Consider the following 55,123-nt stretch of genomic DNA (forward strand, 5'->3'; position numbering starts at 1 on the left):
ACACTTTTGCTCGACGTTACGTATCCGATATTGACCGATAATCGATGGATATCTAGTTAACAATTATCGATTTCTATGATCTATGTCAGAGCCCTACTTTCACTGCAATAAATCCAATGTCCTTGCAATTTATGTACATGTTAGGGAGAGGCCCTCTTCACCGCATTACTGAATCAGTGGCACCAGAGAGTTGGAACAAGTTATGAACCGGAAGATCGGTATTTTGACGTCATCATATGAAGTTGCACATCCAGTGTTATTTTCATAAACATACATGCATTAATAAGAGCAAATAAATTGACACGTTTTTTTATCCACAATGATTCTTGGCAACCATAGAGATGTTTTGTAAGGTCAGCATAAATGTTCACTTTTCTCCTCTGTTACCTCTTGCCACTGAAAGGTAAAACAAAATCAGAATTAAGGTGTAGTTACAATAGTTGAATACAGACATGCAAGCCTGCGTTGTATTATAAGGATATCTGAATCTGTTTTGTTCCCCAGAATTGGCTCAGTTGTGCTGAAAGTTCTGTGTAGAGTTGCGCCCCATTGTAGGGTTAGGATCCGCTGATAATGGGTTCGAATTCAAGGTTGCATCTGATTTTGATACATGGTCCTTCAACTCCAAACTGATAGTTTCAACAACGATGTAAACGGCCAATGTCATGGTAAATGTCATACCATGGCTTACCTGGCATCAGTCATCGTGATCATTTTTACCACTATGGCGAAACCAAGGACAGAGGTACGTTGCAGATGGATCAATGATCCCAAAGCACAGAGTTACGACCGGTCGTAATGTTACGAACGCTCTGTGGACCGGCATCCTGGAACTGGAACCCACCACGGTTACTATAGGCGACAAGTCCAGTACCCTAATTCCCGTGTCTATAAAAATGAACACCGACTTGTCTCGGGCGTCGGGCGATGGAATTTTTTACCCCCTGATTACTACATTTTGACCATAAAGATTTTGAGCGGGTTTTTTAGTAATATTCGCATTTAGCAATATCACGGTGGGGACACCATAAATGGTGTACCCATGTAGTCAATCGAACCCGGATCTTCGGCGCGATGACCGAACACTTTAACCACTAGCCTACCCCACTGCCTCCGACTTGGGTTAGAATCTGAATTAAGCAGCCCCGGCTGGCGAATGGGTCAAACTACTAAGACGCTTTCTATAACCAGCTGAAGTCAACCAGCTAATACAAGCAGTCACACACACACGCATGCACGTTGCCATATGAGCGAAATATTCTTAAGCACGGCGTTAAGCAGCATTGCACTACACTTCACCTACATCAGTGGTCCAGAAGCTACTAACGCTAATACCAGTTCCACGTTGTCACAGCTACGCTCGTCATTCCACTAACAAATGTTTATCTTCATTAATAACTGTCAGAGAGTATCACATATGTAAAAAACTTACAAGTCTTCAATCCTCAGATCGTAGTCATCTCTGCCAATTCCCCTCTCAAAGCTCCTCTTCCTAGGGCGAACTGTGGAATTGAAAAGAGTGAGTGAATTATGTTCTACGGCGGATGGTAAATCATGGCATTTTGACCAGACTTCAAGCAGTTTCTTCCCACAGAGGTTCCTTGTCTTCTCTTCCTACGAACCTCTGTTCTAATACGTCCCTTTGATGGTGCGAGTGTTCAGGATTCGTGATTGGTTGCAATCAGATTTAGTTGGACAATCCTCGACATTGTTTCAAAGGTGATCATCGTAAGGCCTCGGTGTTTTCCGAATGCTTTGTAAAAACAAGTACTGTTCTCAATGCGCAAATGTTTATTCTAGACAGAACTGTCATGCAATGGTGGATCATTCACCCTCGTTGAGAAACGAGAAGCTAGTCATTAAATGTTTTGTGTGTCACATCAACACAAGTCCCGGGCAGAAGAGGGATATTTGGGGCCCCACATTTGTTTGTATCAGTCAAGTTGGATCTATGTCGATGTAACACGGATTCTGGTGGGATAGAAAAAGAAGGGAGGTAATTCGTGTTGCGGTATTTTTGCCGCTAGAGGATTTTATGAGAACCGGGAAATGTGGCCGTATTTGAAGCGAGGTTTGTAGGAAGATATGACAAGTAACCTCTGTGGGAGGAGACTGGACTCCAGTCTACCACGGCTAATGGGCTAATTAAAGGCTACCTGCATTCAACCAAGTTTCCCAGTTTTAATAACATTCACCACAACTCCATTTTGGATAGACCCGTGAAGATCCTGGTCAGAAATGGTCTTCACCAAACTATGCTTGTGAGAAGAGGCGACTAACGGGATCGGCTAGATAGGCTGATTGACATGTTGTTATAGTTCGATGTTTATGACGTTAACCACTTGATTGTAGATCAGACTCCTGCTATATAGCTGTTATTTCGTTCAACAAATAACAAACACATTAACACAATCTAAGTAAACATAGCCCCAGTGTTACTCGTTGTACGCCTACACTGGGGTCTAACAAAACCTTGTAGGAGGTCGGGTTTGATCATCTTTGAGATTTACCAATCGGAGCACAGCTAACCAAATCGCGAAAGTGGACGTTCGCACATACCTTTACAACTTTCAACCACTCGAAGATTTGTACCCGAACGATTCCGAATGCTATTTTCTCTACGATCGCCACCGGGTGTTAGCAATAGTCAAATTTACCAGCCGGCCACCAGGGCCTGCTGCTACATGCAGACTTTAAAATCTACAGGCCCTAAATGAAATCTGCAGGCCCTTTTGGTTAAAGTCAAAGGAAAAAACCCAGACTACTTTGCACACAGTTTCACGCTGTTTGTACAAAACCAAGCGAAGCTTAGGGCACACGGAGGAGTTACTATTTGTTAGACTGGCGTTGACATTCTAACGCCAAAGCGCTGAAATAACAGAAGTGAAACAGCAAGCTGTCGTAAAATGATGGATCGTGGATGATTCCCGAAAAATAACTGACAGGTGATTTCCTGAAGGCCATAAGGGCCCGCACATATTTGAAACTGCCGACCCGATACAATAACAACAAGCGCTGGGCTTCCGGTTACATGGCATGCTGCACACAGTAGTGAATTAACAGTCGCTGAAAATAGTTATTTTGACAATATTCAAGGATGTCAGCTTGCGCAAATATCAGCTAATGGTAACCATGTCAACAGGAACCCAAAAGCGCATATACTGCAGGTCAAATTTCAGTGTTATATTTGCGGATTTTCTTTCGTTGAGAGATCATTGTCAGTGACCAGTGTATTTTGTAAGTCCCACCAAACCCTAAACAGTAGCCGTTGTCTGATTGGTTAAATCCCTTTAGCCGTCTCGCATTTGATTGGACGGTCATAGGTCAGTCAAAGGTTACCTGACCCGAGAGTAGGAGTGTGTCGAATAACAATGGGGCTAAATTTACTTAGGCTGCACATTAACACAATTTAACATTTTACTCACGCTTTCGACAATCATACTTAACCGGGAACCATATTTACTCAGGGATCACTTTCAGGTGTTAAATTGAGTGAGTGAGGCAATAATGTGGGAGTTCTATAACATAATGGTCAACTGCATGAACAACAGACACCGTCGCAGCAAGACGACAACAGTGGCTACAAGCCATCTTATTGTTTTAACCTATAATGATAGTGTTGGTATTTCCTAAGAACACAATGGTAAAGGATACGCTTGATTATTTAACGTGTATCATAATAATAACACATACATAGCGTATTAGGCTGACTTTATAGATGGAACTATTTGTCATACCAAACGACATAGTCTAAACAAAATAACAGAAGAAATTACAATCCATTTAAGAAACCAGGTTAGAACACTCCTCGTTCGTTAGTTAGATAGTTTCAGTCCCGGTGTGTGAGTGAGTGAGTGAGTGTAAATGGCAGAGTAACGGGATTGGGTGGTCAAACTCGCAGACTTCATTTACACATGTCTTCGTATCCCAGTTTTGTAGAGCCTTGCTCTCGCTGTTGATCACCGAATTGTCTGGTCCAGAGCTGATTACATAAACACCAACAACACACATCTGGAATATTGCTGAGAGCAACGTTAAACAGTAAACCGAAAAGAAAACGACATAAAACGTACCTTTGTTTATTCGGGTCGATTGTGGAATTTTTGATCTAAAACAGAAAACAAAAGTAATTGTCTTCGTCCAGCTATGATAGCCGTTAAAAGGTTTGTAGATCAATTAAACAATAATCAAACATTTAAAAACATAGCAATCCTTAATCCTTTAAGAGACAGGAAGAAATATGTCTTAAACACATAAGTTGTCTGATTTTCAAAGTTGGTTTTGAAACGGTCAAGAAGTACGTACAAAGCATTCCTCAGATACATCGCCATCAAAACCATTAGCATCATGGCCATGACAATAACGAGAGCTCTCATAGCCCAAACTTCAGCTGAACCGTCGGTGTCTTTATCAGCACTAGCAACCGTGGAGTTACTGCATGTGCATGGTGCCGCAGTGACGTCGCTGGGACAGGTAACAGGTGTCGTCGCTGTCGGTGTAACTGGAAGTACATGGTCGAATCAATCAATCAGTCAATCAATCAATCGCTTCGTTCGATATCGGCCCTAGTCTTCAAAGATGACATATGATAATGTAGTATATCTATAAGCCCGTGTCCCCTTAATATGTTTCGAATCAACAGGCATATTTGGAAATTTGTTACACGATTTATTCTTGTAGAATATGACCTTAATAGCTTACTAACACGAGAATGAGTCCTCTTGGTAAAAAAATCAACATGAAAATAAAACACCGAAGCGATTTTAATGAACAAATATACTTTGCAGTTTTACTTGTTAACGAGATTGTAGAGCCGCTTCTCATAAGAGCGTAGAAAAACACCAAATACCAAATACCAAATACACTGTAATTGACCTCAGTTTTATCCATGTTTACACACTGAGGTAATGAGTATATCGCTCTGTAAACAATGACAGCATAAACAAATAAAACAATATTGCCAGCATACAACAGTAGCAGTAAATCCTTACAATCTGAACCTGAGAAAATATCATAAGGTTCCACAGACTTGAAATTCTGTTACAAAGGCAAAGTGACAAGGACGTAATACACATCCTTGCCGTACACCGCTAGATATTTGAAACCAAAACTGACACCAAGATGCCAGGAGACGTATTTCTTATCAAAATGTAACCGCACTTAACGCCTTGCTTTAGTAACGAACACCGAAGCAATGTAAAAACCTTACTAAACCAAAAGCTTCTTAAAAATCTACAAAAGGGGAATAAAAACGAATTCTACTTTTAGAAAGATACGTCCAGACACTGGAAAGTAAATATGTTATTTGTCGCACAGTAACCCCTGCGAAGTCAAGCTTACACAATCAGATACTATAACATGTAGTTGCTCCCTTATCGAAGAACTTCCTTTTCCTTACGAATGCGTGCTTGATTAAGAATCAGTACTTTGAGTACTGCTCCAGCAATATCACGATCCGGACACCATAAACGTGCTTCACACATTGTATCCACGTAAGGAATCGAACACCGATCTTTGCTGTGACCGACGAACACCTTTTCCACTAGACTACCCCCTGTCGAGTATGCACTAGATCACGGAATACGTGAGGACAGACTAAACACAATAAGAAACGTATCTGTCATTCCTTGGAATGAACCAACTGGAAGTCACATCTTCTTCTTACCGGCTGATGTCGAGGCGTTGTTGCATACACACGGTGGTGACATTGTTGTGGTTGTCGTAGTAGTTGGATCTGAAGTATTTGTGGTAGTTGTATTTCGACATTTTTCAAGTGATAACCACGGTGATCGTTTACAATGCATGAAATAAGGCCACAAAAGAAGGACTAGACTTCTAACGGATAGTCTAAATTTTCAGTTAGCTAGCACGATGGTCTGGTAAAAGATTTAGATTTAGCCTGTTCCAATACATATGGGTAAATGTCTCTGGATTGTCTGGTCTGGTTAAATCAAGTTTGGGCTGGTTACATTTCAAAGTTACCAGCCTTGGTGTTTTTGAGGTTTGGGCATATTTCATACACTGTGATCAATAGCAGTTTGGAAGGTGATCCCGAATCATCACATGGGCTGGTGTGAACCACCTTCACGATACCGAGACACTAAGAACACCGATGAAAAACATCTAAATACAAAACACCACGAATCAGGTTTGGCTGTAGACCAAGGTCCATTGCGCGTGTTCGGTCAGGAGTGCGTCTGGCTCCTTTTACTAATGCTATTTTATTGTGACATTTACGCTGGCTGCCACATGAGCAGCAATAGTATACGGCTAGGGAGGCTTTATTGTATCTCCTTGCTGCTGCATTTCAAGTACTACCTTTTCACGATTTTCGAGTTCGCAACTGGGTTACAATGACATGCGTCATCCAGGTCCATGAGCCTGACCATCTGATCCCCTTAGTCGCCTCTTACGGCAAGCATGTTTGCTGAAGATCAGTTCCAACCAGGGGTAGCGGTATCGGGTATTGGGACCCATTACTATTCTGGGTCCCCTTTTGCGTTTTGTTTTGGAGTGTGTGAGTCTGGTTTTATTGCGCTTTTCAGCAATATTCCAGCAATATCACGGCGTGGGACAACAAAAATGGCTTGGACACATTGAGCCAATGTGGGGAATCGAACCCGGGTCGTCAGTGGGATGAGCGAAAGTTTTATCCACTAGGCTACCCAATCGCCTCGAAAGCATTATGGAAATGGGAAAGATTACAAATCTACCCATTCAGGAGACTCACCTGTTGCCGTCGCGTTGCCGCTGCAGTTGCATGTCACACTCGGGCATGAGGTAGTTGAAATTGATGTCGTTGTGGTCGCAGACGTTGTTGTTGAAACAGCCGTTGTGTTATCTGGAAATATCAATCACATTGTCGTGCAACAACTTTAGAGATCTGATATCAGTCATCATCCTTAACCCATATAACGTTTGTCACACCTCGTAATTTTCCGTAACCTATCTAACATTTGCCACACCTCGCACTATATCGTGACCAACACAGCATTCGTCACATCCTGTCCCTTTGGCAACCTACATAGGACTCGTGACCTATGTTCCCTTTCCGTTAAATACGCCACCTGTTTGTAACCTACATAGCATTCGTCACCCCTCCCCTCTTACCGTAACCTACTTGAGCATGTGTGGAAATACATAGTCAAGGAAAAACACAAACAAACAAACATACAGCTCGGGATTACACGATGAACCTGAATTCAAGGTGCCGTTAGCTGTGAATATGTTGGCAAGATAGATGTCTTCAATGCAGAAATATATACACGTTCGGTATTGATCTAATTAGAAAACGATACGTAACGAGATTGAGTTTAGTTTTACGCCGCTTTTAGCAATATTACAGCAATATAAATTCGGGGGACACCAGAAATGGGCATCACAGCAAAGTTCGTGAAGAGCAGAAGCTTTAACCACTCCGCCCCTTGGAATATGTTAGTGTGTCAACTGGTCAACGTCCACTTTGAACAACGATTAAACTAATCCACAACATATCAGCCAATGAAATAAAATAATAAGGGAGAACTCGGGTAAACATCCACAAACACATCTAGCCAATTATGATGCTATATTATAATCCTTGTGTGTTTATCATAATCCTGGCGAACCTGGGATTCGAACCCAAGGCGAGCAGATCATGGTAAGAACATTAGGCAAATAGGGTTTCTTTGCTGGTTCTGAAACCTGAAAAATATTCATGTACTACTCAAAATAAGTTAAGGACCGTTTGATCATGGGACAACAGATCAACTATAGTAATATTAGAGACGTTTGGTTTCCTTGACTTCTTTTGGGTAGTATACATACCGCAATTTTTAAACAGCACCAGCAAGTGACATTTGCCCTCAAGGGTGCCGTCGGTAGCAGTCACGACAACTGACTTTGCCAGATCTGCAACAGCGCCACCTGTGGGGAAGTCCTCCAGAGTTACCGAACCTGTCGCTGAATCGACTATGATGTAAGGGTTGGCATCGATGATGTATTCCAGACTTGGTCCGTCTTCGTCATCCGCCGTCAGAGTCAACAACTCACTGCCTAGATCGTCGTCGCAGTCAACGTTGACAGTGTAGGAGACGTCAGTAAACACTGGTGCTATGTCGTTGCTGTCGGTGAGGATAACTCGCAACACCGCTGATGATGTTTTAGGTGGTGTCCCCTTGTCTGAGGCAGTGAGTGTGATGTCGTAGAATCTTGAACCTCCAGTCGATGGATCAAAGTCGAGCTCGCTTGTAGTTGTCAGAACCCCAGTGTCGCAATCAACAGTGAACTTCCCAGGAGCATCTGCTGTATCTGCAAAATAATGTGGCAATTATTAGGAACATCGTGAAGATCCGGCTTACAATTAGTCTTCAGTATCCATTTGAATTGTATGCTAGCTATACAACAAACAGTACCCGTGAAGGTCCGGGTAAAATAGGCCTTCAGCAACCCATGCTTGCCAGAGAAGGCGACTATGCTTGTCGTAAGAAGCGACAAACGGAATCGGGTGGTCAGGCTCACTGACTTGGTTGGCATATGTCATCGGTTCCCAATTGCGCAAATCGATGATCGTGCTGTTTATTACTGGATTGTCTGGCGTGGAGTGGATTGTCTGCAGTAGTTAACTAACTCACTCAGTCATTGGGACTGCACGATATCAACGTAATAATAGTTATTTCATCGCGAATGTTCGATGCAAATAACACCATCTTATAGTCAGGCTCGCTGATTTGGTTGACGCAAGACATAGCATTAACACTGAATAGATCGTCTGTCTTGTCGCAAATCACCTGAATGTCTGGTCCAGACTTAATTACTTACAGACCGTCGTGTACCTTCCCCTCCGCAAAACTGCTTAGCATAAAAATCAGTGTGGCCAATACAACTCTCCGTTGTGCCTATCGGATTCGAGCCAATTTCTGGCGTCCCTTGCCGTGATGTTGCTGAAATATTGCTAAAAGCGGTGTAAAACCAAACTCACTCACTCACCATCAGATTCCCATGATTGCGCCCATATTCACATACACAAAAGCACTCATTCAAAACGAACTGACCTGAGAGAACTGACGTAATCGCATACGTCACTTTACCGTCCTCTCCGAGGTCCGCGTCAGTCGCGTGGACGGTGAGGACTTCGAATCCGGGAGCAGTGTCTTCCGAGAGACTTGTTTCAGGGAGTTTCCCCTCAGTTACACCCTCCAGAACAGGATCATGTTCATTCACGGGTTTTATCTGTATTGAAATGGATGTGCAATCAAGCTTCTTTTTTTAAAATTGTGTTATGCAGTGCTTTACTGAAAGTTACATGTAATTACGTATGTATGTAATGCGCTGAATTCCACACATGGTCAAGAGCTTCTCGGAGTGAAGTAAAAAGCAAATATTTACAATGTTTATGCTAGAACGAGGGTAAGAATGTCAGGAATGTTAAGTTATAGGATGTAATATTTTCTAAGAAAATGGTTTGTTTTCATTTAGCTTTTTCATTTTGAGTTACGAAGAGAGACATTTTGTGTTCAATGGGGAGTTGATTTCACTGCTGAAGGGCACCATAGCTGACGGAGCGAAATCCGAATGTCCAGATTTTCTGTCTGGGAATGGTGAAAAGGTGTTGATTTGCCGACCGATCTTAACACTCTGGAATGACAGCGCTTGGTGACTTCAACAAGGCAGTCTTAAGCCGTATGGTGATAACACTCGTACAGAAATTGATGACTTTTTATTAAACTTTAACCTACATCTAACCCTTGAAACTCCCGGGGTAGAATAGGCCTTCAGCAACCCATGCTTGCAATAACAGGCGACTATGCTCGTCGTAAGAGGTGACTATAACAGGATCGGGTGGTCCGCCTCACTGACTTTGTTGACACATGTCATCGGTTCCCATTTGCGCAGATCGATGCTCATCTTGTTGATCACTGGATTGTCTGGTCCAGACTCGATTATTTACAGACCGCCGCCATGTAGCTGGGATATTGCTGAGTGTGGCGTAAAACTAAACTCACTCACTCATTTAACCTGCAAAAAGTCGTTACCTGGCCTACGGTTATAACTTCAGGGCTTTGCGAAAGTTGCAACATTTCGAGCCTACCTCAACGACGACTACGGTGACGCCCGTTCGCGCCTCTGTTGCGTGGTCAACGGCGATGACAGTCACAGAATAGGTAAAGTCGACTCCCTCTGCTTCTTCATAATCCACGTCCTTCGAATGTACGTACAAGACATTCCCGTCAAGACGGAACAAGTTGTTGGTGTTGCCGTCGCTGATGTTGAAGCTAAACTCGCCATTGTTGCCATCATCAGCGTCCGTAGCCGTGAGTGTCACCAGCTCGGTCTCTGAATCAATTGCATAAACACACTCTTCAAATAATGAAACGCATAGGTGATTTTGAGATCATTGGTACGTTCGAATCCAAAATTCCTTCCGACTATAAACCTTGGTGTGACAGTTTGATTTCTGTGCATCAAAGTTTAACAGGTTCACATTAATGATCTGACACACTGTGATTTAACAGAAATGAGGTGCTCCATCCATCTCACTCACTCACTCACGTACTCATCACGTGACCTCTAGCGAGCAAATCTAACATTTATCATTTTACATGTCAACTTGAAATGTAGAAGCATGCGTATACATGAAGACCTGTGCCACGAAACTGAATTTTTACAAAGCACAAAAAGTCAAAAAGATAAAATAAGTGTGTCCTTTATTGTATGTAAAATAGCAAGTAATATTCATATGTAAAATACCCATATGATAGTATTCATAATAAAGATGCACTGTATCAATAGCTGTCCTTTAAAGGGACGGCGATGTAGCCAGTAGGTTAAAGTGTTCGCTAGCCAGAATTCGAATTCGAAGTAAAATCCCAATCTGATGTGTTATCTATTGCAGGTACACTGGTAAAGGCGGCGCAAAATCACACTCATTCACTAAATGAGTAAGTGCATGAGTTTAGGTTTACGACGCTTTTAGCAACATCACCGCAGGGGACACCGGAAATGGACTTCAAGCATTGTGCCCGTGTAGGGAATCGAACCCGAGCCTTCAGCGTGATGTGTGAACGCTTTAACTACACGACTGCCTCACTATATGAATGTCTTCCTGTTTAAATACACTTTTTAGCGATCCTCTACCAACATCAGGATGAGGGACATCGGGAATAGTCTTTACGCATTGTGTATCGAACCCTGGGCTTCTGCGTGACAAGCAAACGTTTTTACTACTTTCTTTTGTCTACATCGACCTACATCATATTGTAAAGCATATCAAATGCATTGGGCAAATATACGGATAATTTGCAAAGGGAAAACGTGAACCTATTCTTACTTTGTCAGTATGTGCCGAGTCTTTAGCAAGACGAATACCAATAACGGTATGAGTTTCACATCACCTACATTTAAAGAACTATTTAATGAGTTCCAAGTAACATTTTCAACATAACTGTTTCCTTTTGAAACTATATTCACTAATATTAGCACCAGAAAGGGTTCCAGATCCTACATAATATACCCTGTGTATATATCCTGTGTAGTGATATGTATCCTATAACCACGTGAACAAAGCTAAACTGCTGTGAACTCCTTTTGTGTAATATTCATTCGCAGAGTCAAAAAGTTAGGAAAATACTTGCAGGTTTGCAGGTACTGAAAACTTTAACAACGGTAGTCACACTATTTTGTGGTATTTGATTATATTTAGCTTATAATGTCATTGACATTTACTTTGAATGAAACCGCGCTCTCACTGGAAACGTCCAACTTCCGGTTACGTATCTAATTTGCATACCTAAGTCACTTATGCCGCTCACATCACGTAAAAATGCCTCCGCTTATTGATGAATGAGTTATCCATGTGTTTACCTCCTTCAGCTTGTTCAGTCACTTCCCCTCTGTAGATCCCACTGGAGAAGGTGGGCGTGTTGTCGTTGATGTCGGTGACGACCATCTCCAGAGCCTCCGTCACACTGTGGCCGGCTTCGTCCATGACGTGCAACTTCACGTCCAGTGTCGCTGATGCTAAAGTCTCGAAGTCCAGGTTCTGTCCGAGGGTCAGTTGACCCGTTGTACTGTCAACGACCAACAAGTCACTATCTTCACCTGGGGGAGTGTAAGTGAGTGAGATAAAAGAGGAAACTGGATGTTCTTCCACAAAACTACGAAGGGCACTACATACAATATGACTTTTCCACCACCACCATCCAGGCATAAACAATATATACTGAACAGCAAAAGAAACGCAACTCTGGCTTTTTGTTACGTTTTCAGTAGATTATTATATTATGGCGAACCAACCTTGCAAACTGTAGATGTGGGTGTCGTTTTCATCCGCGTCACTCACGATGTAGCCTCTCGCAACATCCGTCCCCAGAGGGATCTCTTCCGGAATGTATATCACCTTGGTAACCGTCACAACAGGAGTCTCGTCGTTTGAGTCCAAGACATGGATGACTATAGTCTGATCAGCTGTGTACGTTCCATCCGTGGCGCTGAAAGGCGTTTTTGATTTGAGTTGCCAAATACAAATAAAAGCAATAGCTATTTTACGACTAGTAAAACATACACAGCTGCTGAAGACTTTTGTCCTTCAGGTGTGTAGAATAGTTTGAGTGAATGTAGTTTACGCCGCTCTCAGCAATGTTACAGCGAAACTGGTTTCAACCATTGAACTGATGTGAAGCAGAAGAAGAACAGACTTTTCATGGTGGCTAAATGAAACATAGAACTTCGTCGATCTCGAGTTTGTATTCTTTCTTTCACCGATATTTTGTATCTTTCTTACCATATTATTAGACCTGAAATTGTTATTATTTACTAAATACCTTTACCTGATTACTACAGAATGGCATCGTTCAAACTCAAAGTCAAGTTGCTTTTCGACCTTCAGCATTGACCCGTCAACTTTGAACTTGGTATGAGAAGTGCTGAAGGTCACGTCATCTCCATCAACGTCATCGGCCATCAGAGAGACGACGTCCTGTCCGACACTGGCGTTTTCAAAAACGTCAACTTCCTGAACAGTCATGTTCCATACGGGCGGGTTGTCATTAGAACCTATAACGTTAACGCGCAATGCACCATGGGTAGAGCGAGGTGGTGAGCCTGAGTCCGTGGCAGTAATGTTGATAATGTAGTAGTCGACGCCGCCGGTGACGACATCAGCGTCCAGCTGACCGGAAACTCTGAGCTGTCCAGACGACGCATCGATTGAAAACAAACCGTCATGCTGGACGTCTGAATCTATGAAATACCATTCGGTCATGTGATAGTTCATTTGCAATAATGTTCATATACAATCAACGAGTCAAAGTTTGCACTTTTCATTTTCCAGATATGCACACCCATAATGATAAATATGCTCATAAAGACAATGTCACGGGAGTGTAGTTCACCATTTTGTTTTACAAGCTTTCCTTGATTGTCATTTTAGTGACGCACGCAGCAATATTCCAGCTTTATGGGGCAGCCTGTAAATAATCTTGTCTCGAACAGACAATCCAGTGATCAACAGCACGAGCATCCATCTACGCAATTGGGATACGATGACAGGTGTCAACCAAGTCAGACAGACTAACCACCTGATCTCGTTAGTCGAATCTTAAGTTATCTATGAGTTACTGGATCTTCACGGGCCTGCCTTCATAGTACATCTATATAATTTATCTGTGTGATGTGGCAATAAAGACATTAAGACAGCCTTTTTTCTTGTATAAAGTACGATAGTTTCATTTGGGCAGAAATTGATACGTGAGTATTAAACCGTTTCGCAATTTTCAACAAATCTGCCACAAACCAAATTCCGTCAAATACAGCATCATGTGCACGTTTATTACATGACGACACTGCCTGGACTGAATTCCTTAGAAATGCCTCACCTGATATCACTGACTGGATGCCGTATATCACGAGACCATCACTGCCACTGTCATCGTCTGTCGCCACGAAGGTGTGGATGACTGCTCCTATATCAGAGTCTTCGCGAACGGAGACTTCGACAAAGTTGCCGCCGTCATCAATATCCGGGGATATAAACACGGGTAAGTGTTCGTTCACAGGAAGGACCTGAATATCCAAGCGATATGCAGTACAAACTCCATCAAATGTCAGCTGTATTTGGCAATCAGCAGGTTGGACAGTATGAAGCGATTGCTGACGTTTTAGTGTAAGAGCGTTCCGTTTTACGCGATGCTTTTTGACAGAGTTGGCATATTTAACAAAGATTGTTTTGGAAGAATATTCATAGTCATATTTATTTTCAATAAAAAAAACCCACGCTACCTGAATACGACTAGTAAATGAAAGTTATAAGATGATGTTCAAAATAGAAAGTGCTGTCAACAAATGACGTAAATAATTTTAAAACCGTTTTTATTGTGACTTGCCAGCCTGGTCCAAATTCGATTATTCACTATATGTAACGTTGCAGTGTTATACAAGGGACAACCGCACAACAACAATTATAAATTTAGCGCCATTGTGATCCTGGGTACAATACCTTGATAGTGACGACAGACGTCGAGGTGAGACGTAGTTCACCAGCCGGATTGTCGACGGCCACAATTTTCACGTTGTACACGTCGCTAGTCGTCTCGTAGTCTACGGGGTCTCCAGATGTGATAAGTTGGGTCCCAGAGAGCTTGAACTGGGATACGGCTGAGTCCAGGTCAAGTTGCACAACCCCATACTCGCCATTGTCCAGATCCGTGCATGCAATCTCCGATATAACCACGCCTGAAACACGGAAATCCAACAGTTTGTATTCGAGACCAACTCGCGTTATTCCCGCACAGTTACGGAGAGGGACGAGTGGTGACGCATGTTCAGTTTTATGATATCTGTTAGGAATATTCAGAATACCACATTGAGAATGTAAATGAATTGTAAAATGATCGAAAAGATGTAGGATTAATATTTTTATCGGCCACCCCAAACATGTTTCTACTTTTATGATGGTTTATAACATCTGGTTTTCAGAAGAGGTAGAAAAATATCAGGTCTGTCAAAAAACACCCAGCGTTCTAGTTTAAAGTACAAAAGAAAGTACTCACCTGTGCTTTGAGATTGATTGATTCATTCATTCATTCATTCATTCATTCATTTATTTTATGCATCAAACATGACACCATGTACAAGTCATTCCTGTTAAAAGATTACGTCACGATGAGACAATAGTTACTACTAAGTAATCATGAACATACCACACTGTTTGTCCCCTTGAGAAACTGTAGTAACATCATACTTTCATCAGTACTTCAATATACAATAGCAACACAGTAATTTCGATCTGTGAGACCCAGGTTGGAATTGCTCTTCAGTAACCCATGCTTTTAGTAAAAGGCGACCAATGGGCTCGGGTTGTCAGACTCGCAGACTTGGTGGACAAATGTCATCGTATCCTGATTGTGTATACTCGATTATTTACAGACGTGGCTTAAAACTGCAAAATAGCTAAGTGCGGCGTTAAACTAAACTCACTCACTCACAGTGATTCCTTCATGACGCCAAATCACCTCGATATTTCGCTGTTCGATTGGAAATCATGTTAAAATGGTATCGATGAAGTTCTTTCTATTCGCTTCGTTTGATCAAGTACTAAAAAGCAGTTGGCACAGTTTTCATACCCAGCCTAGCTTTCTTCCTACCTTCATCCCAATTCTCCGTGATATTCCCCTGTAGCGTGACGTCGCACACAGGCGCGTTGTCGTTAATATCGACAACGGTGAGGTTCCAGCTGACTGAGGTCTGAAGTCCGGCAGTGTCAGTGACGGTCAGGAGGAGGTAATCAATGAAGGTCACGTCACCCGGGCTATCACGGTCAATTCGTTTAGCAATCGTGAGTTCTCCGGATGATTCCAAGTTAAAATATTCAGCACCGGATCCTGCATACATAATACATGATATTTTTGTTATTGCTAATACAGCTTAATGCGTTCGTTCTCCCGTTTTCCTGTAGGCTAGTACTTAAACCGTTCGGTTTTAATTATAGGTACAATGTGTGAAGGCTGTTGCAACAACGTCCACGACCACAACCACATTAGTTTCAACTACCTCGTGTTCGAGTGTGACATGAAAATTCATCAGCAACGCGACGGCTAGAGGTAAGTCTCCTGGGTGGGTAGTTTTGTGTGCAACTTCTTTTCGTGTCCCCCGCCGTGAAATTGCTGGAATGTTGCTTCAAGGGGCGTAAAACCAAACTCACTCCGTCAGAAATAGTAGTCATACCAAATTTTGGAGACATGTGAGCATATCCACCCTCACAAACGACATAAGATATCGATTAACAGATCAGTCCAGAACAATAATGTAACATATTTTCAAAATCAGAATGTGAAATAACTAACAATTTGTAAATCCGTTAATATATAACATGGAAAAAGAGACATTGACATAAGTAGCATATCTGATAAGGGGCGGTGGGGTAGCCTAGTGGTAAAAACGTTCGCTGGTCACGCCGCAGACCATGGTTCAATTCCCCACATGGATACAAAGTGCGTACCCAATTTCTGGTGCCAGTCGCCGTGATATTGCCGGAATAGCGGCGTAAAACCATTCTCACACACTGTAAATGACTGACCTGATAAGGTGTGTGTAACTATATCGTTTACATCCGAGTCACTGACAGAGAAGAACCATCCTATTCCCATTCCTATTGGCTGTTCTTCGGTTAGCGTCAAGGGAGGTAATAGAGTTACTTCCGGTGCCTCATCCACCACGTTCAGGACATTGACGGTGATCAAGGTACTGGCTTCGTGAGTTCCGTCCGAGGCACTGCAGATTAATATCACAAGTGTGTTTCAATCCTGGTTTCAATCGCTATTGTTTAAAAGATTCCGAAATGTGATTGACTTTTACGTTTTCCCATAACACATAAATCAAACTTATCATTTTATATCACTTTACGATCAAGACATATTTTACAAATAACGAAAGCGAATATATCTAAAAGTGATATTTACCATGCTGTCTGCATTCTTATCAACCAGTTTCAGTATATGTGCTAGATGATATGTATATTGTGAAGAAACCGCAGACACAAAGGAAAGCAGACCTTTGTGACGTCATTCAGGAAACAAAAAATAATTTTCTTGACAAAACCAGAGAATAGGTGCGCATGGTCGAGCAGGACGTGCTCACATTTTTTAAGACAATCGGTGATTTTTCAGTGATGTAAACAAATATTTTTATAACGTTTATTTCTTTTTCGTCTTTTTTTTTTAATCTGTTTCGGACGAAAAATGATCAGTCCCTGGTGTTGATTTGTTTTAAAATTAAGGGACCAAGAGCATTGCCGTAATATACGAATCAGGCCTTATATCACACCGCTACATCTATTACGAGATATGGGAGGAGGAGTAGTCAAGTGGTTAAAGCGTTCAATCGTCATTTCGAAGAACCGGGTTTGATTCCCCTCATTGGTGCAATGGGTGAAGCCCATTTCTGGTGTCCCCAACCGTGATACTGCTGGAATATTGCTAAAGGTGTCGCAAAACTAAACTCACTCACTCTTTGGAGATGGGACGAATTGAAAAAGCGTCAATAGTTTATCGTTTCAATAAATTCAGTGACTGCGCTACATAAACAGGGGTGAGTTTCTGTTCAATCACGTGATTGTCTGGTTTGCTTACAAGTCATAGTGACAAAGTGTGCGGGTGTCAGGTGCTACCGAATATGCAACAACTGGTGTTATCACAGATTTTTACCAATCTATTCATATAATTTCTCCTTTAAATTTGACTTTACGGCCAATGGTCGATAATCGAGGCTGGCTATTTTCAAGCGCTGAAGAGTCGTATTTTGTTGGATATTTCCTTACCTTACTGTTAAAATATGGCACTGTTTGGACTCGAAGTCTAATTGTTGTATGAGGATCACGCTGTCTCCGAATGCTGTTTGGAACGCTGCGCTGCCAGACAGGGTCAAGGTCACGGCATCCCCATCGGGATCTTGAACGTCAAGGTCAAGTACAACGTCATCAATGGCCATGTTCTCGTACACATTCACCTCTGACGGAGCACCTTTGAAGTAGGGCGCGTTGTCGTTTACGCCGGACAGAACGATACGTTGAATTCCTTCTGTAGACTTCGTCACGGTCCCACCATCCATAGCCCGGATGACAAGTGTGACGTACTCAAAGCCGCCTGTCGATTGGTCGAAGTCAAGTTGCCCGGACGTACGAAGTATGCCTTTGTTGTTGTCCAGAATGAAGAGATCGCGTCTGTCTACGTCTTTGTCTGTCAAGCAGGAATGTGCTTCATAACAATACTGAACAGCAAAAGAAACGCAACTTCAAAAAAATGAAATCTCATAAAAGTAAGCGTTCATGTTAGATATGTTTTGTTGAAGAACGCCCAGTTTCGTCGTTTAGCTCACTCTTCCCCAGGTGGCGACAGTGACTTATTGGTCGTCGCTGTGTGTTAAGTGACATTAAAATCTGCTCTAGTACTAACCAGACAAACGTACCTACAATATATTTCAACAGATTGTCCCTAAAACGTCTAATTTATACCGTACCGATAATCTCACTAATAAAAGTAGTGAACACTTTTAAGCAAAATTCCTACTTAAACACTTATCATGTATACATTGGAGGACAAGTCATGGATGATTCCCCTATTCTTTCAAAACTCAAAGACTTAAAATTCAATTCTGTGTTCATTAAAACTGAAAAGGTACACATTTCTAAATAAGGAATAGTGTTTATTTCTAACTTCGCTTTGTTGCTGACAAAGGAGATCGTACAGATGGAACGTATATATTTGTTTTACTTCATTGTTTTGACGTCTAAAAAGTGTTTTCCAGGTCGTTTAATATCGATCGTCATTATAGTGAATGTGGTTACCGTATCTTCAAACAAATTGTTTTATCAACATTTGATCATGGAACTAAACAATGTAGAATGAAATCATTCGATGACTAACATTTCCACTGCCGTGAACATTTCTATGTCTATATCACTTGATACTTTTCTGTGCGATTGGTTGTTTCATCGTTAGATACATTGTTTTTGTTATCTGTCGTCACGTGCTGGTTACAAACAACCACAGAGGTGTGGGTAGAACGAATGCAGGTGAAAATCTTTATCTCAAGTGGGTAATCATATCCACTGGTTCTTCGCTAGCCCTTTATCCCACTGGTGTTTTATCCCATTGGCATTGTATCCCATTGGCATTTTATCCATCGGCCAGTTAGTCTTTATGACCGTTGCCAAGACAACTAAGCTAAGATATTTAGTCTTGTGTTAAACTTTGAATCAGTAACATTCCAGCTATGTTACGGTAATCTGTAAATAATCGAATCTGGGCCAGGCCGTCCAGTGACTGGCATCGCGAGCATCGATCTACACAACTGCGATACAATCACGTGACAACCATATCAGAGAGCCTGACCATCTGATACCGTTAGTTGTTAGCATGGGTTGCTTCAGGCTGTTACGAGTGTGTATTTTCTGTATATTTTGTTATTAATTTAGTAATAATTATTATTGGGTTAAACGGTCAGTGTTTTGAATAATAATTATGATGGATCACATTTCGTATGATAGGTGGTCGGCACTTTTAAGATTTGGGCCGCAGGCTTTCGAAAGTGATTTAGAGTTACCTCCTCTTGAGTTCGTTTTCATTATTTGCTGACTTCCGGGACACTATTCGAGGGCATTCCACGTGAGTGGCGATGGTCGTATGTGCTCGAACACGGACACGCAGAGTTTAACTGGAGTATACATCCGTCAACGCCTGATCATTAACCGCTGCTAGATCGCTTGCTGTGTTACATTGCGCTGTTTCTCTCTCGCACGAAGTGAGTGAGTGAGTGAGTTTAGTTTTACACCGCACTTAGCATATTACAGATATATGGCGGCGGTCTGTAAATTATCGACAACATTAGCATCGATCTGCGCAATTGGGAACCGATGACAGGTGTCAACCAAGTCAGCGAGCCTGACCACCCGGTCCCGTTAGTCGCCTCTTACGACAAGCTGAGTCGCCTTTTATGGCAAGCATGGGTTGCTGAAGGCCTATTCTACCCCCTCGCACGCAGACTTTGGTGAGTATGCTGTATACTTTGTGACCCATTGCCTTTGATTTTGTCTCATCTGGATTGTATTTGAAATTGATATTGTGAAATTGACTTGTGACTCTGTATAACTTGCTCTCTTTGCTTAATAATAATGTTTGAATGTTTTAGACTTGTCTTTGTTCAGTTTTGCTGGTTTACTGGTTTTGTCACGGTAAAATGTAACAAGGCCAACTCTAACCCCCATCAGCCTAATGGTGGATGCTTTCGCTTGGTTCAATTTCATGGGCAAAATGTGTGAAGCCCATTTTTTTGTATCCCCTGCTGTTAATATTGCTAAAAGCTGCAAAAACTAAACTCACTCACTCTAACCAAAATCTCAGATCCAGATATTTTGCATCAAGCTCTTCCAACATTGTTGGCAGTATCCAATGAGCGTTCAGGTAAACCTACAATACAGATACATCCGAAGAGAGTAAATCCACCCACCATCTTGGACCGAAACGATGTCATATGTGACGTCACCGTCAATTCCTGAATCCTCATCTGTGGCGTCGAAAGTGATGACAACATGTCCGGTCACAACATCCTCAGCGAGAGTTATTTCTGGGAAACGTCCATCAATTCCCAGAACAGGTGCTTCAAATACAGGCCCGTACTCGTTCAAGGGTTGAACCTGGAGATGTAATAAAATCTCTTGATCGATCATTCGATCATGATTTATGGCTGGGGTGGTGATGATTTTAAGGGTGATGGGGGGAAGAGGGGTGTCACCCATCTTAATCTGGGAGGTGGGGTGGGGAACATCAATTTTGTACACATGTTCTGGAGGGGTGAGGGGATGGAGGTGTACTTACTTTGTACACTAATTTTAGGGGTGGACATTCACTTATTTTGTACACTAATGTTAGGGGTGGTCATTCACATTGTACATGCAGCGCCATAAAAATCATCATCACCCCCTAAAGTATATACAGGGTGTCCAATCAGACAAAACATATACTGAAGGAAAATAATAACGGATTACATGAAAACACAAAGGTTTATTTTTTTCCCTAAGGTTTCTTAACAAACTGTGCGATACAAAGCTTGTGAAGAAGCCTTGCTTTCATGTGATCCCATAATTTAACCTCAGTGTATAATACCATAACACATATGAAACCATGGCGGTCGAGGTCCATCGGCTCTGGACTGAGATTATTTCATATGTTAAATGCATATTATAATTTATAAACCTTATTTCCTAAAACAAATGTACGTCTAGACCAATGCACCGAAGAGGTCATTAGGGCGCTAATTCGCGTTTTGTTGTTTTACGCCGCATTCAGCAATACTACAGCTATACTGCGGCAGTCTATAAATACTCGAGTCTGGATCAACGCAAGTGTGATACGATCACAAATGTATCAAGGGGTAATCAAATCAGCAATTCTGATCACCCGATCCCAATCGCCTTTTACGACAAGCATGGTTTGCTGAAGACAAATTCTAACCCGGATCGTCACGGTCAGCTTTTACAATCATTTACAGATGGGATGTTTCGAGACATCCAATAAGAAAAATAACAGAAATTAAAAATGCATGATTACGATTGATCAACGCCACCTACACGAACAATGACAACGGTTGACCCAGTCAGACTGCTGGTATCAATGGGTTTATCCACAGCTTGAATTGATAGAATGTACGTGTAGTTGTTCTCGGCTGCGAACTCGTAGTCAATCATCGAGCTATCGCCTTTCAGAACGAGGCTGTCCAATCGGAACTCGCCGCCATCGTTACCGGAAGTAATAGACACGTCAAAAACAGCGTTGTCTCCTTCGTCTTGGTCAGAAACAATCAACGTCATGAGATCCACTTTGTAGGAAAGAAGAAAAACGTATTTAAAACAACACAAAAGCAAAATGAAAATCTTTAGCATGCCAGAAAAATGTTACTTTTGTTTTTTAATGGTGCGGGATAGCCTTAGGGTTTAAGCGTTCGCTCGTTACGTCGAAGACCTGGGTTCGATTCTCCACATGGGTACAAGGCTTGAAGCCTATCTTTGGTGTCTCTCGACATCAAGTTGCTTGAAATACTGCTAAAAATTCTGTAACTTCTAACTCACTCAATACTGTTATTAAATGGCGGTATGAAAGAAAACTTCAAGTGATGCAGTGGGTTCTCTCCCCTATCTGAGATAGGATTATCATCAATCCTCCATCATCTTATTGAAAGTACACTAGCACTTATATTTTTACCATCGCCTTGTCCTCCTTCTGTTGTGTATATAATGTGAGTGTTGGCATCAAACGTCGGCGGGAAGTCGTTAACGTCGGCCAGAGTGAAGACCATCTCCGCTTCGCTGAAAAGACCAGATGAATCCTCTACTTGGAGAGTCAGTTCCATGCTGGCCTTGACCTCTCTATCCAGTCGCTTGGCGACGGTCATTACCCCAGTGTCAGGGTTGATGTTAAAAGATGAACTGTCAGGCCCTGTAGGTGAAGTGAAATATAGAAAAAGATAAAAACGGTCTTCAACATACGGAAAACAGTGTGCCCTCAAAAAAATAGCATCAAGGTATCTTTGGAGTCTTCAAGGTCATTTAGAAGTTGGTGTAGTAATACAGGAAAAATCCTATGGATTACAACTTGTTGATTTTTTTTCACGACATTTCGGGGCTTCTTCTAGAGTTATAATCAGGTTGAACTGAACAGTAAGGCTTAACTGTTAACTCTACCCGTGACTTCACACTGCTTATGACGTCACACTGTTTATGACATAACAATACTATAACATAATACGAGTTGAAATGAATGGTTATAACTAACAGGACCTAAACAGAATGAATACATGTTATTATGAATATTTCTAAGACGCTTCGGTGAAAGATCAAAGGCGCCGACAGTACGCTGTCAAACGATAATATACCTTTTTTGTATTTTGTCATAATGCCTAGGCGTCACTGCGCCATTCTAGTCTGCCCCCTCGCAACTGAACACGTTTGCATTACGTCACAATGAAACTGACGTCAGTGCCACTTGTCAACGTCTCATACAGACTACTTCAGTAAACTACTCCGTTGCATCCCGTTCCTTGGTGTGCAGTTGCGTCACTCAGCTAACATAACTGGTAGAAAAAGATTACGTTTATGTTTTCCTACGGATAAAGCGTTACATAGTTCGACTCACAATTTCCCAGCGACACGGTAACACTGGGATACAATGACATATTTCAACCAAGTCAGTCAGCTCGACAACCCGATTCCGTTAGTCGCGTCTTACGACAAACATGAGTTACTGGAGATCAGTTCTAACACGGAACCATGTAATTTCACAAGAAGCATCGGCTTAGACAATTATCACAGAGAGACATATCTACCGGTTTTGTTAGTGGCATCAGAGCATAAATTCTAAAAGACCAGTTTTAAAACAGGATCTTAACGGGACTTACCAATTAGAGAATACTGAAGATCGTCCATGACGTCATTGTCTGTGACGTCGAAGGCCCAGGACACGTCGGCATCGATAGGCAACTCCTCCAGCAAAGTGATTGGGTTATTGACTGTTATGACGGGTTGTTCGTCTATTTCATCAGTGACCTTCACCAGGAGAAGGTCAGTTGTTCTATGCAGTCCATCCGATGCCCTGAAACGGGGCAAAAGGTTAAAGACCCTTTTGAATCAGATATACAGAAATTAGCTATGTACTTCCATGTCAAATTATGTGTTTTACGCCGCTTTCAGCGATATTCCTGCAATATCATTTCGGAGAAAACCAGAGATACTGCGCTTCACATATTGCACCTATGTGGGGAATCGAACCCGGGTTTGGCATGACGAACGAACATTTTAACATCAAGGCTACCCCACCCATCATCAAATTATGTATCGGCAAATTTCTTTCATGACCTATGCATTTTGTGGAAGACACACATTACCAATACTGTGGTTCATTAATCACTAAATTCATTAGGAAATTAATCCGTATGCAAAAATATTGAGGTCAGTGATGTAAGAACGTTTTGATGCATGTACAGCTAGTCATTTCCTTTTGGATAAACTATACTGAACACCAAAAGAAACGAAATTTCATGAAAGTAGCCGTTCATGTTTATGTCTTCTATTTAAAACCCTGACTACACAAACAGAGTTGCGTTTCTTTTGCTGTTCAGTATGTGTGTAGTTACAGTCAACATAGGGATGCACGAGAGGTTAAACGTCATTTTGCCTGGACAGCTGTCATTTTACAATTCACTTACTCCACCAACAGCGAGTACCAGCTCACTGTTTCATAATCAAGTTTTGTGAGAGTCACTAAAGACGTTCCCTGAACACTGAAGACGTCTGTGTCGCCTTCCTTAATAGAGTACACGACAGCGTCGCCATCGACGTCAGTGGCATTGAAAGTGTAGATCGCCGTATCCACAGTCGCTGTTTCCGCAACGTCAACCTCATAGTCAGTAGTAGTGAACACTGGGGCGTTGTCGTTCACGTTGTCCAGGAAGATCTTGAGCGTTGCTGACGTCTCCTTGTAGGGGTTGCCACCGTCTCTGGCTGTGAGAGTGAGGTCGTAGTACATCTCTCCTGTCGTGATATCTCGGTCAAGGTTACCGGCAGTTCGAAGAGTTCCGGCCACAGAGTTGAGAGCAAAGAGGTCTTCTGCTTGTTCCCCAGTGTCTAAAATATACAACCAGAGTGTAATTACATTCCATAGGTGATGTACATTCCATAAAATTGATTCGATCCCAGATATAATTGATCTTCAGCCTGTCCTAAGAAACCATTTGCGGCATCGGGTGGTCAGGCTCGCTGACCTGATTGATACATGTCATTGTGACCCAGATGCGTCGATCGATGCTCATGCTGTCCGCCACTGGATTGTCTGGTCAATCGATTATTTTCATGCCACCACCATACACCTGGAATATTGCTGAGTGCGGCGTTAAATAACATACAAACATATCAGGTATTTCAATTTTGTCGGACTAATGTGGAACCAGTTATGCAGCTATGACCTAGTATTGACTTTTATTGACGGACTGGTGATTCGAACCAAAGCTCAGCTGACAGAGATAGTGATTAAACCACATTTAAGAGAAGAATTAAAGCAGTAAATCGGGAAGACAGAACGAATAAATGAATGATCTGATTTTGTTTATATTTGAAATTCTCTTGAATCGGGAAGACAGAACGAATAAATGAATGATCTGATTTTGTTTATATTTGAAATTCTCTTGATCACTTTCTAAGACGTATGCCCGTACTTGTGATGGCAGACGTTATGATGTACGTGATTTCCCCGTCAACTCCCTGGTCGGAATCCGTCGCCTGCAGCGCCAGGAGCTTGAATCCTACCGTGACGCTCTCCTGCATAGTGAGGTCAGGGAGCGCAGAACCTGTCAAAGACATGGACGTCGCCCATTCTGGAGCGAACTCATTCACGGGCAGTACCTGGAAGATGTAGCATGCCTCCTCAACTGGTGTTGTGAAATTTGTTTCTACATTAACCTGTAATCATTACCCTGCCGCTAATTATGTACTACTACTGGGCAAGAGAGTGAATTACAGACGCGTTATTTGGTTTTGGTTACTAATTCAAAAATCAGTTTCTCTGATCTGGCATTCACATGCACACGGGTTCGACTTCCCACGTGCGTACAATGTGTGAAGTTCATTTCTGGTTTCCCCCGTAGTGATATTGCTGGAATATTGCTTAAAGCGGCGTAAAACCATACTCACTCACTGTTGGTATATATTTTTAAATGATCCCAAAACATCATTCACAACAATTGCTCGTGATTTCATGTTTATGGCAGCGACGTTGATCCACGAACTAACTTGACCTATCCTTACTGGTACTTGACTCCGTTTATAACCCACCGTGCATTAGAAGCAAACCACGATGGACTAGAAAAGATATATCCAGACATTGGAAAACACTTCAGAGTAGACGAAACAAACTAGTCATCTGAATTTGATATGAATTGTAAACATTGTACCTATAAATTGAAAATTGTAAATTGTAAATTTTATATTTTAAACTCAAGCCTCGGTTATTTTTTTATGTTTTGATGAAAATCCTATATTCAAGTGTTCACTAGTTTGGCTTTTACTGCACAAACAGATGTAGAGACATTAAGGCTCTCTTTTGTGGTCTTCGATTTCAGAACTCCAGTGAGTCATCAGCCTTTGTCAAAGTTTGTAATGTATAGGTCGTACGCATTATTCAAGTGTAGACCTTGTTTTGTCCGACACTGTAGTATATATACAGTGTGGTGTATACATTATTTATCAAATATTATAAGGATAGAACAGTATCATATAAAATGTGGAGGAGAATATTACAGTTGTCACTACTCACCGTCACAGCCACCACTGTGACCCCGGTCTTGGGTGATTCCTTCTCAGGAGAGTCCGTCGCTTCCACGGTCAACAGGAACATATGCTGGGTGTCAGCTAGAGACTCGTAGTCAAGGTTACCAAGGGAAGATAACTGTGTTCCGATCAGTTCAAATCTGCTGGACAATGGGTCATCTCCAGCTGTGATCTGCATGGTGATTTCGCCATTTGTTCCCGAGTCGGCATCAGTGGCGACAAGATCCAGCAACACCTCTGATGTAAATAGGAAATATGACTGTTAACTCAAACGCGGTTGTTTTGATGTTTGAAGCAGATAGTAACAACTCTAAAGAAATGTGACATGATATTTTCTGATTCTCAAATTTCTTTTCAACCTATGCAACAGCTCAATGTAGGTAGCCTATCTTGAGATTTTTATGACGATGCTGATTCAGAGTTGCTTCCCTTTCCAAGCTATAGAGGTTGAGAAGGTTGACAGATGTAAAGGTGTTGTTGTTTGTTGCTTTACACCGCACGCAACAATATTCCAGCTATATGACGGCTGTCCATAAATAATCGAGTTTGGACAACACAATCCAATGATCAGCATCATGAGAAGCGATCTGTTTTCCAGTTGGATTCCCACGACATATGTGAGATAAAATAATCGTACATGTATATCATTACTTTAAACATTGGAATCGTATTTTCTACAGTATGACCCCAAGACTGGAGGCAAAGGGGTTCCTTGCTTTTTAACATAATTTCTATGGCTTACCTTGTGAAGACCCTTCCGAAACATCAACGTTATAAACAGATTCAGCAAACACAGGGGTTGCATCATTTATGTCCACAACTTCAACGGTGAGGTCGGCTATGGCTTGGAGACCAGCTGAGTCCGTCACTGTCAAGGTCAACTGGTCAAGAACGTTTCTGCCCGACATGGATTCAACGTCCATTCTCTCAGCAATAGATACTTGACCTGATTCTGCATCCATGTTGAAGAAATGACTGTCACCACCTGCAATATACAACACGAAGAATTACTCTCACATCAGTATTGGTAAAATCAACAAACCAGAATGCAGGCCAAGTTCTCAGTGCGGGGCATATTTCGGTTGTGTTTTATTTTCTGAAAACAATCTAGGATTAAGATGGTTGATTCTGTTGTCAAATCTGTAGAGTTACTCCAGCTTTAGCGAGCTCGAAATCTATGATCGTCGATTCAAATACTTCTTTCTAGAAATGACAGCCAATTTGCCTGTTGTAATATCACAACCTATTCCGCCTGATAAAGCTGACCCTTGAGTTTTGCTGTTGTATTACTGATTCAAAAGACCTTCAACCACTCATTAACGACAGTATTTCAGTCACCTTCAAGACTCCGCGTTTCTCAATTCGTAACAATAAAATCACACAACGAGGATTAACTTCAATAACCAGTGTGAGTTCACATAGCTTAACGCATAATGACCCGAACAGACGATTGAATAAATTGAAATATACTAGTCTACTTTTGTTCAACCAATACAAGATTGAGCAAATGTACTAAATCCATTTTGGTGGTCTAGGGATCATGCCAGGTCTTACCTGTCAAAATAAAGGTATGAGAATCATCACGGTCACGGTCGGTAAAGAGAAACAAACCGCCCACAACTGTATCAACTGGCAGTTCTTCCGTGACGTTAACTGGGGTCAAGATCACGATGGATGGCGTCTCGTCAATTACGTCAGTTACCTTGATAACCAGAGTCCGGTTGCTTTTATAGGTACCATCCGATATTCTACAATCAAGAGGTGAAAAACTAATAATTCAAAGAATATATACGTACATATGCTATTCTATAAAGAATATATACGTACATATGCTATTCTATTTGTGATTTATGACACTGTGACTCATTTACGATGTATCTATTTCAGATTCAGATTGTGTGTGCTTGTATGAAATGAAGATGTCTGCAATGGTAGTGGTGAATAAATTAAAACATAGATTTTTTCTTCTGTCACTTTGTGAAACATGTTTTGAAAAACCTCTTAAACCATGTACGGAACACAAACGTGTTTGTCTTCAATTAATCGGATCATATTCAATTAATAAAGTATCTGCAAGTTTACAGGATAACTATTTTAGCAGAACGATCATTCTGTCGAAATTTCTTAGCATAATGGTGAGTCAAGAACTTTTGATAAAAAATAGAGAATACAAAATCAAATGAGGTCTTTGATTCCAAAGAAGAAGAAACAGAGGTGTGTTCACTTCTTCAGAAAAACTGTCAAAAAGTTGGTTTAATGCTTACCCGACAACTATGGTATGGCACTGGGAAGTTTCATAATCTAATGGTCGTTCCAGAATGACGTCATTTCCGCTGATGATAAAATGGGTTTCATCTAAGTCCTCGATATTGGCCACGACATCATCTCCGTCGTTGTCGTCGGTAATCAACGTCACAAGAGCGTGACCAACATCCGCGTTCTCAGCTACCTCAATGGAGGTCGGGAAATTTAGGAACACTGGTGCGTTGTCGTTTTCGTTTCCCACTGTAATGATGAAGTCCCTGTTGCTGCTGTTGGGGGAGGTGCCGCCATCTGTAGCCTTGACAACGATGTTGTAAGTGTCAGTGCCGCCCGTGGCCATGTCGGCATCCAGAAAGTCGTTCAGACGAAGCTCTCCAGACACAGGATTGATGACGAACTTGTCCAGAGCCGAGGTTCCAGTATCTGTGTAAAACATGTCACCAGGCTTAATTAAACAATCCCTCTTAGTATTCGTAGAGGCACAAAGCACTTAATACTGCTATTTATATTAGTTTGAATTATCAATAGATTATCACTTCGATAATTAATTTGAAGAAATGTGTCATAAGTAATTGTTTCTTACAGTCTGTAGCAGAAAGTATCTCATAAGACACATCCCCATCCACGCCCGCATCTTCATCAACAGCGTTGAACGTGGCCACCAGATACGGTGGCTTCCATGTCTCTGGCACTGTCATGGATGTCTCGACTGGCAAAGTGAACTCTGGAGTGAACTCGTTCTCGGGCAGAACCTGGAGGACAATTTCCACATTATGTATAAATGGAATACTGTATGGGACAATTTGGCCACCTCTTGCCTTCTCAGAACATCTCTTTTGTCTTTCCGCATTGTAGCTTGTCTCCACAGTTCATGTGAATATCCCGAACAGTATTTCATACGTGTAAACAGTTTGAGACTAATGCTGACTTGAACAATATGTCAGTTACTGATTGATGGATTTCATACATCCTAGATGACCACAGTGAAGATTTGATCTTCAGCAACTCAGCAGCCACTCATATACTTTCTACACTGTCTTTTTGTCCTAATTTAGACGGGCTGTATATTCCGTTTCAAATACATTCAATTCATTTCAATTCAGTTCTTTATTGTTTCAAGGCCAGTTGATAAAGTACATTCAATATGCATGAATACATACACATGCATATTAAAGGGGCTCTCCTCGGATACAAAACACAGTGTAAAGATAGTTTGCTAACCAAAACTGTCACTTTCCCATATCTAACTTGAAGTCAATCACTTTTGACAATAACTTTTGAATTTAAGTATACTTTAGAGCATCATATACATTTGTAAAAGAATAGTACAGTTGTCACTACTCACCGTCACAGCCACCACTGTGACCCCGGTCTTGGGTGATTCCTTCTCAGGCGAGTCCGTCGCTTCCACGGTCAACAGGAACATATGCTGGGTGTCAGCTAGAGACTCGTAGTCAAGGTTACCAAGGGAAGATAACTGTGTTCCGATCAGTTCAAATCTGCTGTCTCCAGCTGTGATCTGCATGGTGATTTCGCCATTTGTTCCCGAGTCGGCATCAGTGGCGACAAGGTCCAGCAACACCTCTGATGTAAATAGGAAATATGACTGTAAACTCAAACACCTCTGGTTTTTTTTATGTTTGAAGCGGATAGAGATTTTTATGACGATGCTGATTCAAAGTTGCTTCCCTTTCCAAACTATGGAAGTTGAGAACGTTGATAGATGTAAAGGTGTTGTTGTTTGTTGCTTTACACCGCACGCAACAATATTCCAGCTATATGACGGCTGTCCATGAATAATCGAGTTTGGACAACACAATCCAATGATCAGCATCATGAGCAGCGATCGGTTTTCCAGTTGGATTTCCAGCACATATGTGAGATAAAATAATCGTACATGTATATCATTACTTTAAACATTGGAATCGTATTTTCTACAGTATGACCCCAAGACTGGAGGCAAAGGGGTTCCTTGCTTTTTAACATAATTTCTATGGCTTACCTTGTGAAGACCCTTCCGAAACATCAACGTTATAAACAGATTCAGCAAACACAGGCGTTGCATCATTTATGTCCACAACTTCAACGGTGAGGTCGGCTATGGCTTGAAGACCAGCTGAGTCCGTCACTGTCAAGGTCAACTGGTCAAGAACGTTTCTGCCCGACATGGATTCAACGTCCATTCTCTCAGCAATAGATACTTGACCTGATTCTGCATCCATGTTGAAGAAATGACTGTCACCACCTGCAATATACAACACGAAGAATTACTCTCACATCAGTATTGGTAAAATCAACAAACCAGAATGCAGGCCAAGTTCTTAGTGCGGGGCATATTTGGGTTGTGTTATATTTTCTGAAAACAATCTAGGATTAAGATGGTTGATTCTGTTGTCAAATCTGTAGAGTTACTCCAGCTTTAGCGAGTTAGAAATCTGTGATCGTCGATTCAAATACTTCTTTCTAGAAATGACAGCCAATTCGCCTGTTGTAATATCACAACCTATTCCGCCTGATAAAGCTGACCCTTGAGTTTTGCTGTTGTATTACTGATTCAAAAGACCTTCAACCACTCATTAACTACAGTATTTCAGTCACCTTCAAGAATCCGCGTTTCTCAATTCGTAACAATAAAATCACACAACGAGGATTAACTTCAATAACCAGTGTGAGTTCACATAGCTTAACGCATAATGACCCGAACAGACGATTGAATAAATTGAAATATACTAGTCTACTTTTGTTCAACCAATCAAGAAAAAGATTGAGCAAATGTACTAAATCCATTTTGGTGGTCTAGGGATCATGCCAGGTCTTACCTGTCAAAATAAAGGTATGAGAATCATCACGGTCACGGTCGGTAAAGAGAAACAAACCGCCCACAACTGTATCAACTGGCAGTTCTTCCGTGACGTTAACTGGGGTCAGGGTCACGATAGATGGCGTCTCGTCAATTACGTCAGTTACCTTGATAACCAGAGTCCGGTTGCTTTTATAGGTACCATCCGATATTCTACAATTAAGAGATGAAAAACTAATAATTCAAAGAATATATACGTACATATGCTATTCTATAAAGAATATATACGTACATATGCTATTCTATTTGTGATTTATGACACTGTGACTCATTTACGATGTATCTATTTCAGATTCAGATTGTGTGTGCTTGTATGAAATGAAGATGTCTGCAATGGTAGTGGAGAATAAATTAAAACATAGATGTTTTCTTCTGTCACTTTGTGAAACAAGTTTTGAAAAACCTCTTAAACCATGTACGGAACACAAACGTGTTTGTCTTCAATTAATCGGATCATATTCAATTAATAAAGTATCTGCAAGCTTACAGGATAACTATTTTAGCAGAACGATCATTCTGTCGAAATTTCTTAGCATAATGGTGAGTCAAGAACTTTTGATAAAAAATAGAGAATACAAAATCAAATGAGGTCTTTGATTCCAAAGAAGAAGAAACAGAGGTGTGTTCACTTCTTCAGAAAAACTGTCAAAAAGTTGGTTTAATGCTTACCCGACAACTATGGTATGGCACTGGGAAGTTTCATAATCTAATGGTCGTTCCAGAATGACGTCATTTCCGCTGATGATAAAATGGGTTTCATCTAAGTCCTCGATATTGGCCACGACATCATCTCCGTCGTTGTCCTCGGTAATCAACGTCACAAGAGCGTGACCAACATCCGCGTTCTCAGCTACCTCAATGGAGGTCGGGAAATTTAGGAACACTGGTGCGTTGTCGTTTTCGTTTCCCACTGTAATGATGAAGTCCCTGTTGCTGCTCTTGGGGGAGGTGCCGCCATCTGTAGCCTTGACAACGATGTTGTAAGTGTCAGTGCCGCCCGTGGCCATGTCGGCATCCAGAAAGTCGTTCAGACGAAGCTCCCCAGACACAGGATTGATGACGAACTTGTCCAGAGCCGAGGTTCCAGTATCTGTGTAAAACATGTCACCAGGCTTAATTAAACAATCCCTCTTAGTATTCGTAGAGGCACAAAGCACTTAATACTGCTATTTATATTAGTTTGAATTATCAATAGATTATCTCTTCGATAATTAATTTGAAGAAATGTGTCATCAGTAATTGTTTCTTACAGTCTGTAGCAGAAAGTATCTCATAAGACACATCCCCATCCACGCCCGCATCTTCATCAACAGCGTTGAACGTGGCCACCAGATACGGTGGCTTCCATGTCTCTGGCACTGTCATGGATGTCTCGACTGGCAAAGTGAACTCTGGAGTGAACTCGTTCTCGGGCAGAACCTGGAGGGCAATTTCCACATTATGTATAAATGGAATACTGTATGGGACAATTTGGCCACCTCTTGCCTTCTCAGAACATCTCTTTTGTCTTTCCGCATTGTAGCTTGTCTCCACAGTTCATGTGAATATCCCGAACAGTATTTCATACGTGTAAACAGTTTGAGACTAATGCTGACTTGAACAATATGTCAGTTACTGATTGATGGATTTCATACATCCTAGATGACCACCATAAAAGAGTTGATCTTCAGCAACTCAGCAGCCACTCATATACTTTCTACACTGTCTTTTTGTCCTAATTTAGACGGGCTGTATATTCCGTTTCAAATACATTCAATTCATTTCAATTCAGTTCTTTATTGTTTCAAGGCCAGTTGATAAAGTACATTCAATATGCATGAATACATACACATGCATATTAAAGGGGCTCTCCTCGGATACAAAACACAGTGTAAAGATAGTTTGCTAACCAAAACTGTCACTTTCCCATATCTAACTTGAAGTCAATCACTTTTGACAATAACTTTTGAATTTAAGTATACTTTAGAGCATCATATACATTTGTAAAAGAATAGTACAGTTGTCACTACTCACCGTCACAGCCACCACTGTGACCCCGGTCTTGGGTGATTCCTTCTCAGGCGAGTCCGTCGCTTCCACGGTCAACAGGAACATATGCTGGGTGTCAGCTAGAGACTCGTAGTCAAGGTTACCAAGGGAAGATAACTGTGTTCCGATCAGTTCAAATCTGCTGGACAATGGGTCATCTCCAGCTGTGATCTGCATGGTGATTTCGCCATTTGTTCCCGAGTCGGCATCAGTGGCGACAAGATCCAGCAACACCTCTGATGTAAATAGGAAATATGACTGTAAACTCAAACACCTCTGGTTTTTTTTATGTTTGAAGCGGATAGAGATTTTTATGACGATGCTGATTCAAAGTTGCTTCCCTTTCCAAACTATGGAAGTTGAGAACGTTGATAGATGTAAAGGTGTTGTTGTTTGTTGCTTTACACCGCACGCAACAATATTCCAGCTATATGACGGCTGTCCATGAATAATCGAGTTTGGACAACACAATCCAATGATCAGCATCATGAGCAGCGATCGGTTTTCCAGTTGGATTTCCACGACATATGTGAGATAAAATAATCGTACATGTATATCATTACTTTAAACATTGGAATCGTGTTTTCTACAGTATGACCCCAAGACTGGAGGCAAAGGGGTTCCTTGCTTTTTAACATAATTTCTATGGCTTACCTTGTGAAGACCCTTCCGAAACATCAACGTTATAAACAGATTCAGCAAACACAGGCGTTGCATCATTTATGTCCACAACTTCAACGGTGAGGTCGGCTATGGCTTGGAGACCAGCTGAGTCCGTCACTGTCAAGGTCAACTGGTCAAGAACGTTTCTGCCCGACATGGATTCAACGTCCATTCTCTCAGCAATAGATACTTGACCTGATTCTGCATCCATGTTGAAGAAATGACTGTCACCACCTGCAATATACAACACGAAGAATTACTCTCACATCAGTATTGGTAAAATCAACAAACCAGAATGCAGGCCAAGTTCTTAGTGCGGGGCATATTTGGGTTGTGTTATATTTTCTGAAAACAATCTAGGATTAAGATGGTTGATTCTGTTGTCAAATCTGTAGAGTTACTCCAGCTTTAGCGAGTTAGAAATCTGTGATCGTCGATTCAAATACTTCTTTCTAGAAATGACAGCCAATTCGCCTGTTGTAATATCACAACCTATTCCGCCTGATAAAGCTGACCCTTGAGTTTTGCTGTTGTATTACTGATTCAAAAGACCTTCAACCACTCATTAACTACAGTATTTCAGTCACCTTCAAGAATCCGCGTTTCTCAATTCGTAACAATAAAATCACACAACGAGGATTAACTTCAATAACCAGTGTGAGTTCACATAGCTTAACGCATAATGACCCGAACAGACGATTGAATAAATTGAAATATACTAGTCTACTTTTGTTCAACCAATCAAGAAAAAGATTGAGCAAATGTACTAAATCCATTTTGGTGGTCTAGGGATCATGCCAGGTCTTACCTGTCAAAATAAAGGTATGAGAATCATCACGGTCACGGTCGGTAAAGAGAAACAAACCGCCCACAACTGTATCAACTGGCAGTTCTTCCGTGACGTTAACTGGGGTCAGGGTCACGATAGATGGCGTCTCGTCAATTACGTCAGTTACCTTGATAACCAGAGTCCGGTTGCTTTTATAGGTACCATCCGATATTCTACAATTAAGAGATGAAAAACTAATAATTCAAAGAATATATACGTACATATGCTATTCTATAAAGAATATATACGTACATATGCTATTCTATTTGTGATTTATGACACTGTGACTCATTTACGATGTATCTATTTCAGATTCAGATTGTGTGTGCTTGTATGAAATGAAGATGTCTGCAATGGTAGTGGTGAATAAATTAAAACATAGATTTTTTCTTCTGTCACTTTGTGAAACAAGTTTTGAAAAACCTCTTAAACCATGTACGGAACACAAACGTGTTTGTCTTCAATTAATCGGATTATATTCAATTAATAAAGTATCTGCAAGTTTACAGGATAACTATTTTAGCAGAACGATCATTCTGTCGAAATTTCTTAGCATAATGGTGAGTCAAGAACTTTTGATAAAAAATAGAGAATACAAAATCAAATGAGGTCTTTGATTCCAAAGAAGAAGAAACAGAGGTGTGTTCACTTCTTCAGAAAAACTGTCAAAAAGTTGGTTTAATGCTTACCCGACAACTATGGTATGGCACTGGGAAGTTTCATAATCTAATGGTCGTTCCAGAATGACGTCATTTCCGCTGATGATAAAATGGGTTTCATCTAAGTCCTCGATATTGGCCACGACATCATCTCCGTCGTTGTCCTCGGTAATCAACGTCACAAGAGCGTGACCAACATCCGTGTTCTCAGCTATCTCAATGGAGGTCGGGAAATTTAGGAACACTGGTGCGTTGTCGTTTTCGTTTCCCACTGTAATGATGAAGTCCCTGTTGCTGCTCTTGGGGGAGGTGCCGCCATCTGTTGCCTTGACAACGATGTTGTAAGTGTCAGTGCCGCCCGTGGCCATGTCGGCATCCAGAAAGTCGTTCAGACGAAGCTCCCCAGACACAGGATTGATGACGAACTTGTCCAGAGCCGAGGTTCCAGTATCTGTGTAAAACATGTCACCAGGCTTAATTAAACAATCCCTCTTAGTATTCGTAGAGACACAAAGCACTTAATACTGCTATTTATATTAGTTTGAATTATCAATAGATTATCACTTCGATAATTAATTTGAAGAAATGTGTCATCAGTAATTGTTTCTTACAGTCTGTAGCAGAAAGTATCTCATAAGACACATCCCCATCCACGCCCGCATCTTCATCAACAGCGTTGAACGTGGCCACCAGATACGGTGGCTTCCATGTCTCTGGCACTGTCATGGATGTCTCGACTGGCAAAGTGAACTCTGGAGTGAACTCGTTCTCGGGCAGAACCTGGAGGACAATTTCCACATTATGTATAAATGGAATACTGTATGGGACAATTTGGCCACCTCTTGCCTTCTCAGAACATCTCTTTTGTCTTTCCGCATTGTAGCTTGTCTCCACAGTTCATGTGAATATCCCGAACAGTATTTCATACGTGTAAACAGTTTGAGACTAATGCTGACTTGAACAATATGTCAGTTACTGATTGATGGATTTGATGCATCCTAGATGACCACCATAAAAGAGTTGATCTTCAGCAACTCAGCAGCCACTCATATACTTTCTACACTGTCTTTTTGTCCTAATTTAGACGGGCTGTATATTCCGTTTCAAATACATTCAATTCATTTCAGTTCTTTATTGTTTCAAGGCCAGTTGATAAAGTACATTCAATATGCATGAATACATACACATGCATATTAAAGGGGCTCTCCTCGGATACAAAACACAGTGTAAACATAGTTTGCTAATCAAAACTGTCACTTTCCCATATCTAACTTCAAGTCAATCACTTTTGACAATAACTTTTGAATTTAAGTATACTTTAGAGCATCATATACATTTGTAAAAGAATAGTACAGTTGTCACTACTCACCGTCACAGCCACCACTGTGACCCCGGTCTTGGGTGATTCCTTCTCAGGCGAGTCCGTCGCTTCCACGGTCAACAGGAACATATGCTGGGTGTCAGCTAGAGACTCGTAGTCAAGGTTACCAAGGGAAGATAACTGTGTTCCGATCAGTTCAAATCTGCTGGACAATGGGTCATCTCCAGCTGTGATCTGCATGGTGATTTTGCCATTTGTTCCCGAGTCGGCATCAGTGGCGACAAGATCCAGCAACACCTCTGATGCAAATAGGAAATATGACTGTAAACTCAAACACCTCTGGTTTTTTTTATGTTTGAAGCGGATAGAGATTTTTATGACGATGCTGATTCAGAGTTGCTTCCCTTTCCAAACTATGGAAGTTGAGAACGTTGATAGATGTAAAGGTGTTGTTGTTTGTTGCTTTACACCGCACGCAACAATATTCCAGCTATATGACGGCTGTCCATGAATAATCGAGTTTGGACAACACAATCCAATGATCAGCATCATGAGCAGCGATCGGTTTTCCAGTTGGATTTCCAGCACATATGTGAGATAAAATAATCGTACATGTATATCATTACTTTAAACATTGGAATCGTATTTTCTACAGTATGACCCCAAGACTGGAGGCAAAGGGGTTCCTTGCTTTTTAACATAATTTCTATGGCTTACCTTGTGAAGACCCTTCCGAAACATCAACGTTATAAACAGATTCAGCAAACACAGGCGTTGCATCATTTATGTCCACAACTTCAACGGTGAGGTCGGCTATGGCTTGGAGACCAGCTGAGTCCGTCACTGTCAAGGTCAACTGGTCAAGAACGTTTCTGCCCGACATGGATTCAACGTCCATTCTCTCAGCAATAGATACTTGACCTGATTCTGCATCCATGTTGAAGAAATGACTGTCACCACCTGCAATATACAACACGAAGAATTACTCTCACATCAGTATTGGTAAAATCAACAAACCAGAATGCAGGCCAAGTTCTTAGTGCGGGGCATATTTGGGTTGTGTTATATTTTCTGAAAACAATCTAGGATTAAGATGGTTGATTCTGTTGTCAAATCTGTAGAGTTACTCCAGCTTTAGCGAGTTAGAAATCTGTGATCGTCGATTCAAATACTTCTTTCTAGAAATGACAGCCAATTCGCCTGTTGTAATATCACAACCTATTCCGCCTGATAAAGCTGACCCTTGAGTTTTGCTGTTGTATTACTGATTCAAAAGACCTTCAACCACTCATTAACTACAGTATTTCAGTCACCTTCAAGAATCCGCGTTTCTCAATTCGTAACAATAAAATCACACAACGAGGATTAACTTCAATAACCAGTGTGAGTTCACATAGCTTAACGCATAATGACCCGAACAGACGATTGAATAAATTGAAATATACTAGTCTACTTTTGTTCAACCAATCAAGAAAAAGATTGAGCAAATGTACTAAATCCATTTTGGTGGTCTAGGGATCATGCCAGGTCTTACCTGTCAAAATAAAGGTATGAGAATCATCACGGTCACGGTCGGTAAAGAGAAACAAACCGCCCACAACTGTATCAACTGGCAGTTCTTCCGTGACGTTAACTGGGGTCAGGGTCACGATAGATGGCGTCTCGTCAATTACGTCAGTTACCTTGATAACCAGAGTCCGGTTGCTTTTATAGGTACCATCCGATATTCTACAATTAAGAGATGAAAAACTAATAATTCAAAGAATATATACGTACATATGCTATTCTATAAAGAATATATACGTACATATGCTATTCTATTTGTGATTTATGACACTGTGACTCATTTACGATGTATCTATTTCAGATTCAGATTGTGTGTGCTTGTATGAAATGAAGATGTCTGCAATGGTAGTGGTGAATAAATTAAAACATAGATTTTTTCTTCTGTCACTTTGTGAAACAAGTTTTGAAAAACCTCTTAAACCATGTACGGAACACAAACGTGTTTGTCTTCAATTAATCGGATTATATTCAATTAATAAAGTATCTGCAAGTTTACAGGATAACTATTTTAGCAGAACGATCATTCTGTCGAAATTTCTTAGCATAATGGTGAGTCAAGAACTTTTGATAAAAAATAGAGAATACAAAATCAAATGAGGTCTTTGATTCCAAAGAAGAAGAAACAGAGGTGTGTTCACTTCTTCAGAAAAACTGTCAAAAAGTTGGTTTAATGCTTACCCGACAACTATGGTATGGCACTGGGAAGTTTCATAATCTAATGGTCGTTCCAGAATGACGTCATTTCCGCTGATGATAAAATGGGTTTCATCTAAGTCCTCGATATTGGCCACGACATCATCTCCGTCGTTGTCCTCGGTAATCAACGTCACAAGAGCGTGACCAACATCCGTGTTCTCAGCTATCTCAATGGAGGTCGGGAAATTTAGGAACACTGGTGCGTTGTCGTTTTCGTTTCCCACTGTAATGATGAAGTCCCTGTTGCTGCTCTTGGGGGAGGTGCCGCCATCTGTTGCCTTGACAACGATGTTGTAAGTGTCAGTGCCGCCCGTGGCCATGTCGGCATCCAGAAAGTCGTTCAGACGAAGCTCCCCAGACACAGGATTGATGACGAACTTGTCCAGAGCCGAGGTTCCAGTATCTGTGTAAAACATGTCACCAGGCTTAATTAAACAATCCCTCTTAGTATTCGTAGAGACACAAAGCACTTAATACTGCTATTTATATTAGTTTGAATTATCAATAGATTATCACTTCGATAATTAATTTGAAGAAATGTGTCATCAGTAATTGTTTCTTACAGTCTGTAGCAGAAAGTATCTCATAAGACACATCCCCATCCACGCCCGCATCTTCATCAACAGCGTTGAACGTGGCCACCAGATACGGTGGCTTCCATGTCTCTGGCACTGTCATGGATGTCTCGACTGGCAAAGTGAACTCTGGAGTGAACTCGTTCTCGGGCAGAACCTGGAGGACAATTTCCACATTATGTATAAATGGAATACTGTATGGGACAATTTGGCCACCTCTTGCCTTCTCAGAACATCTCTTTTGTCTTTCCGCATTGTAGCTTGTCTCCACAGTTCATGTGAATATCCCGAACAGTATTTCATACGTGTAAACAGTTTGAGACTAATGCTGACTTGAACAATATGTCAGTTACTGATTGATGGATTTGATGCATCCTAGATGACCACCATAAAAGAGTTGATCTTCAGCAACTCAGCAGCCACTCATATACTTTCTACACTGTCTTTTTGTCCTAATTTAGACGGGCTGTATATTCCGTTTCAAATACATTCAATTCATTTCAGTTCTTTATTGTTTCAAGGCCAGTTGATAAAGTACATTCAATATGCATGAATACATACACATGCATATTAAAGGGGCTCTCCTCGGATACAAAACACAGTGTAAACATAGTTTGCTAATCAAAACTGTCACTTTCCCATATCTAACTTCAAGTCAATCACTTTTGACAATAACTTTTGAATTTAAGTATACTTTAGAGCATCATATACATTTGTAAAAGAATAGTACAGTTGTCACTACTCACCGTCACAGCCACCACTGTGACCCCGGTCTTGGGTGATTCCTTCTCAGGCGAGTCCGTCGCTTCCACGGTCAACAGGAACATATGCTGGGTGTCAGCTAGAGACTCGTAGTCAAGGTTACCAAGGGAAGATAACTGTGTTCCGATCAGTTCAAATCTGCTGGACAATGGGTCATCTCCAGCTGTGATCTGCATGGTGATTTTGCCATTTGTTCCCGAGTCGGCATCAGTGGCGACAAGATCCAGCAACACCTCTGATGCAAATAGGAAATATGACTGTAAACTCAAACACCTCTGGTCTTTTTTATGTTTGAAGCGGATAGAGATTTTTATGACGATGCTGATTCAGAGTTGCTTCCCTTTCCAAACTATGGAAGTTGAGAACGTTGATAGATGTAAAGGTGTTGTTGTTTGTTGCTTTACACCGCACGCAACAATATTCCAGCTATATGACGGCTGTCCATAAATAATCGAGTTTGGACAACACAATCCAATGATCAGCATCATGAGAAGCGATCGGTTTTCCAGTTGGATTTCCAGCACATATGTGAGATAAAATAATCGTACATGTATATCATTACTTTAAACATTGGAATCGTGTTTTCTACAGTATGACCCCAAGACTGGAGGCAAAGGGGTTCCTTGCTTTTTAACATAATTTCTATGGCTTACCTTGTGAAGACCCTTCCGAAACATCAACGTTATAAACAGATTCAGCAAACACAGGCGTTGCATCATTTATGTCCACAACTTCAACGGTGAGGTCGGCTATGGCTTGGAGACCAGCTGAGTCCGTCACTGTCAAGGTCAACTGGTCAAGAACGTTTCTGCCCGACATGGATTCAACGTCCATTCTCTCAGCAATAGATACTTGACCTGATTCTGCATCCATGTTGAAGAAATGACTGTCACCACCTGCAATATACAACACGAAGAATTACTCTCACATCAGTATTGGTAAAATCAACAAACCAGAATGCAGGCCAAGTTCTCAGTGCGGGGCATATTTGGGTTGTGTTATATTTTCTGAAAACAATCTAGGATTAAGATGGTTGATTCTGTTGTCAAATCTGTAGAGTTACTCCAGCTTTAGCGAGCTCGAAATCTATGATCGTCGATTCAAATACTTCTTTCTAGAAATGACAGCCAATTCGCCTGTTGTAATATCACAACCTATTCCGCCTGATAAAGCTGACCCTTGAGTTTTGCTGTTGTATTACTGATTCAAAAGACCTTCAACCACTCATTAACGACAGTATTTCAGTCACCTTCAAGAATCCGCGTTTCTCAATTCGTAACAATAAAATCACACAACGAGGATTAACTTCAATAACCAGTGTGAGTTCACATAGCTTAACGCATAATGACCCGAACAGACGATTGAATAAATTGAAATATACTAGTCTACTTTTGTTCAACCAATCAAGAAAAAGATTGAGCAAATGTACTAAATCCATTTTGGTGGTCTAAGGATCATGCCAGGTCTTACCTGTCAAAATAAAGGTATGAGAATCATCACGGTCACGGTCGGTAAAGAGAAACAAACCGCCCACAACTGTATCAACTGGCAGTTCTTCCGTGACGTTAACTGGGGTCAAGATCACGATGGATGGCGTCTCGTCAATTACGTCAGTTACCTTGATAACCAGAGTCCGGTTGCTTTTATAGGTACCATCCGATATTCTACAATCAAGAGGTGAAAAACTAATAATTCAAAGAATATATACGTACATATGCTATTCTATAAAGAATATATACGTACATATGCTATTCTATTTGTGATTTATGACACTGTGACTCATTTACGATGTATCTATTTCAGATTCAGATTGTGTGTGCTTGTATGAAATGAAGATGTCTGCAATGGTAGTGGTGAATAAATTAAAACATAGATTTTTTCTTCTGTCACTTTGTGAAACAAGTTTTGAAAAACCTCTTAAACCATGTACTGAACACAAACGTGTTTGTCTTCAATTAATCGGATCATATTCAATTAATAAAGTATCTGCAAGTTTACAGGATAACTATTTTAGCAGAACGATCATTCTGTCGAAATTTCTTAGCATAATGGTGAGTCAAGAACTTTTGATAAAAAATAGAGAATACAAAATCAAATGAGGTCTTTGATTCCAAAGAAGAAGAAACAGAGGTGTGTTCACTTCTTCAGAAAAACTGTCAAAAAGTTGGTTTAATGCTTACCCGACAACTATGGTATGGCACTGGGAAGTTTCATAATCTAATGGTCGTTCCAGAATGACGTCATTTCCGCTGATGATAAAATGGGTTTCATCTAAGTCCTCGATATTGGCCACGACATCATCTCCGTCGTTGTCCTCGGTAATCAACGTCACAAGAGCGTGACCAACATCCGCGTTCTCAGCTACCTCAATGGAGGTCGGGAAATTTAGGAACACTGGTGCGTTGTCGTTTTCGTTTCCCACTGTAATGATGAAGTCCCTGTTGCTGCTCTTGGGGGAGGTGCCGCCATCTGTAGCCTTGACAACGATGTTGTAAGTGTCAGTGCCGCCCGTGGCCATGTCGGCATCCAGAAAGTCGTTCAGACGAAGCTCCCCAGACACAGGATTGATGACGAACTTGTCCAGAGCCGAGGTTCCAGTATCTGTGTAAAACATGTCACCAGGCTTAATTAAACAATCCCTCTTAGTATTCGTAGAGGCACAAAGCACTTAATACTGCTATTTATATTAGTTTGAATTATCAAGAGATTATCACTTCGATAATTAATTTGAAGAAATGTGTCATAAGTAATTGTTTCTTACAGTCTGTAGCAGAAAGTATCTCATAAGACACATCCCCATCCACGCCCGCATCTTCATCAACAGCGTTGAACGTGGCCACCAGATACGGTGGCTTCCATGTCTCTGGCACTGTCATGGATGTCTCGACTGGCAAAGTGAACTCTGGAGTGAACTCGTTCTCGGGCAGAATCTGGAGGACAATTTCCACATTATGTATAAATGGAATACTGTGTGGGACAATTTGGCCACCTCTTGCCTTCTCAGAACATCTCTTTTGTCTTTCCGCATTGTAGCTTGTCTCCACAGTTCATGTGAATATCCCGAACAGTATTTCATACGTGTAAACAGTTTGAGACTAATGCTGACTTGAACAATATGTCAGTTACTGATTGATGGATTTCATACATCCTAGATGACCACAGTGAAGATTTGATCTTCAGCAACTCAGCAGCCACTCATATACTTTCTACACTGTCTTTTTGTCCTAATTTAGACGGGCTGTATATTCCGTTTCAAATACATTCAATTCATTTCAGTTCTTTATTGTTTCAAGGCCAGTTGATAAAGTACATTCAATATGCATGAATACATACACATGCATATTAAAGGGGCTCTCCTCGGATACAAAACATAGTGTAAAGATAGTTTGCTAACCAAAACTGTCACTTTCCCATATCTAACTTGAAGTCAATCACTTTTGACAATAACTTTTGAATTTAAGTATACTTTAGAGCATCATATACATTTGTAAAAGAATAGTACAGTTGTCACTACTCACCGTCACAGCCACCACTGTGACCCCGGTCTTGGGTGATTCCTTCTCAGGCGAGTCCGTCGCTTCCACGGTCAACAGGAACATATGCTGGGTGTCAGCTAGAGACTCGTAGTCAAGGTTACCAAGGGAAGATAACTGTGTTCCGATCAGTTCAAATCTGCTGGACAATGGGTCATCTCCAGCTGTGATCTGCATGGTGATTTCGCCATTTGTTCCCGAGTCGGCATCAGTGGCGACAAGATCCAACAACACCTCTGATGCAAATAGGAAATATGACTGTAAACTCAAACACCTCTGGGTTTTTTTATGTTTGAAGCGGATAGAGATTTTTATGACGATGCTGATTTAGAGTTGCTTCCCTTTCCAAACTATGGAAGTTGAGAACGTTGATAGATGTAAAGGTGTTGTTGTTTGTTGCTTTACACCGCATGCAACAATATTCCAGCTATATGACGGCTGTCCATGAATAATCGAGTTTGGACAACACAATCCAATGATCAGCATCATGAGCAGCGATCGGTTTTCCAGTTGGATTTCCAGCACATATGTGAGATAAAATAATCGTACATGTATATCATTACTTTAAACATTGGAATCGTATTTTCTACAGTATGACCCCAAGACTGGAGGCAAAGGGGTTCCTTGCTTTTTAACATAATTTCTATGGCTTACCTTGTGAAGACCCTTCCGAAACATCAACTTTATAAACAGATTCAGCAAACACAGGCGTTGCATCATTTATGTCCACAACTTCAACGGTGAGGTCGGCTATGGCTTGGAGACCAGCTGAGTCCGTCACTGTCAAGGTCAACTGGTCAAGAACGTTTCTGCCCGACATGGATTCAACGTCCATTCTCTCAGCAATAGATACTTGACCTGATTCTGCATCCATGTTGAAGAAATGACTGTCACCACCTGCAATATACAACACGAAGAATTACTCTCACATCAGTATTGGTAAAATCAACAAACCAGAATGCAGGCCAAGTTCTTAGTGCGGGGCATATTTGGGTTGTGTTATATTTTCTGAAAACAATCTAGGATTAAGATGGTTGATTCTGTTGTCAAATCTGTAGAGTTACTCCAGCTTTAGCGAGTTAGAAATCTGTGATCGTCGATTCAAATACTTCTTTCTAGAAATGACAGCCAATTGGCCTGTTGTAATATCACAACCTATTCCGCCTGATAAAGCTGACCCTTGAGTTTTGCTGTTGTATTACTGATTCAAAAGACCTTCAACCACTCATTAACGACAGTATTTCAGTCACCTTCAAGACTCCGCGTTTCTCAATTCGTAACAATAAAATCACACAACGAGGATTAACTTCAATAACCAGTGTGAGTTCACATAGCTTAACGCATAATGACCCGAACAGACGATTGAATAAACTGAAATATACTAGTCTACTTTTGTTCAACCAATCAATAACAAGATTGAGCAAATGTACTAAATCCATTTTGGTGGTCTAGGGATCATGCCAGGTCTTACCTGTCAAAATAAAGGTATGAGAATCATCACGGTCACGGTCGGTTAAGAGAAACAAACCGCCCACAACTGTATCAACTGGCAGTTCTTCCGTGACGTTAACTGGGGTCAGGGTCACGATAGATGGCGTCTCGTCAATTACGTCAGTTACCTTGATAACCAGAGTCCGGTTGCTTTTATAGGTACCATCCGATATTCTACAATTAAGAGGTGAAAAACTAATAATTCAAAGAATATATACGTACATATGCTATTCTATAAAGAATATATACGTACATATGCTATTCTATTTGTGATTTATGACACTGTGACTCATTTACGATGTATCTATTTCAGATTCAGATTGTGTGTGCTTGTATGAAATGAAGATGTCTGCAATGGTAGTGGTGAATAAATTAAAACATAGATTTTTTCTTCTGTCACTTTGTGAAACAAGTTTTGAAAAACCTCTTAAACCATGTACGGAACACAAACGTGTTTGTCTTCAATTAATCGGATCATATTCAATTAATAAAGTATCTGCAAGTTTACAGGATAACTATTTTAGCAGAACGATCATTCTGTCGAAATTTCTTAGCATAATGGTGAGTCAAGAACTTTTGATAAAAAATAGAGAATACAAAATCAAATGAGGTCTTTGATTCCAAAGAAGAAGAAACAGAGGTGTGTTCACTTCTTCAGAAAAACTGTCAAAAAGTTGGTTTAATGCTTACCCGACAACTATGGTATGGCACTGGGAAGTTTCATAATCTAATGGTCGTTCCAGAATGACGTCATTTCCGCTGATGATAAAATGGGTTTCATCTAAGTCCTCGATATTGGCCACGACATCATCTCCGTCGTTGTCCTCGGTAATCAACGTCACAAGAGCGTGACCAACATCCGCGTTCTCAGCTACCTCAATGGAGGTCGGGAAATTTAGGAACACTGGTGCGTTGTCGTTTTCGTTTCCCACTGTAATGATGAAGTCCCTGTTGCTGCTCTTGGGGGAGGTGCCGCCATCTGTAGCCTTGACAACGATGTTGTAAGTGTCAGTGCCGCCCGTGGCCATGTCGGCATCCAGAAAGTCGTTCAGACGAAGCTCCCCAGACACAGGATTGATGACGAACTTGTCCAGAGCCGAGGTTCCAGTATCTGTGTAAAACATGTCACCAGGCTTAATTAAACAATCCCTCTTAGTATTCGTAGAGGCACAAAGCACTTAATACTGCTATTTATATTAGTTTGAATTATCAATAGATTATCACTTCGATAATTAATTTGAAGAAATGTGTCATAAGTAATTGTTTCTTACAGTCTGTAGCAGAAAGTATCTCATAAGACACATCCCCATCCACGCCCGCATCTTCATCAACAGCGTTGAACGTGGCCACCAGATACGGTGGCTTCCATGTCTCTGGCACTGTCATGGATGTCTCGACTGGCAAAGTGAACTCTGGAGTGAACTCGTTCTCGGGCAGAACCTGGAGGACAATTTCCACATTATGTATAAATGGAATACTGTATGGGACAATTTGGCCACCTCTTGCCTTCTCAGAACATCTCTTTTGTCTTTCCGCATTGTAGCTTGTCTCCACAGTTCATGTGAATATCCCGAACAGTATTTCATACGTGTAAACAGTTTGAGACTAATGCTGACTTGAACAATATGTCAGTTACTGATTGATGGATTTCATACATCCTAGATGACCACAGTGAAGATTTGATCTTCAGCAACTCAGCAGCCACTCATATACTTTCTACACTGTCTTTTTGTCCTAATTTAGACGGGCTGTATATTCCGTTTCAAATACATTCAATTCATTTCAATTCAGTTCTTTATTGTTTCAAGGCCAGTTGATAAAGTACATTCAATATGCATGCATATATACACATGCATATTAAAGGGGCTCTCCTCGGATACAAAACACAGTGTAAAGATAGTTTGCTAACCAAAACTGTCACTTTCCCATATCTAACTTGAAGTCAATAACTTTTGACAATAACTTTTGAATTTAAGTATACTTTAGAGCATCATATACATTTGTAAAAGAATAGTACAGTTGTCACTACTCACCGTCACAGCCACCACTGTGACCCCGGTCTTGGGTGATTCCTTCTCAGGCGAGTCCGTCGCTTCCACGGTCAACAGGAACATATGCTGGGTGTCAGCTAGAGACTCGTAGTCAAGGTTACCAAGGGAAGATAACTGTGTTCCGATCAGTTCAAATCTGCTGGACAATGGGTCATCTCCAGCTGTGATCTGCATGGAGATTTCGCCATTTGTTCCCGAGTCGGCATCAGTGGCGACAAGATCCAACAACACCTCTGATGCAAATAGGAAATATGACTGTAAACTCAAACACCTCTGGGTTTTTTTATGTTTGAAGCGGATAGAGATTTTTATGACGATGCTGATTCAGAGTTGCTTCCCTTTCCAAACTATGGAAGTTGAGAACGTTGATAGATGTAAAGGTGTTGTTGTTTGTTGCTTTACACCGCACGCAACAATATTCCAGCTATATGACGGCTGTCCATAAATAATCGAGTTTGGACAACACAATCCAATGATCAGCATCATGAGCAGCGATCGGTTTTCCAGTTGGATTTCCAGCACATATGTGAGATAAAATAATCGTACATGTATATCATTACTTTAAACATTGGAATCGTATTTTCTACAGTATGACCCCAAGACTGGAGGCAAAGGGGTTCCTTGCTTTTTAACATAATTTCTATGGCTTACCTTGTGAAGACCCTTCCGAAACATCAACGTTATAAACAGATTCAGCAAACACAGGCGTTGCATCATTTATGTCCACAACTTCAACGGTGAGGTCGGCTATGGCTTGAAGACCAGCTGAGTCCGTCACTGTCAAGGTCAACTGGTCAAGAACGTTTCTGCCCGACATGGATTCAACGTCCATTCTCTCAGCAATAGATACTTGACCTGATTCTGCATCCATGTTGAAGAAATGACTGTCACCACCTGCAATATACAACACGAAGAATTACTCTCACATCAGTATTGGTAAAATCAACAAACCAGAATGCAGGCCAAGTTCTTAGTGCGGGGCTTATTTGGGTTGTGTTTTATTTTCTGAAAACAATCTAGGATTAAGATGGTTGATTCTGTTGTCAAATCTGTAGAGTTACTCCAGCTTTAGCGAGCTAGAAATATGTGATCGTCGATTCAAATACTTCTTTCTAGGAATGACAGCCAATTTGCCTGTTGTAATATCACAACCTATTCCGCCTGATAAAGCTGACCCTTGAGTTTTGCTGTTGTATTACTGATTCAAAAGACCTTCAACCACTCATTAACGACAGTATTTCAGTCACCTTCAAGAATCCGCGTTTCTCAATTCGTAACAATAAAATCACACAACGAGGATTAACTTCAATAACCAGTGTGAGTTCACATAGCTTAACGCATAATGACCCGAACAGACGATTGAATAAACTGAAATATACTAGTCTACTTTTTGTTCAACCAATCAATAACAAGATTGAGCAAATGTACTAAATCCATTTTTGTGGTCTAAGGATCATGCCAGGTCTTACCTGTCAAAACAAAGGTATGAGAATCATCACGGTCACGGTCGGTAAAGAGAAACAAACCGCCCACAACTGTATCAACTGGCAGTTCTTCCGTGACGTTAACTGGGGTCAAGGTCACGATGGATGGCGTCTCGTCAATTTCGTCAGTTACCTTGATAACCAGAGTCCGGTTGCTTTTATAGGTACCATCCGATATTCTACAATCAAGAGATGAAAAACTATCAATTCAAAGAATATATACGTACATATGCTATTCTATTTGTGACTTATGACACTGTGACTCATTTACGATGTACTTATTTCAGATTCAGATCGTGTGTGCTTGTATGAAATGAAAACCTCTGTAGTAGTAGTAATGAATAAATTAAAACATAGATTGTATCTTCTGTCACTTTGTGAAACAAGTTTTAAAGCGCCTCTTAAACCATGTACTGAACACAAACGTGTTTGTCTTCAATTAACCTGATGGATCATATTCAAAAAATTAAGTATCCACATGTTTACAGGATAACTAGTTTAGCAGAACGATTATTCTGTCAAAACATATTAGAATAATGGTGAGTCAAGAACTTATGATAAACAATAGAGAATACATAACCAAATTAGGTTTTTGATTCAAAAGAAGAAGAAACAGAGGTGTGTTCACTTCTTCAGAAAAACTGTCAAGAAGTACGTTTAATGCTTACGCGACAACTATGGTATGGCACTGGGAAGTTTCATAATCTAATGGTCGTTCCAGAATGACGTCATTTCCGCTGATGATAAAATGGGTTTCATCTAAGTCCTCGATATTGGCCACGACATCATCTCCGTCGTTGTCCTCGGTAATCAACGTCACAAGAGCGTGACCAACATCCGTGTTCTCAGCTACCTCAATGGAGGTCGGGAAATTTAGGAACACTGGTGCGTTGTCGTTTTCGTTTCCCACTGTAATGATGAAGTCCCTGTTGCTGCTCTTGGGGGAGGTGCCGCCATCTGTAGCCTTGACAACGATGTTGTAAGTGTCAGTGCCGCCCGTGGCCATGTCGGCATCCAGAAAGTCGTTCAGACGAAGCTCCCCAGACACAGGATTGATGACGAACTTGTCCAGAGCCGAGGTTCCAGTATCTGTGTAAAACATGTCACCAGGCTTAATTAAACAATCCCTCTTAGTATTCGTAGAGACACAAAGCACTTAATAATTCTAGTTATATTAGTGTGAATTATCAATAGATTATCACTTCGATAATTAATTTGAAGAAATGTGTCATAAGTAATTGTTTCTTACAGTCTGTAGCAGAAAGTATCTCATAAGACACATCCCCATCCACGCCCGCATCTTCATCAACAGCGTTGAACGTGGCCACCAGATACGGTGGCTTCCATGTCTCTGGCACTGTCATGGATGTCTCGACTGGCAAAGTGAACTCTGGGGTGAACTCGTTCTCGGGCAGAACCTGGAGGATCATTTTAACAGTTTTAAATGTTGTAAACAAAACTGACATAAACTTTGGGTAAACCTCACCCGCTAGAATATTTACCGAGTTTCAAAAGACGAGAACTTGAGTATACGAGAATGTCTCTTCGATGTGCGTGTGGATGGGTTATTCTAGAATGTAGAGACTATTCCAATTACAGCTGGGATGACCAAAGTGATCTGGGTTGTGGTGTGGGAAACCATACTTGTCATAAAAAGTGATAAACTGAATCCGGTGGTCAGACTCGACTTGGTGGATTGGTGATATTGTAAATCATGAAATAGCGATGCTCAAAGCTCAGTTACTTGGCTTTTCTGATACAGGCTCGATTATTCACATTACGCACTTGGAATATTGCCGTTTATGGCGCTAAACAAGACACAACCAATCACATGACTGTTTAGTCCATTTACAGAACTCCGAGGATCATCGGTTAGTGCGTGGGTGAGGTTAGTCGGCGGAGAGCTGTAAATAATCGAGTCTGGACCAGACAATCCTGTGATCAACAGCATGAGCATCGATCTGCGCATTTGGAAACCGATGACACGTCAGCGAGCCAGTTATCGATTAGTAGGCATGTGGGATTCAAACCAGTGATCTGCTAATAGTGTACGAAGCTGCACAGATCTAAAGAGTAGGTGATGGCGCCTTTGTCCGAATAAATATCTCACAGTCACGACGGCCGCATAATCAGTGTCACAAATGAGGATAATTTGCTGGTATGGTTTAGGGAAGATGACGGGGCTATTCTGCTTGAAGGTCATCAAGGGAGACAATTACTTGACAGACACCTTCACGTCCCCGTTTCAAATTTATACCTTGACCACAACCACTGCAACGTTCGACTTCGCTGCCTCGTCTGATGGGGTGTCTTCAGCCTTCACAATAAGAATGTACGTAAACTCTGAAGCCACGAGGGATTCGTAGTTCAAAGGTGTATCTTCCGTTACCAGAACGGAACCATCCATTTTGAATTTGATGGCAGGATCGTCACCGTTGATGATGCTGTAAATGATGTTGGCGTTTTCCCCTTCGTCGTTGTCAACACACGTCAGCTCCCTGATCACCTGACCTAAAGAATAATGAGTGAGTGAGTGAACAATAGTCCGGTAATATGGTGACGGTCTGTAAATAATCGAGTCTGGACCAGACAATCATTGATCAACGCCTAAAGAATAATGAATACTACAGCACAGTCAGTTTCATATGATTTGTTTTTCGTTTTCTTTGCAGCCAGAAATAATTGCATGAAGAACAAATTGCGGAGGGTAGTTCAGTGGCAAAACCGTTTGCTCGTCACGACATAGGTCTGAGTTCAATTACCAACATAGGTACGATGCGTGAAGTGCATTTCAGGAGTTCGCGTCATGATGTGACTATAGATCAAAGCTGCGTAAATCCATCTCACCTCAGAATGAAAAGACCGAGAGGACGATGAACTTACCACTTACAGTACACCTAAATCTCTATCTATGCTTAAAGCACAGCGTTCTGCTAATACTTTCAAGGATAGCAGTAGTCGTGTGTGTTGTTCCACTTAAAGTTATATGCAAGTAATGCTTTTTAACACGAACAGTTGACATGGTACAAAAGCAGAAACGAACGCAGACCTCATGCATGATGCGCGAACGCTTTCACCCCTGGGCTACCCAATCGTGACTACATTCCCGCCCAGAGATACTTGATGCAGAGAGAAACGTTTACAAATGATTGTGTTTATTATGTTTTATATATTCATTATAGTGGAACCATCTTGTTTACCGTTGATCGATCACAAAGTGTTCGATTAGTGAACTTCAGATTGGTATTATCAATAGTCCCGCCATATATCCAACCGATAAAAAGAGATTCGAACAGACCCCTATCTGGGAAATCGATCTCTGTTTTTCGGCATAGATGTAGCGTGCAACCATTTAAGCTATATATGTATGCGAAATACTACAAAACACTAACCGTATGCTGTGTTCTCTGACACATTAACGTACACGACGTCGCTGCTGAACTGAGGACTGTTGTCGTTGATGTCCACGATGTCGAATGTGAGAGCCTCTGACGCCACGTTACCTCCTGAGTCGGTTACCTTCAAGGTCACGTCTGTGATAGAAGTCAAACCGTCCTCTCTGTCTATTCTCTGGGCCACAGATATCACGCCTGTTGAAGGATCAATACTGAAGTAGGAACTCCCGCTACCTGTAGAAGACAATACAGCCTTGTCAGGAATGAAACGGAAACTAAAAGCTTGACCATTCTCAAAATACACGGTACAATGAAGAGATTACGCTCTGGTGTGAGAGTGAGTGAATGAGTTTAGCTTTACGTCGCTTTTACCAACATTCCAGCAATATCAAGGAGTGGGACACCAGAAATAGGATTCACAAGTTGTACCATTGTTGGTCACGCTCGGGTGGTCACGCTCGCTGGCTTGGTTGACACATGTCATCGGTTGCAATTGCGCAAATGTTCCAGATGCTCTTACTTACAGACCGCCGCCATATAGCTGGAGTGCGGCGTATAACAAAACTCACTCACTTTAACCACTAGAAATAGGCTACTCCCCCGCCCCCTAGTGCTCGAAATGACAAGAATGCTCACCAGGATCCGAAAATGACGCTCGTGTGGATGCTGGACGCAGGTGCTACTCATTCAAATAAAAATGGGGATGTGACAAACCATCATCGGTGACGACCTGGGATTCGAACCAACGACTTATGTATCGTGGTGCAGCTGGGACATAAGGCCAGAGGCGTAGCTTCCATTATTAAAAAAACGAGTTTACACATGATTTATGCTTCAGAAATATAAACTTTTGTTTTTGACCAAAATACCCAAAATACCATCAAAATATAAAGGACTGCAACCTATTGGGCTTTCACGAAAACGTTGGCTTGGTTCGCGTCTGAAAACTAGGCACAGATGGTTCGTTTTTCGACTATATACAAATAAAACCTCTACATCCGAACAGTACTGTTCAAAATCAAGGTTTCCAGTGCAGTGTTTGGTTTGGTTTGTTGTGTAAATCCGCACTCGGCAAATATTCCAGCGGCATGGCAACGGTCTGTACATAACTGAGTCTGGACCAGACCATCCAGTGATCATGGACATCGATCAATGGAAATGGAATACGATGGCATGCGTCAACGAGCCTCACTACCCCATTCAGTTACTCGCTTCTTGCGAAACTGTATGCATTGGGCCAGAATCGGATCCACGCCAACCAGGTGCCGGGAAAGAGGTACGACCCATGAAAGGATCATGGTGCATTAGGGCGGTGGGGTAGCCTAGGGGTTAAAGCGTTCACTCGCCATCCCGAAGACCCGGATTCGATTCCATACATAGGGACAATGCCTAACGCCCATTTCTGGTATCCCACGCCGTGATATTGCGTGAAAGCAAAATAAACGTTGGTGTAGTTCTTACATGTGTTTGCAAGCTCTATGAATAATGAAAGCAAAATCTTTTCTGAAACAAAACATCCCTCTGAAAACATGCACGCACCTTCAAGGTTGTAGGTGAGGTTGTCGTTCTCATCCCTATCTGTCACGTCATACACGAACCCTAGCTTCGTCTCTAAAGGCTGTTCTTCTGGAAGGGAGATGGGTGTGTTCACAGTGAGCTTGGGCACTTCGTCGATGACGTTCATGATGTTGATGACAATGGGGACATCTGTCTCGTGTTTGCCATCACTCGCTCTGAATTAAGAAAACAAAAAAAAAACCTCACTTATACCATTTTACAGCATTTGAATTGTATGCTAGTTATACAACAAACAGAACCCGTGACGGTCCGGGGTAAAATAGGCCTTCAGCAACCCATACTTGTCATAAAAGGCGACTCTGCTTGTCGTGAGAGGCGACTAACGTAAACGGGTGGTCAGGCTCGCCGATTTTGTTGACATGTGTCATCGGTTCCCAGTTGCTCATATTGATGTTCATGCTGTTGACCACTGGATTGTCTGGTCCAGACTCGATAATTTACAGACCGCCGCCGTATAACTGGAAAATTGCTGAGCGCGGCGTAAAACAAAACTCATGCACTCATTGCAATAATCAGATACTTGACAAAAACATTTTTCAAAACCTTTGTGTTTTAGACATGCTTGACTTGACACGTGTAAAATCGACAAATATAACAACAAAATATCACCTTAATGTAAGGGAAAAAGATCGTTCCGTTTCATAATCTAAAGGCCGAAAAACAATAAGCGTAGGCGATATGTAATGGAAGAGTTCATTCTCGTTTCCGAGCAACGTGTACTCCAAATCGTCCCCATCGGCGTCAGTTGCTTGAAGGTCAAGGACGACCTTGTCTATTGCAGCATCCTCGGATAATTGAGTTTTGTAGGAAACCTCTGAAAACGAGGGAGCGTTGTCGTTCTCCCCAACGACGTTGATCTTGAAGGACGCCTGAACATTACTGGAACAGCAATCCGAGGCCTGGATTGTTATGTCGTAAAATGTAGCGCCACCTGTCAGTGTGTCTGCATCAACAGGGGAGGTAACTTTCAGCTGCCCGGTTCCCGAGTCCAAGAAGAAGGTGCCCATGGCGTCAGCTCCTTGGTCT

General features: G+C 41.4%; 3 protein-coding genes across 3 annotated transcripts in view; all 3 read right to left on the reverse strand.

Annotated features, from left to right (window-relative positions):
* Positions 1–383: 383 nt before the first annotated feature.
* Positions 384–44,972, reverse strand: LOC137260833 (cadherin-23-like). The gene is made up of 50 exons (XM_067798393.1): positions 44,753–44,972; positions 44,084–44,334; positions 43,327–43,495; positions 42,746–43,166; positions 42,036–42,229; positions 41,219–41,461; positions 40,550–40,800; positions 39,792–39,960; positions 39,211–39,631; positions 38,501–38,694; positions 37,684–37,926; positions 37,015–37,265; positions 36,257–36,425; positions 35,676–36,096; positions 34,966–35,159; positions 34,149–34,391; positions 33,480–33,730; positions 32,717–32,885; positions 32,136–32,556; positions 31,426–31,619; positions 30,609–30,851; positions 29,952–30,190; positions 29,190–29,358; positions 28,609–29,029; positions 27,899–28,092; positions 27,087–27,329; positions 26,331–26,581; positions 25,234–25,420; positions 24,229–24,646; positions 23,422–23,615; positions 22,230–22,463; positions 21,599–21,846; positions 20,479–20,665; positions 17,792–18,209; positions 16,553–16,746; positions 15,621–15,857; positions 14,474–14,709; positions 13,854–14,040; positions 12,807–13,218; positions 12,274–12,467; positions 11,842–12,078; positions 10,070–10,314; positions 9,033–9,210; positions 7,807–8,289; positions 6,726–6,841; positions 5,666–5,756; positions 4,306–4,501; positions 4,074–4,108; positions 1,433–1,502; positions 384–396 (listed from the first exon to the last, which is right to left on the reverse strand). The coding sequence occupies exons 1-50, from the start codon at positions 44,970–44,972 to the stop codon at positions 384–386; spliced, it is 11,859 nt and encodes a 3,952-aa protein (XP_067654494.1).
* Positions 44,973–44,988: 16 nt separating this feature from the next.
* LOC137260834 (protocadherin-9-like) lies at positions 44,989–51,531 on the reverse strand. Its single transcript, XM_067798394.1, has 9 exons — positions 51,382–51,531; positions 50,374–50,542; positions 49,793–50,213; positions 49,110–49,303; positions 48,292–48,534; positions 47,623–47,873; positions 46,861–47,029; positions 46,280–46,700; positions 44,989–44,995 (listed from the first exon to the last, which is right to left on the reverse strand). The coding sequence occupies exons 1-9, from the start codon at positions 51,529–51,531 to the stop codon at positions 44,989–44,991; spliced, it is 2,025 nt and encodes a 674-aa protein (XP_067654495.1).
* Positions 51,532–52,511: 980 nt separating this feature from the next.
* The window catches only part of LOC137260835 (cadherin EGF LAG seven-pass G-type receptor fmi-1-like), a 10,776-nt gene continuing 8,164 nt past the window's right edge, over positions 52,512–55,123 (reverse strand). Inside the window, exons 8-10 of the mRNA XM_067798395.1 lie at positions 54,818–55,121; positions 54,059–54,252; positions 52,512–52,753 (exon numbers count right to left, since the gene is read on the reverse strand). Of these exons, the coding sequence (XP_067654496.1) occupies positions 52,512–52,753; positions 54,059–54,252; positions 54,818–55,121 (740 nt within the window). The remainder of the gene's footprint in view (positions 52,754–54,058; positions 54,253–54,817; positions 55,122–55,123) is intronic.

This window comes from Haliotis asinina, chromosome 14 (assembly GCF_037392515.1).
Source record: "Haliotis asinina isolate JCU_RB_2024 chromosome 14, JCU_Hal_asi_v2, whole genome shotgun sequence".
Lineage (NCBI taxonomy): Eukaryota > Metazoa > Mollusca > Gastropoda > Lepetellida > Haliotidae > Haliotis > Haliotis asinina.

Bases quoted from the DNA above. Each gene is read 5' to 3' on its own strand.
- LOC137260833 (XM_067798393.1), bottom strand. From the start codon at position 44,972: ATGGATGCAGAATCAGGTCAAGTATCTATTGCTGAGAGAATGGACGTT. The intron at 34,392-34,965 runs GTAAGACCTGGC...TGTATATTGCAG, and splicing joins TCATACCTTTATTTTGACAG to GTGGTGACAGTCATTTCTTC. The intron at 31,620-32,135 runs GTAAGCATTAAA...TCTTAATTGTAG, and splicing joins TGCCATACCATAGTTGTCGG to AATATCGGATGGTACCTATA.
- LOC137260834 (XM_067798394.1), bottom strand. From the start codon at position 51,531: ATGGATGGTTCCGTTCTGGTAACGGAAGATACACCTTTGAACTACGAA. The intron at 48,535-49,109 runs GTAAGACCTGGC...TGTATATTGCAG, and splicing joins TCATACCTTTGTTTTGACAG to GTGGTGACAGTCATTTCTTC. The intron at 47,874-48,291 runs GTAAGCCATAGA...TATTTGCATCAG, and splicing joins TTCGGAAGGGTCTTCACAAG to AGGTGTTGTTGGATCTTGTC.